The sequence below is a fragment of the Monodon monoceros genome, unplaced genomic scaffold (genome assembly GCF_005190385.1).
Source record: "Monodon monoceros isolate NGI ecotype Baffin Bay Population unplaced genomic scaffold, NGI_Narwhal_1 Super_Scaffold_14, whole genome shotgun sequence".
NCBI lineage: Eukaryota > Metazoa > Chordata > Mammalia > Artiodactyla > Monodontidae > Monodon > Monodon monoceros.
The window spans coordinates 13279407-13351495 of NW_021703770.1; the positions used below are offsets into that span (position 1 = coordinate 13279407).

Here is a 72089-nt window from a genome sequence, read left to right on the forward strand (position 1 = left end):
AACTATTGGTTGAGTTAACTGCTGAACGATTTTCCAGGGTACTAATCTACTTCCAGTTAGCCCATTATCCCATTTGACCTTTTCACAGAAATTTTGTGAAGGCTGCCGAAAGATACTATTGCATCCAATTTACAGATGAAGAATTGGAGTCTCAAAGAGGCTCAGGGTCTTCGTTCATCTATTTAAAATGCAGTCATTCATTTACTCAGCAAACATTTATTGAGTGGCATCATGGTAGAGCTGATGCTTAGAATAGAGATTTGTTCATGTTAATTCTTGGCTTTTTTTTTTTTTTTTGGCTGCATCACGGGCCATGTGGGATCTTAGTTCCCCCACCAGGGATCGAACCCACCACCCCTGCAGTGGTAGCACGGAGTCTTAACCACTGGACTCCAGGGAAGTCCCAGCTTTCTCTTCTTTTAAACATCCATGCTCCATTTTGAGACACTTTAAAATCTTACGCACCCCCAGTTAAAAGACAATCTAGAGCAATAACTAAGAGCGGGGGCTTTGGAGTCTGTGCTGCAACCCCACCTCCCTGACTCCCTGGCTCTGTGACCAGGAGCAGGTCCCTCAACCATTCCCTTCCTCAGTTTTCACACCTGCAAGGTGGGAATGACGATAACACCACCTCCAGAGAGACTGCCCAGAAAGCATTGTTATCAGTCAATGCATTTTCTGCCTATCCCTATTGGCCAAGAGGATTTTATCCCATCTGCTTCCTATAATTTACATGACAAAACCAATAGGCTTCTTTTTTATTTTTCATTTCCAAATATAAAGATATATCATAATATTGAATAGGCTTTTTCAAACCCAAAAGTTTGGTACGCCCACTCTCCATTACCCCAGCGCCTCTTAGCATTCACAGATGCCAAGTGTGACCCCAAGTCAAGAGAGGGTCCTGGCCCATTCCTTCCTCTTTTTGCATCTGTTCCCAGCAGAGGAAGAGCTACCGGTTTCCAGCTGCAAGGTTGAAATGGAAACCAGCAAAAGTGCAAGCAAAGGGCTCAATTTCCCGATAGCTGCAGCTGTGTAGTGCCCTGAGCTATTTTTAAACCCCTTTTCAGAAACCCCAGTGCTTGCAATGGATCTATTTTCTTAACTGCCAAGAGATAATGCTTAAAAGGGATAGCTTGAAAATATTCCACAGCACTCATAAAAATGACTGAAATAGATGGTGTATAAGACGGCCTTTGTCTGGAGCCGCAGAGGAAAGCGAGATGAAGTCTTTCAGACCCCAGGGCGGCCGCGCTGCTGGTTCTGCTGCTGACAACCATGGCTTTGTGTCTTGAATGTGCAGTACAGCCAGAAAAGGCAAGAAAATCAAGCAGTAATTGTAGAGAACATCAGAGACCTGGCACTTAAATTGGTCATCAATTCCAGGTAACGGGACCCCAAAATAACTCCCCAAGAATCCCCTTCAGTTTGAGTGCCACCTTATCTGGTAAACCTGTCCGCACTGTCTAAAACTAAACTAGTCTTCTGCCCCAGCCCTGAACTCCTGAATGCTCCCTGCCTTGTCTGGTGGAACCACCAGCCATGCAGTCACTTGTGTTACAAATTTAGGAATCATCCTCAGGTCTACTTTTTTTCACCTCCTACATTCAATAAAGGCTTACTAATATTGTCTTCTAAGTAGTGCTGAAGTCTATTCTCTTTGTATCCCTGCAACCACTGCCCTGATTCAATCCTTCATCATCCCTCATCTGGATTTTTCAAGAGCATCTTTACTAGTCTCCCTGCACCTATTTTTGTCCCTCTTTGCTAATTGACATTAGGATTCCTTTTTAATTCCAAATCTTATATGTCACTTCTTGCTTAGAATCTTTCAGCATCTAACTGACCTCAGAAGACCGTCCACACTCTTTAGCAGGGCACACAAAGCCTTCCATGAGCTGCCACTGTGACATCTTCCCCAAGCCCTGCTATAACCTACCTCACATTTTATGCTCCAGCAACATCCAGCCACCTGTAATTTTCCACACACCATATTATTTATTCCTCTGTGCCTTTGCTTATGCTATCTCCCCTCCCTGGAATGTCATTCATCCCCATTTTTTAATAGGTAACACTTTATTGACATATGCTATGAATATAGCAAAGCGGACAAGCTCTAAATTTACAGCTTGATGCGTTTTTAGAACTGACATACTCAAGTAACGACTATGCATAAGAAGGATTAGAATATCATCAGCAGTCCAGAAGCCTCCTTCCTGGCCTCTCCCAGATACCATCCCCTAAAAGGTAGCCAGTATTCTGACGTCATTCCAAATGGATTTGTTTTGCCCAATTTTGATCTTCATTTAAACAGGATCATACAGTATATGCTTTTTTATCTGGGCTTCTTTCATTTCATATTATTTTGTGAGATTCACCCATGTTGTTGCATATGCAGCCATTTGTTCTTTTTTCTTGTCTTATAGTGTTCGATCACATAAATATACCACCATTTATTCAGTCTAATATTGAAAAAAATATGAGTAGTTTCCAGGTTTTAGCTATTACAAAAGTCCTGCTATGAACATTCTTTTACGTTTTTTTTTTTTTTTGGGTGAACATGTGTATGCATTTCTGCTGAGTAGAATTGCTGGATTGCGTGCCATACATGTATTTAGCTTTAATGAGTATTGCCAACCAGCTTTCCAAAGTGGTTGTACCACTTTACACTCCCACTAACAATATATGAGAGTTCTAGCTGCTCCGTATTTTTGCCTATACTTGGGATTGTCAGGTTTTTAAAATTTCACCTATTTTACTGGATTTTTAAAACTATGTCTGACAATATCTGCCTTTGAATTAGAGTGTTTAGACCATTTACACTTAAGGTAATTATTGATATAGTTGGGTTTAAGTCAACCATTTATTTATACTCCATTTATCCCATCTGTTCTTTGTTCCTCTTTTTCCTCCTTTCTTGCCTTCTTTTGGATTACTGAATGTACTTTGTGTGGTCGGTCTAGGTTTTATATTATGTATCTTTGACTTACATTCTATCCTTAAATAGTATTATAAAACTTCATGTGTAATGTAAGGAGCTGATAAGAATACACTTTCATTCTCTCCCTTCTGTCTTCTGTGCTTTTATTGTCATATTTAAGCTCCCACATATAAGATCTACAATTTTTTGCTTAAACAGTTGATTATTTTTTAATTAAAAATAAGAAAAATTCATTGATACTTACTCCCATATTTATTATTTCCAGTGCTCTTTATTGCTTTGCTTAACAAGTTTGCAACTGATGGCAGTCAATAAATGTTTGCTGAGTAAATGAATGACTTCATTTTAAACAAATGAATGAAGATCCTTAGCCTTTCTGAGATATAATAATAAATGTAAAATGTATATAAGAATATCTTTTGTTAGCCTTCACAAAATTGCCATGAAGATCAAATGGGATAATGGACTTAAGGTAGTTTAATTCTCCAGAAAATCATTCAGCCTATATATCTTCAAGTATTTCTTTGCCCTTTTCTCTCCCTTCTTCTTATGGTACTTTAATTGCTTACATTTTAGATTTTTTACCACATCTTATATGTTTCTCTCTTTCTTTTCTGTAGTTCATGTAGTTTTTCTTTGTGCTTACATCTGGATATTTCCTATTATCTCTTCAAGTTTACTAATCTATTCTTCTGTCATGCCAAATCTGCTGTTAAACACATCTATTAATTTCTTAATTTCAGTTATTGGACTTTTTAGTTCTATATTTTCTATTTGCTTTTTTCTATATATCCAATTCTTTACCTTGTCATCATTCTCTTGAAATAATTTCACAGTTATTTTAAAGACCATGCTTGTTAATCTCAGTCTGGATCATCTGTGGGTCTATTTCTATTGTCTGATTTTTTTTCCCTTTGGGTTTTGACCTTTTGATTCTCTTTTATCGGAACATCTAGTAACTTTTTTATTAAAGGCTGGGCATTCTCTTGAAAACTTGTAGAGAATCTGGATGTTATATTTCTCCAGAGAGGCTTTACTACTCTTCCTCTTGGATGCAGTTAGTACAGAACAATCACCTTAATCAGATCAGAAATTGAGATGGTTTGAGTGTGAGTTTGTTTTTGTAAGGCTTGATCTATTTCCAGTTGCCCTTACTCTTAGGACATGGACCTTCAGTGGTCTCATTAAAAATCTGGCCTATTTACCAGGACCTTTCCTTTTGGGCAGAACTCGAATTCCCTCAGTACCTTGAGATGGACAAAAAGTTTGCTTAGATTTTTAGACTTCTAGCTCTTAAAGTCTTCTAATTGACTTTCCTGATGAACTACAAATGCCTTAAGCGGAAAAGTGGTGTAGAATATCACTCATTTCTCTATGATCTTGTTCTTTCAAGTCCTGGTTACCTTGGTTGCTCGCCAATCATTTAAAACAGCTGTTTTAATTTGACTGCTTGTTTGATTTGTAATCTAGCCTTTCCAGTTATTCTTGGCAGGAGACTTGATACATCATAAGCTAAATCTAATGCATAGAAGCAGATGTCCCTCCACCCACTTTTTGACTGGCAAACTCACCCTTTTAGCCTTAGTACCACTTCACTAGAAAATCTCCCCTTAGTGTGTTCACCCAACTCCACCCTTCTCTCTTGGTTCCTCACACCTCCTCAGCTATATCTCATAGTATCTTCATATCATTTCCACTCGACATGTAAATCATTGTTAATAATTACCTGATTTTTTTCTCTCTCTCTTCCCCACTAAACCATGAGCATCGTGAAGGCAGGGACTAGGATTTATTCATCTCAGTACCCTCCATGCCTGTTACAACGCCTAGCTTAAAAAACATGTGCATTAGTGTGAACTTAATTGGCTCTCGATAGATGCTCAGAAAAGCATTAAAATGTCAGCCAAATGAACAAGAAATGGGATTTCCTTGACCATGGAAGTTACCACCAGGACTTCCAGACCCACTCTCATGACGCTCTTCAACTTTTCAGGCATTTCCCTATTGGCCTCAAGAACACGGCCACTAAAATTCAGATGATGTGCCCTATACATCCCAAGCCACCACCTTAAAAATGCAGCAGTGACTCACCAAGACAAGTCACTTCACCTCTTTCATCTTCAGATCCCTCATATGTAAGGTAGGAATATTAAAATTACCTTCCTGGGTTGAAAGGAGTCAGTTATAGCTTTGTCATTAAACACAGACTTTGAAACTAGGTTGCCTGGGTGCCAATCCTGGTTAAGCCCCTCATAAGCTGTGTGACTGTGGGCAAGTTAATTAACCTTCCTGTGTTGGTATGGAATTAACATACATAAAAGTCATAAAGCAGTGCCTGGCACAAAGTAACTATTAGCCGTTAGTATTCTATGAGGCTCAAATGAAATACAATATAAGTAACCTATAAAATACCATGTTGGTTATTACCGTAATGACTTAGTATCGTTATAATAACACCCTGAGGTGTTGGTGGGTGCTACCAACTGACATATTTAACACTAAAATACTAACATCCAGTCTTTTACTGTTGGCTTCTTTAATTTGTTTTTAAAAAAAAAAAGGTATTTTCAGCCTTAACATTTACTCTGAGTGATTCACATATGAGAATTGAGGTTTCCCCTGTAGTTCCTAAAATCCATAAACCAGAAAGCCAGAGCACTACATGTCTCCGCGACCACAGGCTGTGGGCAGGGGGCCTGGGCCAGAGACAGCAAAGAAAACGTACTGGGGACGGGGGATGCTGAGAGGCCTCCCCAGCCAGTATGGTGTTCTCTACCACAGCTCTTGTGCCCCTGGGCATCCACGCTCAGGACCAAGGTGCACCCTGAGGGTGTCACAGAGATGGGGGCTGTAAGATGGAGTGTCTCTGTGGCCAGGACGTTGACCAGGCCAGAGGGGACTTGGAAATGAAGTTCCAGAGGAGTTAGCAGGATCCAAAGGCTTAGGCAAGAGCTAGGGTTCCGAGCAGCCAGCCAAGGCCTGCGGTGGGCCGGGATCTGCATCTCCCCAGAGCCAGGTGCCACCCGAGGCAGCACAGAGCCGCAAAGGTGCCAGCTGAGTGGAGAGTCCCAGACGGAAAACCAGGCTTCTGACACAGGCCAGACTGAACACCCACCAAACATGGAGGACAGAAGAGGCCACAGAAGGGTCAGGGACAGAGCCCAACATTAGTTTGGAATTGGGCAGCCTTGGGCTCAGAGCCAGAGCAGGGCAGTCGGCAGGAAGCACGGAAGAAATCTGCTAGAAGGCAGAGAAGTGCTCTGGGGTACTTGTTAAAACACAGATTATCAAGCCCCAGCCTCAGAGAGACTTTGTACAGCATTCAGATCCAGGTCTAGAGATCTGCATTTTTAACAAGCCCCCAGATTATTCCGACATAGATGGTTCTCCGGCTCCATTCTGAGAAACCAGTGGGGTCCATTTTTGCCTAAGAGTCAAGGGTGTGGCCTCTTGATAGTTGTGCCTGCTGGGTGTGGGTGGCCCCAGGCACCCAAGGGTTGGCAGTAACCAGTAGGAAGTCAAAGACAAGCAAAACCAACCATAGGCCCCTCCATACCCTGCCAGGGGCAAAGGGCAGCAGTGGTCACTGGGTGGAAGCGGAAGAGCGGGCAACCAGGCAGGTGCAAGGTAGCAGGATCCTGTGTGAGCTGAGGCTCCAAGCCTGGGACATACACCATTGTCCCATAAGACGTTGCTATCAAAACACAGATTCAAAGACAAAAGTATTAACAATTTCAAGACCACTACTGCAGAGCGTTAAGCCCCAAGCATGGGACCTCCTACTGAGTGCAGGGCCCTGATGCTGGAACTCAGATGGAGGGCATTCAACATCCCTAAGTGAATCATTATTTTCCTAATTCAGTAATACCACAGAAGTCAATACGGGAGCACCTGGGACAGCGTTTTACCCTTAACTGGTGCTCAAAACTATTCAAACACTGGGATTTGGGAAGTTCAGATGACTGAAAATAAGCCTAGATAGAGAGAATCAATGTAAAATTCACATGAAATAGAACAGCCCAGATCAGGGTTTCTCAGCCTCAGCACTAGGGACATTTGGGTAGTTCTCAGTCGTGGTGGCCGTTCTGTGCATTGTTCAGCCGCATCACTGGTCTCTGTCCGTTCAATGCCAGCAGCACACCCCTCCCCCACCTTTATGACAACCAAAGCTGCCTCCAGGTGTTGCCAAGTATCCCCCCGGGGGCAGAATTGCCCTGACTGTAAAACCACTGGTCTAAAATTTGGCACTTTGGGGGTTATTTTATGTTTGATGAGTAAATTATAGATTGTACTCCCACACTGAAAAGTTAAATTTAATGGGCTATTTATATGGCATTTAAAAAATTTTAACCTGAAAGTTGTCCATGCCTAAACTGTGCCTTCTTTAGCATCCTGCATCAGCTGTTGATAGTAAGTAGAGAGAGGGTATCTCTTTGAGGAGGAAGTGTGGAGTACCTTTCAAAATACTCAACAAAGACTCACTGATGGGACCGTCATATAATGAGCACTTGATTACCAAGGTTTGGAGGCAAGCAGATGTGTTGATATCCAGAAAAAAAAAGAACAGATTATGCAAAAAATGATTTCTATTTGGCTTAGGGAAGCATGCTGTGCTTTTGTGTTGGTTTGTTTTTGCTGTGGATCAATCTAGCTGGGTTTTGTTTAGGCCGATATTGAAATGAAAGAGGAAACCATCTGGGCCGGTCAGAATTTGGAATTCAGAAGGAATACAGGAGGTCAACAATTTGGATTTGACCAAAGAAACATTAGTGAACTAAAGTCTCCCCTCTCCTACTTTTTGAAGCCTTCTTGGTGACCACTCTTGGAATGAGAGATTAATAGAGTTGACTCCATGATGGACACTGTTGGTGCCCCACCCAGAACCCCCATGTCCCTTGGACCAGCGGACTGTCTGTGCCTATCCCTCACCGCTGTAGGCGAACTGATCACACCTGTGACTTTCCTCACAGCACTGCCCTCGGGTAATGGGCGGGCATCATTGGGGCACAAGGGTACAGTTCCTTTGACTGGAGCTGGGACAAATTATGAGGTGTAATTTATGCTCGAGTTCCCCCAGGGGATATGGGTGAGGCTGGGACGTTAGCTGAAATCACACCCTTTCCTACTTTCTTCCTCTTTCCTGTCCTGCTTCCTCCACTCCTTTTCTTGTTTCTCCTGGGAGGTCTTCTTTGATGAATTAGTTACACGCAAATCTCTGGCTCAGGGTCTGCTTCTGAGAAAAACTGACCTAAGGTATGTTCCTTTTACCCACAAGACCATGAGGGAAATGTGACCTGTGCAGGCCCACCCAGATGGGTCTGGGCCACACAACAAAACCAAGAAGATGTGCTTTGATTGCAGGGCACCAATAAGACCTTACGGTTTTGAAATATCTCCCCACTTTTCAGGAACTGTCAATGTAGGGCCAGAGCCAGAGAAGAGGCCTGAGCCAGACCCAAAGGCACTGCCCGAAGAAGGATGCTGGGGTCAAACTGAAGAATCAGATTACATGAAGTTCAGTCTGAAGCTCATGATGAGGGCAGAAGACAAGCTTGAGCCAGTAAAACCGTGCCACTCAGATGGGGACTTGAACCCATGGTCTTTTAACTGAGATCACACACCTGGTCTCAGGACTTAATGAAGCTCAGGTTCTTGATGTCTCGTCACAGAAAGAATTCGGTGAAGGACAAAGTGATGGGTAAGAAGTGGATTTATTTAGAGAGAAACACACTCCACAGACAGAGTGTGGGCCATGTCAGAAGGCAAGAGCGGCCCTAGGGTATGGGGTTGTCTGTTTTTATACGGGTGGATAATTTCATAGGCTAATGAGTATTCCAGCTATTTGGGGAAAGGGGTGGGGATTTCCAGGAATTGGGCCACCGCCCACTTTTTGACCTTTATGGTCGGCCTTGGAACTGTCGTGGCACCTGTGGGTGTGTCATTTAACATACTGATGAGTTACAATGAGGGTATACTGAGGCTCAAGGTCCAGTGGAAGTCTGACATCTTGGACCTGTTTGGTTCTAATCAGTTTATGTCGTGTCCTCAAGCTATGTCATTCTTTAAAAGGTTGTGCCCTGCCCTCTTCCCTCCTGTTTCACAGGGAGCCAAGGAAGTTGTCAAAGTTGAGCCCAAACTGAGGAGGTTGGTTCCCTCAACCAGAGGGAATTTAATGCAGGGAGGTGGTTATACAGGTGTTACAGGACTGAAAGAGCAAAAAGAGATGTTGAGGCAAACCCAGGGGAAGAAAGTGGCAGGAAGCGATTGCCAACCTTAGGACTAGGGAACAAAGGAAGGAGGTGAACTTCCCAGAACCTAGATGCATGGAGCTACTGCTGGAACATCTGAAGAGGCACTGCAGGCTGGTTCTGGGGATGGGAGCCATCTACTGCTACAGTGGAGTAGGGGCTCTGCAGAGCTGGTGCTCAGTCCCCTGAGAGGGGGGCACCCCCCAGATGCAAAGATTGGCAAGAACAAGAGAACACAGGAAGTGAGTTCCTTCTCCATCCCTTCTGCCTTCCAGTTTCCTTCTAGTGCCTCTTATTAGCAGAACCTAGCAAAAAGACAGTGGGCAAGGGCACCTGGGAAATGTAGTTAGCAGAGTGCCAGCCCCAGCATCTTAGAGCAAAACATAGAAGGACAGTTGTGGAGCTGAGAGACAATAGGTAAATTATTAGAACTTTTCAGTCATATTTTCTCATAACTCTATACTTCTGACACAGTGCTAATTATAATCTTAATTGTACTTTGTGTGCGTGATTGTTTAGTATGTGTCTCCTACCACTAGACCATATAAGCTCATTGAGGGCAAAGCCACGTTTATTTGATTCACAACCGCATTCCCTACACATACAATAACATATCTATAACATGGCTCAATACGTTGTTTACAGAAATAAATTAATGAAAGAAGGGTGTCTGAGCTCAGGTTTTCTAGACGTAGAACCTAACATGGGGATTCTTTTGCATGAGACTTGTAAAGGAAGGACCTTCAGAAGAATGGGAGTGAGAGAAGCAGGAGAGGCCAGAGAAAGAGCTGAGTAAGGATGTGGACTCAGTCAGCCTAGCCTCAGCCTGATCCCAAAGGGGGCTCTGGGGCATGAACTGATCCACAAACTTGGCGCCTCCTTGAGACCCTGTGTCAGTCATTGACTACAAGTGGCTGGGAGGGTGGGGGACTGGAGGAGGGTAACCTCCAGGGGAAGATGGTTTCTGACGGCTGAGGGCAATTCTGCAGAGAAGGGGGCAGCTGTGAGCATTAGCAGCCAACACTCACAACAACAGAGAGATGTGGCTGCACCCACCCTGCGAAGGGAATCAGGGCAGTGCATCCACCACAAACGGTGACTGTGTACTAAGTGGGGAGTTAGAAGAGAATTCTAAAATAGGATATCTTTTCCCACTAGACAGGTCTGTGAACTCATATTTTTTGTTTTGTTTTGTTTTGTTTTTTTGTGGTACGTGGGCCTCTTACTGCTGCGGCCTCTCCCGTTGCAGAGCACAGGCTCCGGACGCGCAGGCCCAGCGGCCATGGCTCATGCGCCCAGCCGCTCCGCCGCACGTGGGATCTTCCCTGACCGGGGCACAAACCCGTGTCCCCAACCCGTGTCCCCTGCATCGGCAGGCGGACTCTCAACCACTGCGCCACCAGGGAAGCCCGAACTCAGGTTTTTTAAATAAGAAACCTGTCAAGGAAGGAATGGATTTCTTTCCTCCTGTTGGGATTTTATTCAGACGTAACAAAGGATGAGAAATGAATAGTCCGTGTCTCTAGGCAGTGGACGTCTGGGTCTCGGCTTCTCTTCTCAAGCCTGAAGCACCTGCTGGCATGGCCTCAGCACCCCGGGGGACCCCAAACAGCTGATTCCTACCCCCAGGCTCTCTCCTCTCTGGAAGAAAGGTGGGCCTCTCACTCCTTCCCTCGCTGGCCCACAGGTGCCCCTCTCAGCAGTGGCCTGGCAGCCTCCACCAAAGAATGTCACTCTGGCCTGGGGCCCAGCCTCAGACAAAAACCCTTTTGGAGCTGGGCCTGCATCCTCTGGCTGACAGGACCCTGCCCGCCTCCCCGCTGCCAACTAGGGAGGGCATCTAAATACGTCCCCCTCGAATTGATGGTTTATACAGAGCTAGGCCACTTCGCTGTTCAGGAAGTAAAATGAGTCCGAGCCCTTGATATCCCGTCCTTGGCTCCAGGACAGATAGCTGACTGTCCTCACACAGAGGAGGGAAGGAAGACGAGACAGCCCCACTGTTGGAGACCAGAGGCAGGGAGGCCTACAGACACGTGTGTATGGGGGGCGGGCAGGAGGGAGCACAATGCCCCAAACAAACAAAACCCTGAGCCCCAACCAAAGCTTTACACCCAGGTTTGACTCTGCCCAGGGCTGCGAATTGGTCCGACCTGAGTTTGAATTCCTGGCTCTGTTATTTACTAACAGTACAACCCCCAGCAAGTCATTCCCTGAACCTCAGTTTTCACAACTTCTAAATGCAGAAATAAAAGGATGACCAGATAGATAAAAATCATATGAGTTTTCTGATCATAAAAAGAAATACATGGAGAGAATTTAGAAAATGAAAAGATGTAAGGAAGATAAAATTTAAATGGTTAAAATTATGCTAATAATTGTATAATTTTAGTATATCCCTTTCCAGTCTTTTTTGCATTCATGCACATAAGTGTGAATGTTGGAAGTCACAAATATGAAGCCCCTCAGAGTCTTTTGTTTGAATTCATGTTCAGTGTGTACATACATACATACATAAGGAGAATGAGACTTACCTTGTAATTTCTTGTTTTGAAGATTAAATAAGATAATATAAAGTCCTAGTGTAATGCCTACCACTTTCTTGGCAAGCCCACCTTCTAATGTCACGCTATCACATTGCACATCTAAAGCCTCTTGTTGGGGTCCAGCATTTAACCTATTTGGAATCTTCCAAATGTACCCATATACCTTCCTTAACCAAGACCACTTGTGCTGCTCATTCTTACCCTTCTACCTCAGGCCAAGTCTCAATCCCTTTCAGATTCTAACTATTCCTTTTGAAGATTTTCCTGGTTGTTTCTGGGAGGCCATCAGCTATGGTCTCATCTGGACCAAGAACAATACATCCCACCCATTGCCCATCAGATGTAGTCATGGAAAATACTGGCATGCTGTTGGAGGAGCTGTTTTTTTATCGCAGACTTATCTAGAATGGGAGACCTGTCATTACGGGAATTTGCTGGTACATTGTCTGCCAGACCACTGTGCCCTTTGTGGCCCCCAACCCTGCTTGCTTCCTCCTCTAGGAAATGAGAGAAATTAGAAGTGGACATGGCCATAAAGATCAACCCTGTCATCTTATGGATAAAAAGATGGAATTCTAAAGGCAGCAAGAGAAAGAGAGTCATATACAAGGAATCCCCCATTAAGGCTATCAACTGATTTTTCTGCAGAAACTTTGCAGCCAGCAGGGAGTGTCATGATATATTCAAAGTGCTGAAATGGAAAAACCTGCAACCTAGGATACTCTATGCAGCAATATTATCATTTAGAATTGAAGGAGAGATAAAGAACTTCTCAGACAGGCAATATCTAAAAGACTTCATCAATACTAAACCTACCCTAAAAGAAATAGTAAAGGGTCTTCTCTAAGTGGAAGAGAAAAGGCTATAACAAGAAGCAAGAATCTATAGGAAAGGAAAAATCCCACTAAAAAAAGGCAGATGCATAGTAAGGATTGAGGATCAACCACTTAAACAAGCTAGTACAAAGATTAAAAGATGAAAAAATTATAAAAGCAACTATAACTACAATCAACAGTGAAGGGATAGACATGAAGATGTAAAATATGGCATCAAAAACATAAAATGTTGGGAGGGGAATAAAAAATGTAGATCTTTTAGAATGTGAACTTAAATGACTACCAGTTTAAAACAAGTAGCTATAGTTATAGGTCAACATATATGAACCCCATGGGAACCACAAATCAAAAACCTGCAATAGATACACAAAACCTAGAAAGAAAGGAACACAGGCATACCACTAAAGAAGATTATCAAACCACAAAGGAAGAAACAAAAAGAGGAATGAACGGAGAACTACAAAAACAACCAGAAAACAAGTATAATAAAATGGCAATCAGTACACACCTATTGATAACTACTTTAAACGTCAATGGACTAAATGCTCTGATCAAAAGACATAGGCTGGCTGATTGGATAAAACAACAAGACCCATCTATATGCTGCTTACAAGAGACTCACTTCAGAGCTAAAGACACACACAGACTGAAAGTGAGGGGATAGAAGAAGATATTTCAAGCAAATGGAAACGACAAGAAAATGGGGGGTAGCAATATACATATCAGAGAAAATAAACTTTAAAACAAAGTTTATAACATAAGGGAAAGAAAGTCATTGTATAATGATAAAGGAATCAATAAAGAAGAGGATATCATAGTAGTTAATATTAACAGATGTAAAGGGAGTAATTGACAATAATACAATAATAGTAGGAGACTTTAACACCCCACTTACATCAATGGACAGATCATCCAGACATAAATCAATAAGGAAACTAGTCTTTTTTTTTTTTTTAATTTATTTATTCATTTTTGGTTGTGTTGGGTCTTCGCTGCTGCACGCGGGCTTTCTCTAGTTGTGGCGAGGGGGGGGGGCTACTCTTTGTTGTGGTGTGTGGGCTTCTCATTGTGGTGGCTTGTTGTGAAGCAAGGGCTCTAGGCACGTGGGCTTCAGAAGTTGTGGCACGTGGGCTCAGTAGTTGTGGCGCGCAGGATTAGTTGCTCCGCGGAATGTGGGATCTTCCCAGACCAGGGCTCAAACCCATGTTCCCTGCATTGGCAGGTGGATTCTTAACCACTGCACCACCAGGGAAGTCGGGCAACAGTGGTCTTAAATGATACAGTAGACCAGTTGGACTTAATAGATATCTACAGGACATTCCATCAAAAAACAACAGAATACACATTCTTTTCAAGTGCACATGGAACATTTTCCAGGATAGATCACATGCTAGGCCACAAAACAAGCCTTGACAAATTTAAGAGGATAGGGGGAGGACCTTCAAGATGGCGGAGAAGTAAGATGTGGATATCACCTTCCTCCCCACAAATACATCAAAAATACATCTACATGTGGAACAACTCCTACAGAACACCTACTGAACGCTGGCAGAAGACCTCAGATTTCCCAAAAGGCAGAGAAACTCCCCACATACCTGGGTGGGGCAAAAGAAAAAAGGAAAAACAGAGACAAAAGAATAGGGGCAGAACCTGCAACTCTGGGAGGGAGCTGTGAAGGAGGAAAAGTTTCCACACACTAGGAAGCCCCTTCACTGGCAGAGATGGGGGTGGGCAGGGGGGATGTTTCAGAGCCACGGAGGAGAGCGCAGCAACAGGGGTGCAGAGGGCAAAGCGGAGAGATTCCCACACAGAGGATCAGTGCTGACCAGCACTCACCAGCCTGAGAGGCTTGTCTGCTCACCCGCTGGGGTGGGTGGGGGCTGGGAGCTGAGGCTCAGGCTTTGGAGGTCAGATCCCAGGGAGAGGACTGGGGTTGGCTGCGCGAACACAGCCTGAAGGGGGCTAGTGCGCCACAGCTAACTGGGAGGGAGTTCAGGAAGAAGGCTGGAACTGTCTAAGAGTCAAGAGACCATTGTTTCGGGGTGCGCGAGGAGAGGGGATTCAGAGCACCACCTAAACGAGCTCCAGAGATGGGAGTGAGCTGCGGCTATCAGCGTGGATTCCAGAGTCAGGCATGAAACGCTAACACTGCTGCTGCAGCCAACAAGAATCCTGTGTGCAAGCACAGGTCACTATCCACACCTCCCCTCCGGGGAGCCTGTGCAGCCTGCCGCTGCCAGGGTCCCATGATCCAGGGACAACTTCCTTGGGAGAACACATGGCACACCTTAGGCTGTTGCAATGCCATGTTGGCCTCTGCTGCCGCAGGCTCGCCCCACATTCCGTACCCCTCCTTCCCCCCGGACTGAGTGAGCCACAGCCCCCCAATCAGCTGCTCCTTTAACCCCCTCCTGTTTGGGTGAAGAACAGACACCAGAGGGCGACCTACATGCAGAGGCGGGGCCAAACCCAAAGCTGAACCCCGGGAGCTGTGCAAACAAAGAAGAGAAAGGGAAATTTCTCCAAGAGCCTCAGAAGCCGCAGATTAAATCCCCACAATCAACTTGATGTACCTGCATCTGTAGAATATCTAAATACACAACGAATCATCCCAAAACTGAGGTGGTGGACTTTGGGAGCAACTCTGGACTTGGGGTTTGCTTTCTGCCTCTAATTTGTTTCTAGTTATATATTTGTGTTTTTAAAAATATTTATTTATTTGGCTGCATTGGGTCTTTGTTGCTGTGCGTGGGCTTTCTCTAGTTGTGGTGAGTGGGGGCTACTCTTGGTTGTGGCGCACAGGCTTCTTATTGTGGTGGCTTTTCCTGTTGCATAGCACAGGCTCTAGGTGCATGGGGTTCAGTAGTTGTGGCTCTTAGGCTCAGTAGTTGTGGCTCATGGGCTCCAGAGCGCAGGCTCAGTAGTTGTGGTGCACAGGCTTAGTTGCTCCGCAGCATGTGGGATCCTCCAGACCAGGGCTCGAACCCATGTCCCCTGCATTGGCAGGTGGATTCTTAATGACTGTGCCACCAGGGAAGTCTCCCTAGTTATATGTTTATCTTACTTTAGTATTTAGAGCTTATTATCATTGGTAGATTTGTTTATTGATTTGGTTGCTTGCTTCCTTTTTCTTTATGTGTACATTTTTTTTCTCTTTTTGTGAGTGTGTATGTGTATGCTTCTTTGTGTGATTTTGTCTGTATAGGTTTGCTTTTACCATTTCTCCTAGGGTTCTGTCTGTCCATTTTGTTTTAGTATAGTTTTTAGCACTTGTTATCATTGGTAGATTTCTTTATTGGTTAGCTTCCTCTCTTCTTTTTTTATTTTTTATTTTTTAAATAATTTTTAAATTTTAATAACCTTATTTATTTTACTTATTTTTTCTTTCTTTCTTTTGTTTTTTTCTTTTCTCCCTTTTCTTCTGAGCTGTGTGGCTGACAGGGTATTGGTGCTCCAGCCGGGTGTCAGGCCTGAGCCTCTGAGGTGGGAGAGCCAGTTCAGGACATTGGTCCACCAGAGACCTCCTGGCCACTCATAGCATCAATCTGCGAGACATCTCCCAGAGATCTCCATCTCAATGCTAAGACCCAACTCCACTCAATGATCAGCAAGCTCCACTGCTGGACAGCCCATGCCGAACAACTAGCAAGACAGGAACACAACCCCACCCATTAGCAGAGAGGCTGCCTAAAATCATAATAAGTTCACAGACACCCCAAAACACACCACTGGACATGGTCCTGCCCACCAGAAAGGCAAGATCCAGCCTCATCCACCAGAACACAGTCACCAGTCCCCTCCACCAGGAAGCCTACACAACCCACTAAACCAATCTTACCCAGTGGGGCAGACACCAAAAACAGTGGGAACTATGAACCTGCAGCCTGTGAAAAGGAGACCCCAAACACAGTAAGTTAAGCAAAATGAGAAGACATAGAAATACACAGCAGATGAAGCAGCAAGGTGAAGACCCACCAGACCAAACAAATGAAGAGGAAATAGGCAGTCTACCTGAAAAGGAGTTCAGAGTAATGATAGTAAAGATATCCAAAACCTTGGAAGTAGAATGGAGAAAATACAAGAAACGTTTAACAAGGACCAAGAAGAACTAAAGAGCAAACAAACAGTGATGAACAACACAATAAGTGAAATTAAAAATTCTCTAGAAGGAATCAATAGCAGAATAACAGAGGCAGAAGAACGGATAAGTGACCTGGAAGATAAAATAGTGGAAATAACTACTGCAGAGCAGAATAAAGAAAAAAGAATGAAAAGAACTGAGGACAGTCTCAAAGACCTCTGGGACAACAGTAAACTCACCAACATTCGAATTATAGGGGTCCCAGAAGAAGAAGAGAAAAAGAAAGAGACTGAGAAAATATTTGAAGAGATTACAGTTGAAAACTTCCCTAATATGGGAAAGGAAATAGTCAATCAAGTCCAGGAAGTGCAGAGAGTCCCATACAGGGTAAATCCAAGGAGAAACACGCCAAGACACATATTAATCAAACTATCAAAAATTAAGTACAAAGAAAAAATATTAAAAGCAGTAAGGGAAAAGCAACAAATAAAATACAAGGGAAACCCCATAAGGTTAACAGCTGATCTTTCAACAGAAACTCTGCAAGCCAGAAGGGAGTGGGAGGACATATTTACAGTGATAAAAGGGAAAAACCTACAACCAAGCTTACTCTAGCCAGCAAGGATCTCATTCAGATTTGATGGAGAAATTAAAACCTTTACAGACAAGCAAAAGCTAAGAGAATTCAACACCACCAAACCAGCTTTACAACAAATGCTAAAGGAACTTCTGTATGCAGGAAACACAAGAGAAGGAAAAGACCTACAAAAACAGACCCAAAACAATTAAGAAAATGGTAATAGGAACATACATATCGATAATTACCTTAAATGTAAATGTATTAAATGCTCCAACCAAAAGACATAGACTGGCTAAATGGATACAAAAACAAGACCCATATGTATGCTGTCTATAAGAGACCCACTTCAGACCTAGAGACACATACAGACTGAAAGTGAGGGGGTGGAAAAAGATAATCCATGCAAATGGAAATCAAAAGAAAGCTGTAGTAGCAACTATTATATCAGACAAAATAGATTTTAAAATAAAAACAATTACAAGAGACAAAGAAGGACCCTATATAATGATCAAGGTATCAATCCAAGAAGAAGATATAACAATTATAAATATTTATGCACCCAACGTAGGAGCAACTCAATACATAAGGAAAATGCTAACAGCCATAAAAGGGGAAATCGACAGTAACACAATAATAATAGGGGACTTTAACACCCCACTTTCACCAATGAACAGATCAACCAAAATGAAAATAAATAAGGAAACACAAGCTTTAAATGACACACTAAACAAGATGGACTTAATTGATATTTATAGGACATTCCATCCAAAAGCAACAGAATACACTTTCTTCTCAAGTGCTCATGGAACATTCTCCAGGATAGATCATATCTTGGGTCACAAATCAAGCCTTGGTAAACTGAAGAAAATTGAAATCATATCAAGTATCTTTTCTGGCCACAATGCTATAAGACTAGATATCAATTATAGGAAAAAACTGTAAAAAATACAAACACATGGAGGCTAAACAATACACTACTAAACAGCCAAGAGATCACTGAAGAAATCAAAGAGGAAATCAAAAGTTAATTAGAAACAAATGACAATGAAAACACGACGACCCAAAAGCTATGGGACGCAGCAAAAGCAGTTCTAAGAGAGAAGCTTAGAGCAATACAATCCTACCTCAAGCAACAAGAAAAATCTCAAATGAACAACCTAACCTTACACCTAAAGCACTTAGAGAAAGAAGAACAAACAAACCCCAAAGTTAGCAGAAGGAAAGAAATCATAAAGATCAGATCAGAAATAAATGAAAAAGAAATGAAGGAAATGATAGCAAAGATCAATAAAACTAAAAGCTGGTTCTTTGAGAAGATAAACAAAATTGATAAGCCATTACCCAGACTCATCAAGAAAAAAAGGGAGAAGACTCAAATCAATAGAATTAGAAGTGAAAAAGAGGAAGTAATAACTGACACTGCAGAAATACAAAGGCTCATGAGAGATTACTACAAGCAACTCTATGCCAATAAAATGGACAACCTGGAAGAAATAGACAAATTCTTAGAAAAGCACAACCTTCTGAGACTGAACCAGGAAGAAATAGAAAATATGAACAGACCAATCACAAGCACTGAAATTGAAAATGTGATTAAAAATCTTCCAACAAACAAAAACCCAGGACCAGATGGCTTCACAGGCGAATTCTATCAAACATTTAGAGAAGAGCTAACACCTATCCTTCTCAAACTCTTCCAAAATACAGCAGAGGGAGGAACACTTCCAAGCTCATCCTACGAGGCCACCATCACCCTGATACCAAAACCAGACAAAGATGTCACAAAAAAAGAAAACTACAGGCCAATATCACTGATGAACATAGATGCAAAAATCGTCAACAAAATACTAGCAAAGAGAATCCAACAGCACATGAAAAGGATCATACACCATGATCAAGTGGGGTTTATCCCAGGAATGCAACGATTCTTCAATATATGCAAATCAATCAATGTGATACACCATATTAACAAATTAAAGGAGAAAAACCATATGATCATCTCAATAGATGCAGAAAAAGCTTTTGACAAAATTCAACACCCATTTATGATAAAAACCCTCCAGAAAGTAGGCATAGAGGGAACTTACCTCAACATAATAAATGCCATATATGACAAACCCACAGCCATCATCGTTCTCAGTGGTAAAAAACGGAAACCATTTCCACTAAGATCAGGAACAAGACAAGGTTGCCCACTCTCACCACTATTATTCAACGTAGTTTTGGAAGTTTTAGCCACAGCAATCAGAGAAGAAAAAGAAATAAAAGGAATACAAATTGAACAAGAAGAAATAAAGCTGTCACTGTTTGAAGATGACATGATACTATACATAGAGAATCCTAAAGATGCTACCAGAAAACTACTAGAGCTAATCAATGAATTTGGTAAAGCTGCAGGATACAATATTAGCGCACAGAAATCTCTTGCATTCCTATACACTAATGATGAAAAATCTGGAACACTTCCATTTACCATTGCAACAAAAAGAATAAAATACATAGGAATAAACCTACCAAAGGAGACAAAAGACCTGTATGCACAAAACTATAAGACACTGATGAAAGAAATTCAAGATGATACAAACAGATGGAGAGATATACCATGTTCTTGGATTGGAAGAATCAACATTGTGAAAATGACTCTACCACCCAAAGCAATCTACAGATTCAGTGTAATCCCTATCAAACTACCAATGGCATTTTTCACAGAACTAGAACAAAAACTTTCACAATTTGTATGGAAACACAAAAGACCTAGAATAGCCAAAGCAATCTTGAGAAAGAAAAATGGATCTGGAGGAATCAGGCTCCCTGAATTCAGATATATTACAAAGCTACAGTAATCAAGACAGTATGGTACTGGGACAAAAACAGAAATATAGATCAATGGAAAAGGATAGAAAGCCCAGAGATAAACCCACACACATATGGTCACCTTATCTTTAATAAAGGAGGCAAGAATATACAATGGAGAAAAGACAGCCTTTTCAATAAGTGGTGCTGGGAAAACTGGACAGCTTCATGTAAAAGAATGAAATAAGAACACTCCTTAACACCATATACAAAAATAAACTCAAAATGGATTAAAGACCTAAATGTAAGGCCAAATACTGTAAAAACTCCTAGAGGAAAAGGTAGACCGAACACTCTATGACATAAATCACAGCAAGATGCTTTTTGACCCACCTCCTACAGAAATGGAAATAAAAACAAAAATAAATAAATGGGACCTAATGAAACTTAAAAGCTTTTGTACAGCAAAGGAAACCATAAACAAGAGGAAAAGACAACCCTCAGAATGGCAGAAAATGTTTACAAATGAAGCAACTGACAAAGGATTAATCTCCAAAATATACAAGCAGCTCCTGCAACTCAATATCAAAAAAACAAACAACCGAATCCAAAAATGGGCAGAAGACCTAAATTGACATGTCTCCAGAGAAGACATACAGATTGCAATCAAACACATGAAAGGATGCTCAACATCACTAATCATTAGAGAAATGCAAATCAAAACTACAATGAGGTATCACCTCACACCGGTCAGAATGGCCATCATCAAAAAAGCTACAAAGAATAAATGCCAGAGAGGGTGTGGAGAAAAGGGAACCCTCTTGCACTGTTGGTGGGAATGTAAATTGATACAGCCACTATGGAAAACAGTATAGAGGTTCCTTAAAAAACTAAAAATAGCACTACCATAGGACCCACCAATCCCACTACTGGGCATATACCCTGAGAAAACCTTAATTCAAAAAGAGACATGTACCACAATGTTCATTGCAGCACTATTTACAATTACCAGGACATGGAAGCAACCTAAGTATCCATGACAGATGAATGGATAAAGAAGATGTGGCACATATATACAATGGAATATTACTCAGCCATAAAAAGAAACAAAACAATTATTTGTAGTGAGGTGGATGGACCTAGAGTCTGTCATACAGAGTGAAGTCATTCAGAAAGAGAAAACCAAATACCGTATGCTAACATATATATATGAAATCTAAAAAAAAAAAAAAAAATGGTTCTGAAGAACCTAGGGGCAGGACAGGAATAAAGACGCAGATGTAGGGAATGGACTTGACATAGGGAGCGGGAAAGGTAAGCTGAGATGAAGTGAGAGAGTGGCATGGACGTATATACACTACCAAATGTAAAATAGATAGCTAGTGGGAAGCAGCGCATAGCACAGGGAGATCAGCTCGGTGCCTTGTGACCACCTAGAGGGGTGGGATAGGGTAGGTGGGAGGGAGATGCAAGAGGGAGGGGATATGGAGATATATGTATACACATAGCTGACTGACTTTGTTATACGGCAGAAATTAACACACCATTGTAAAACAATTATATTCCAATAAAGATGTTAAAAAAGAAAAATTTAAGAGGATATAAATTATATTAAGCATTTTTTCCAATCAACAGTATGAAACTAGAAATCAAAAAGAAAAATGGGAAAAGAAGAAACATGTGGAGACTAAACAACATGCTACTAAAAAACTAAGGGGTCAGTAGAGAAATCAGAGAGGAAATCAGAAAATACCTCAAGAAAATGAAAATGGAAACATAATACTCCAAAATCTATGGGATGCAGCAAAAGTAGTTCTTAGAGAGAAGTTTATAGCAATGCAGGCCTTCCTCAAGAAAGAAGAAAAATCTCAAATAAACAACATAACCTACCATCTAAAGGAATTTTAAAAAGAAGAACAAGCAAAGCCCAAAGTCAGCAGAAGGAAGGAAATAATAAAGATCACAGAGGAAATAAATAAAATAGAGATAAAAAACAATAGAAAAGATTGATGAAACCAAGAGTAGTTTTTTGAAAAGATAAACAAAATTGATAAACCTTTAGGCAGGCTCACCAAGAAGGAAAGAGAGAGGACCCAAATTTAAAAAAAAAAGAAATGAAAGAGGAGGGTTTCCCTGGCGGCACAGTGGTTAAGAATCCACCTGCCAATGCAGGGGACATGGGTTCGAGCCCTGGTCCAGGAAGATCCCACATGCCACAGAGCAACTAAGCCACAACTACTGAGCCCACATGCCACAACTACTGAAGCCTGTGCCTAGAGCCCATGCTCCGCAACAAGAGAAGCCACCACAGTGAGAAGCCCGCATACTGCAACAAAGAGTAGCCCCTGCTGACCGCAACTAGAGAAAGCCCACGCACAGCAACGAAGACCCAATGCAGCCCAAAATAAATAAATTTATTTTAAAAAAAAGAAAAAAATGAAAGGAGAAAAGACAACCTATACCATAGGGATACAAAAAATCATAAGAGAATACCACCAACAGTTATATGCCAACAAACTGGACAACCTAGAAGAAATGGACAAATTTCTAGAAACATACAACCTGCCAAGACTGACTCAAGAAGAAACAGACAATTTGAACAGACCAATCGCTGGTAGTGAAATTGAATTTGTAAGGAAGACTTGAATTTAAATCCCTACTCTGCTACTTCCTGGCTGTGGGAACATGAGCAAGACAACTTTTCTGAGCCTCTATTTCCTCTTTTTGTAAAATGGGAATCATCACTGATCCTCTGTCATGGGACAGTGGTGAAGAGCAAACAAGATTATGTCTGCAAAGCATCAAGCCCGGAGGAAACACCTGGATCAAAAAACTGATGTTACTCTGACAATGGTGATGGTGAACATGAGGGTAAAGACCACTCAGAGGGTGAAATGGAGGAGACAGATGCCTCCGTCAAAACCACCAATGCCTGGGAACCCTCCCCATAGCTGGGCCTGGGAGGGGAAATCAGATGAACAGACTTCAGCCCTTCAAATCCATTTGCCAATTCCTGGTTCTAATGGGTGTTGGCAAAACCCTTCAATTTTGTTTCCCTGGGAAATGCTATTGAAATTCTGCCTGGTAGAACTCCCCATTCGATTGCATGAAAGACCTCCTCGGAGAAGGTTGATCCTAAAACCAGCATCTCTGGTAAACACGGCCTGTTGTGTGAGATGCTAACAATTACTGCAGCTCTTTGTTCTGTGTCTTTTGGCTGACTTTCAGTTCATGAGAAAGTGTCTGTATTGAAACCAATTTGAATTGATTTTGCAAGTAAAATTTCAGGGGACAATGTGCCAGGTGCATCAGAGAGCTGGAGTCTGGTGGATTCTCTGTCATGCGCTCATAATAACCCCAACTCACATTTGTTTGATGAGCCACAGCTTCCAAAGCTCTAAATTTTCACATTCCATCTGTGCAATAACCCTGTGGGACTAATATTGTTCTCCCCATTTTGCAGTTTTCCCATTTAATAGATGAAACAAGAAGAGTTCAAGTGAAGTGTCCAGGCTATATACGGAGCACCTGGCTGGTCTAGGACTTGGGCACAGGATCTTATTTACAAGCACTATTTCAACAGTTTAGTGAGTATCTACTATGTCAGGTGTGCTGTACTAAGCACTGGAAATACAGGTGAATAGCGAGCTGTCTGGGTAGGAGCAGAGACAGCCATGGCCACCACAGTGTGATTTCCATTATAATATACACACATGTAAGAGGTTAGTCACTTCCTCCTCACCACAACTCTCTTCAACACATTCTCAACAGGCTTCCATTCCCTTGAGACACTGTTCCTACTCCCGCCCCAACCGAAAAAAAACAGAAAACCTTGCTCTTATTAAGGTACCAACAACCTCAGGTTGCCAAATTCAAGGGTCAGTTCTTCATTCTCATTGAACTCCAATTCTCAAAACAATTAACAGAGTTGGCTATTCTATTTCTGTAACACTTTCTTCTTGGGCTTTCATAGAACCAAACGCTCTGAGTTTTTCCTTTGCAGAAAGCTAAACTCCTCAGTCTCCTTTACTGAGATTTTGCTTTTCCTTTGATCAGTTTGGGCTCAGTCTGGGGCTCCCTTCTCCTGCCCATCCAACTGTCTCCCTAGGCTCTCTTCTGGTCCCATGGCTGCAAATACTATCCATATGCTGACAATTCCCAAGTTCTTATCTCTAGTCCCAATCTCTCCCCCCCCACCCCAGAGTCTAGACTCATGTATCCATTTAGCTTGTTGATATCCCCACTTGGAGGCGTAATAGTCATCTGAAAGTTCATCATAAAGTTAGCAGGCTTAAAACAAAACTGATTTTCTTCCCTGAACTTGTTCCTCTATGCTTGCCCATCAGTTAGTGGCCCCATCATTCACCCAGTAACTCAGATCATAAATAGTCATGCTTGATTCCTCTATGTCCTCATAAACCACACCCAGTCTATCAACAAGTCCTGGTGGTGCAGCCTCCAAATTATGTCTGGAATCCAAACACCCTTCTCCATCTCTACTGCTATCACCCTGGTTCCAACCATTGGGATCTCTCTGAGACCAATGAAATAGCCTCCCAGCTCCTGCCTCTGTTATTCCCCTTAACAACTCATGGAGCAGCCAGATGGATATCTTAAAAGCTGTAAATTAACTCATATCATTTTCTGCTTAAAATCCTCCCCCGCCTTACCATTCGCTTTACAATGAAATCCAAACTCCTTAGCATAGCCTACCAGGCTTTTCATGATCTCATTCACCCCTTCCTCTCTGATCTCATCATCTACAACCCTCACCCGGACTCTGTCACTACCCTCTAGTCAAACTGCCCCAGGGCCTTGGCACTTACTCCTCCCTCTGCTTGAAATAATTTCCGTCACATCTTTTCAGGAGTGAGCTCTTATCGTTCTTTCGAGTTTCAACTCCCCTTCTTCCGCATTGCCTTCCTCCAGTTGCCATTTATTTTACTTCCTTTGAAGGATTTAAAAAAAAATTATTGGAGTATAGTTGCTTTACAATGTTGTATTAGTGTCTACTGTACAGCAAAGTGAATCAGTTATATGTATACATATATCCCCTCTTTTTTAGATTTCATTCCCATTTAGGTCACCACAGAGCACTGAGTAGAGTTCCCTGTGCTATACAGTAGGTCCTTTTTTTTAAAAATTTTTATTGGAGTATAGTTGCTTTACAATGTTGTATTAATTTCTGCTGTATCCTTTGAAGGATTTATTACCATCTGCAATCATGTTTGTCTGTCATATCCCCAGTAGAATGTGAGCTCTATGCATGTCTGCATGCTGTGAGTAGAGCTCCACATCTATGGTCTGGCACCCATGGTCCCTGCATTTATAGGGAAGACAAACAACACAACATTATACAAATTTAGAAACTTGTTAATCACCAGGAAGGAAAAAAAACTGGGCTCTAAATGGAGCTCAGAGGGCATGTTTTATAATGAGTGATGGGGAGGGCCTTTCTGAGGAGGGGTGATTAAAATGAGGCCTTCAGCATGAGAATGAGCATCTGTGAAAAGAGTCAAGGGAGAAGCATTTGGGGCAGAGGGATCAGAACACCCTAGGGGTTATAGAGATAGGAGGGAGGTGAGGAAGAGAGAGATGCACAGATTTCTTTCTGTCTTTCTCTTTTAAAAAAAATTTAAAATGGGTTTAATAGAGTTTTATAACTTCATTTTATTTTATTTATTTTTATTTATTTACTAATTTTGGCTGCGCCAGGTCTTAGTTGCAGCATGCAGGATCTTTGTTGCCGCGTGCAGGATCTTTTTTTTTTTTTAAATAAATTTATTTATTTTTATTTAGTTATTTTTGGCTGCACTGGGTCTTTGTTACTGTGCGCGGTCTTTCTCTAGTTGCGGCAAGTGGGGGCTACTCTTTGTTGCGGTGTGCTGGCTTCTCATTGCGGTGGCTTCCCTTGTTGCGGAGCACGGGCTCTAGGTACGCAGGCTTCAGTAGTTGTGGCTCGTGGTCTCTAGATCGTAGGCTCAGTAGTTGTGGCACACAGGCTTAGTTGCTCTTCAGCATGTGGGATCTTCCTGGACCAGGGCTCGAACCCATGTCCCCTGCAATGGCAGGCAGTCTTAACCACTGCACCACCAGGGAAGCCCTGCGTGTGGGATCTTCATCGCAGCATGCAGGATCTTTAGTTGCAGCATGTGAACTCTTAGTTGCGGCATGCATGTGGTATCTAGTTCCCTGACAGGGATCAAATCCGTACCCCCTGCATTGGGAACGTGAATTCTTAGCCACTGGACCACCAGGGAAGTCCCTATAACTTCATTTTAACTTAATATATGAAAAGCATCTTTTCATTTCAACCATTTCCCGTTTTTGTTTTGTTTTGTTTGCTCTGATGAACAATGTGGCGCTAAATATTTTATTCTAAAATATATCCACATACACTAGAATGGTTAAAAATAAGGCGAGAATACCACGTGTTGGTGATCATAGAGAGCAACCAGAACACTCATGATGAAAGTGTAAATTGATACAACTACTTTGAAAGTCTTGGGCAGAACCTACTACAGCTGAGCATACACTTTCCCTGTGATTCAGTACTTCTACTCCTGGGTGGATAGTCAGCAGAGGTATGTATATATATCTAACGAAAGACATGTACGAGAATATTAACAACAGCACTGTGTATAGTAGCAAAAACCAAAACAGAAACAACGCAAATATCCACCAGCAGTAAACTGTGGAACAGCCACATAATGGAATCTGTACAGCCATCAGAACTGAACAAACTATGGCTACACACGACGTGGATGAATCTCACAAATGTAATGTTGAGTGAAAGACACCAGACACAAAAAAGTAGACTCTACATTATTTCACATGTATTGGGTTGCCAAAAGGTTTGTTTGGGTTTTCCATATGTTGCAGAAAAACCTGAACAAACTTTTTGGCCAAGCCAATATTAACTTCAAAAATAGGCAAACTGGGGCTTCCCTGGTGGCGCAGTGGTTAAGAATCCACCTGCCAGTGCAGGGGACATGGGTTTGAGCCCTGATTCGGGAAGATCCCACATGCCACGGAGCAACTAAACCCGTGCGCCACAACTACTGAGCCTGTGCTCTAGAGCCCGCGAGCCACAACTACTGAGCCCATGTGCCACGACTACTGAAGTCCGCGCACCTAGAGCCTGTGCTTCACAACAAGAGAAGCCCGTGCACCGCAACGAAGAGTAGCCCCCGCTCACCACAACCAGAGAAAGCCCATGCGCAGCAACAAAGACCCAACGCAGCCAAAAATAAATTAATTAATTAAATAAATTTAAATATATATATATAAATTTTTTTTAAAAAATAGGCAAACTGCATCTGTGGTGTTGGAGGTAAGGAACAAAGGAGGGGACGACGGGGACTTCTGCAGAGGGTCACGTGCTGCTTCCTGGCCTACGTGCTGATTAGATGGGTGTGTCGCTTTGTGACAATTCATGGAGCTGAACGCATGATTTCTGCACTTCCCTGTATTATATTATACTTCATTAAGGAGTTTTAAAATATTCATGATTATTTTATCAGGAAAATTCCCAAGTATGAATTTTCTCTGTTAAGGCCATTTATAAGTTTTTGGCAGTTGGCACTACTGTGGGTTGGGTTGAATTGTGTCCTGCCAAAACGTTGAAGTCCTAATCCTGGCTACCTGTAATATGGTCTTTATTTGGAAATAGGGTCTTTACAGGTGTAACCAAGTTAAACGAGGTCATACTGGATAAGGGTGGGCCCTAAATCCAACGACTACAAAACAGGGAATGCCAAGGATTGCCAGCAACCATTAGAAGCTGTGAGAAAAGCATGGAACAGATTCTCATTCAGAGCCCCCAGAAAGAACCCACCCCACCAGTGCCTTGACTTCTGACTTCTTGCCTCCTGAACTGTGAAACGATACATTTTTGTTGTTTTAAGTCTCTCGGCTTATGGTAACGTGTTAGGGCAACCCTAGGAAACTAATATAAGTACGAAATTCTAAGCAGGATTACTTTTTGATCCCTACTCAGCCTCTTGGTAGAAGGCAGAAAATGTTCCCAAGAGGTGGTTATAAAGTAATCATTTTGATAACCCTCTTGTTGACCAAGCCCAGGTCATCTCCCTGACCTTACAATGGAAATGATTGAATCAGCCCGTTCCCCTGAGCATGAAAGTCATTACAGAACCTGGAGGCACAGGAAGGAGGAGAAAGTGAGCAGAGGGAAGAAATGTGGCACAATTTTCAAATATCATCAATCCTAATTCTCAACTATTAAGGTTATGCAAAGATAGCATTACCTTTTCTACTTAACTCCTTGCTCATTACATAATAATTCAGGTTTACTTTACAAAAATCAGAAAATATAGGAAAGCAGATAAAAGCTATTCATAATCCACACCCCAAAACATCCACCATTCACACTTGGACTTATTGCCTGCCAGATGTTTTCCTTTGCACATATCTATATTTTCATTTTTACAAGAGAAATACCATCACTTCCTAATTGCCTCCATGTCTTTGCTTCCTTTTTCTTGATAAACACAGATTTTAAAAATACTCCTGAGATCCATTCTACCTCCCCACCACACATTTCTGCTTTTGATTTGCATCGCACCGTCCTCTCCCTGGGCCCCTTCCTGTGGCCACCACATTCTTTCACACAAGGAGTCAGTTCTCTCTCCAGCCCTGAGTTCACATGGGGAGGCCTGGACCACCACGCAAACAGCACCAGGGAAAAGGGTGATCTCCAAAGGCTTTTTTAGAATAGTTGCTACCTTTCCCTAGATATCAGATTTGCCTTTTCTTTTAGACCTCAGGTGCTGAGAGTTGAGTTAATTACGCTCCTCCATTAAAGACATGATTATCCGCCACATCTGCACCAAGAACTCCTCGGTTTTAGTATGTTCCTTTACACACGTCTCCACTCCTTCTCCCTTCCCCCCATTCACATCCATCCTAATGTATTTGATTCAAGTCCTGGAAGATTGTGCCGGGCAGCTTCTATTTGCACCTCCAGGGCCACTCTCCATTTCTCTTGGTCCAGCTCTGAGTCCCTGGCGGCTCATCTGTAGGGTGAACATCAACAGCTTGTTTGCCCCCTGGGTTTTTACTGGGTTTGGCCAATGAAAAGCACTGTCAGGAGAGCCAGAAGGTGGCAGGAAAGAGAAGCTGGGGTATTTGACCCCTTTACCTGCCAGCGAGTAAGGTCCTCTGTTGGGAGAAAGTGTTGGCTGCATCCTCCAGCTCCTGGGGGCTGGTCCTCTCCAGGGAGCGCTCTCACCTCATTCAGCTCTTCAGGTGTAGGGCATGTGGAGGTCCCAGCGCTGCTCCTAGCTCCTGGACACTTTGCCACTGACTGTTGCTTTTCCTAACACTGCTCCTGTCTTTGTAAATAGTCCTTGTATTAATTCTGCAATTCTGCAATGTGTATGCCTATCTTTTTCTTGCCTGGATCCTGTCAGATGCACAAATGTATGTGTCATTGTAAATTATGGAATGTTCCTTTGTATGCACATGTGTGTGTTCCTATGTATTTAATGAGTAGACTATTACCTGTTTCTTATGCATTTAGCATAACACTGTTTATACGGCCTGCATTCTCGTAAACACTCGAGGTTGTTGCTTCTAACTGCATGCAGCATTGCTCCCGTGCATCTCTCCTCTTACTTCTCCAGCCCCTAATGAGGAACTGCCTCCAACTTCCAGCCTTCACAGGCAACACCACATTAAATCCAAATTTTCATCAACTTTTTTTTTTTTGGCTGTGCTGCGCAGCAGGTGGGATCTTAATTCCCCTACCACGAATGGAACCTGTGCCCCCTACGTTGCAAAGGCAGAGTCTTAACCACTGGACCGCCAGGGAAGTCCCGAATTTTCATCAACTTTTTAAACCAACATTTTTCAGTTCTTTTCTTGGTGTCAGTTCTGTATTTACGCCAAGAACAGTGATTTTATGAGTAAATCACATTGCATAAACCTCAAGTCTATGTTGCTCCTTTAAAAGGTGCTTTTGGAATGTGTTTTTTCCTGATTTTTCCACTACGATCTTAAATTGTGTAAAAAAAAAAAAATGACAAGAATCACATAAGCTACCATTCATTGGGCAGTTCCTATGTGCTGGGTTCTCTCCTAAGCCGGTTCTGAGCTGTAGCTCATCAAAAGCATGGGAAGGAAGGCAGCTTGGACTCGCTCGCCAGGGCTGATTGTTAAATTTTCAAGAATTTTTCAATGCAGCTACTAAACACAACAATTATTAAAAAATTAAATTATGTTAACCCACAATGAAATAAGTTTACATTAACAACAAAAGTACTAGAAACCGAAGAGTCATCAGTTCCTACTTATTTTACTACCCTTAACTGTTCTCTAGGCTCAAATTATGTCTGTTGTACCTGGACAGGGTATAACAGAGCACATCTCCTTCCAACTCCACATTCAAAGATGTTACATTTCTATCTTAAAATCGGCTGTGGTGGGAGCATTTGTACCGTGGAAATTAGCAAATGCTATAATAAATCAGGAGTTCCCCCCATCGGCACAGCTGGTTAAGCATTTATCAGCAACACAACAGTCCTATGAGACTGGTACATTTTCATTTTACAGATGAAAAAGTGAGGTTTAAAGGCGTTAAAGAACTGTCTCAAATCTTAAAGCTACTGAAAGCTACAATTGGGATTCCAATGAGAGCTCATATAACTCCAGGCCACACCCACCCAAGGGTATCGTAGAACAATAGGGGAAAGACATAGTAACTAAAAGGTAGGGTTTTGTTGTATAGCACCCGCGGGGCACACAAGGAAGCTAGGCACAGGGGGGTTAAGTTATTTGTCCAAGATTATATGCTTAAGGAAGAGAAAGGCGGGGTGGGGTTTAATCCAAAGACTCCTGGCCCTAGAGCTCCCCCACCACTCTCGGATGCCCTTAGGCACCGGAAAGGGCAGGGACAAGGTACCATTTTCTTCCTCTGTGTCTCTCTCCCGGCCTCTCGCTCTCTCTTGGCACGTGATACCCTCTTTATGCTTCTCCCTGTGCTTTCTTTATTTTCCTCTCTCTGGTTTTGTGCATCCATTTCTGCCTCGCAGTTCCTAAGTCCTAGATTCAAGAACCTGCCCAAGCTGACAAGAGAATGCCTGTTCCAGAAAATACCAAGTTCCCAAGGCAAGGTCTTACTGGCCCAGCCTGGGCCACGTAGCTGCCCCTGGTTTCATCTAAGAGTCCAGCAGGGCTGCTGGGCCTGCACCCCTCCCCCATGGGTAAGGGAAGCAATGCTGGGAGGGGGTGGGCTGAGCAAACACCCAGAGGGTGTCTACACCCTACTTACCAGGTACGCAGGCAGTGGGACCGCTGGGACGCTGGGGCAAGAAGAATAATAGTGATAATATTAATCACTCTTCGAGTTCCCAGAATGTGCTTCACAGGTACTGCTTCATTTAATACAATAACCCCATGGAGTGCATCCTACTATTATCATCACCACCCTTATTTTACAGATGCGTTAACTGAGGCACAGAGAGATTGATAGTGAGGGGCGAGGCCAGGATTCCGGCCCAACTGAATATCCTCAGGGCCGGCCAGCACGCTGATCTACTACACCTAACTGCTCATATCTGCCAGACCTCCCTTTCAGATCTGCTGGGAGGACCAAATTAGATAACAATGCCTTGGAGAGCCTTCTAAACTCTATAAAAACGAAGAGTCTCTCGTCTGTCCCTGTGTCCTTTATGCTGGAATCAAGGCAGTGATACAGAAACAGACGTGGGGCACATTTTAGGTCAGTTTGCCCTACCTAGCTCTCCTCCACAATTCCCGCCAGGAGACTCACCGTTTGGCCTTAAACCATATCTGTTGGAGGCCTCCAGTAAACCTTAAACATGTAACTTAGAAGAGGCAATAAAGCTTTTATTAGACCAATAGTCGTGGCTAAGTTTTCTCCAGTGAGGGCTTTGGGGGAGTAGGAGAGAGGGTAAGTGTAGCTTGCATATTTAATTAGGACAGCTGGGGGAAGCAAGATTCAGATGGAGAGGATCAGGGCTGAGAGAGGAGCCTGGTAGCAGGCAGGGGGCTGCAGAGAAGAGGCAGGGCTCTGCAGCAGGGGAGAGGGCGCTCCACAGGCAGTGGCGTTAAGTGCCGGCCGCGTCTTTTCAGGATCTTAGCTGTCAGAATCACTGTGAGCCAGACGAATCCCTGCATTGTACAGATGAGGAAACCGAGGCCCAGACCTACTGACGACCAGGCTGTCACGGTCTCTTTTCTGGTTCACCATGTGACCTCTGTCGACCCCTGAAAAATTCCCTGAATGTGTTCTTCCAGGAAGGTTTCCCCTGCTTGTGGCAGACACCAGAGAGTCACCACCCGGGATGCAGGGATGCGAAAAAGGACACAGGCAGAAAGACACGGGACTCCCAACCTGAGCTTCCTCAAGTGCCTTTACTTCCATTGCTGTTCTTGCTTGATTGGAAGTTGTGCCAGTGTGGTAAGAACCTTCGTTCCTCCCCGACACTTTACAAAAGCGCTGCTATGCCCCTGCCTGACAGTCAAGACCTCCTACCTTCTCTATTTGTCAGCCTTCCTTTTCTCTCCTTGCCAACAAGGGCAACACCTCTGACTATCTCGGCACCCAGAGCTGCATTCACTGTGGTTGAAGTGTCATGATTTTTTTTTTTTTTTTTTTTTTTTTTTTGCGGTACGCGGACCTCTCACTGTTGTGGCCTCTCCCGTTGCAGAGCACAGACTCTGGACGCGCAGGCTGAGAGGCCTGGCTCACAGGCCCAGCCGCTCTGCGGCATGTGGGATCTTCCCGGACCGGAGCACGAACCCGTGTCCCCTGCATCGGCAGGCGGACTCTCAACCACTGCGCCACCAGGGAAGCCCTGAAGTTCCATGTTTTATATTCTGTCTTCACAACGAGCTCATCAGCCTGAGGATGGCTCCCAGGTAAGTCTTTTCAATGGCGCTCAATGAGAGTTTTACTTATCCACTGTCATGCTCTTCTCCTCTCCTCCTCCATATATTCCTGTTCCAAATCTTCTCTGTTCTTTTCACACCCGTGGTAACAACAGGGAGGGCGGCCCAGCACAGAGCCTCCAGCCTGCCAGGCACTTTATACACAGCTGCTTACAGAATCCCCAGCAGGAGGGGACGTGGTCTGTTTTGCAGAAGAGAAACCTGAGGCTCAGGGCTACTAAGTGGCAGCTGGCAGGGTGTGAGCAGCAGGTGAAAGTTCAAGTCCCTGTCTGCCTGCCTCCAAAGCCCCTGCTATTTCACCCTCCACCCGCTCACTTTGGTGAAGAAAATCGAGACCACCAGGTGTAAAGCATCTTAACTTCCTGCCACCCACGTCTAAAGGCATCGATCTCCACATTCATCTTCACGTCCCTTCCTGTCTCAGAGGATGAATGTCCCAGCTCCTCCCTGAGTCCAGCCTCTCCGTCTGCGCTCCCATCCCGCTTAATGCTTGATCCCCTCCCACTTGCTCCAAGGTCCTGCTCCATAAATGAGCTCCCCTCTCTGTGTCCTCTGTTTCCTCCTCTCCAGGAGATGTCCCCCCTCAGCCCCTTAACATGCTCAAGTCTCTTCCATTATTCTTCAGAACAAACAGACAAACTTGATCGTGGTTCCTCAAAAAGTTAAAACTAGAATTACCCTATGACCCAGTGATCCCGCTTCTAGGCATATACCTGAAAGAATTGAAAACAGTTAAACATTTGTACACAAATGTTATAGCAGCACTATTCACAATTGCCAAAAGGTGGGAAAAATCCAGATGTTCTGAAACTAGAAAGAGGTGGTGGTGGTACTACACTGTGAAAGTACTAAATACCACTGAACTGTGCACTTTAAAACGGTTAATTTTATTTCATCTAGATAAAAAAAAAGAGGGGAAAAAATCTTGATCCTGTGTGAACCCCTGTAGCTATCACCCATCTTTCTCCTTCTGAATCACCAACTGTCTTGCATATTAGTCCATATCCACCATCTGTGCTTTCCTGTTCCTGGTTCACTCCTGAACCCACCTCAATCTGGCTTCTCTGCCTCCGTATTTCCCCCCCAGGCTGTCCTGTCAAAAGCTACTAATAACTGCATAATTATCAGATCCCATGACTACTTTTCAGCTCTTACCATAATAGTACCTATCAGACTACTACACCCAACTGTGCCTTGGGTGTCTGGTGGGTAACTCACACTTCATGTGTGTACACCTGAAGCCTACCACCCACTCAGACAACCTGCTTGTGCAGTCACTTCTTCTGTTGGCGTCAAGAAAAGGATACCTAACTGAAAGGGATTTAACCAGAGGAGCGCATTATCACGTGTATTTAGAAATCCAGAGGAAAGCTTTTAGAATTGGTTAATTCAGTAGTCCACGGGCCCAGGCATGTAATTTCCATCCTTCAGTTCAGCCATCTGCAGAATACTGACTCGATCCTTAGGTTTCCGTACCGCCTCCACCTCATGTTTGAAAGATGGTTGCCACAGTTCCGGGTATCACATTGTGGACATGGCAGCAAGCAGCAGAAGAGGGGGAACATTTCCAAGCAGTTTTTTCACTCAGGGCCTTTGGTCAGGACCACTGATTTAGGCCTAGCTTCAAAGGAGACTGATAAAGCAAGTATTTGACTTTTTTTTTTTTTGACCTGCACTATGGGGAGGAAGTCTGTGCCATTTACAACAAATTTTGGAGACCCCCTGCTCTAGCCTATCACCAAATCCTGCATATTTTATCTTCTAAGTAATTCTCCAGTCTGCTTCTTTCTCTCCATACTTTCATTGCTCTAGCTTCTCCATCATCTCTAATTTAAGCTAATGAGATAGACTCCTCTTAACTGGCCTCCCTGCCTCCAGTCTTGCTGTCCCCCCACCCCCAGCAAAGCTAAAGTGCAAATGTGATCATGTCATACTCCTTAAAATCCCCTTTGCCTTCAAAACCAAGTCCAAGCACTTGGCGGTGCACAGTAAGTCCTTCATGACTTGGTGCCTGCCCCCCTGTTGAAGGCCACAACATTCTTAAGGCTTAGGAATATCAAATATAGTTAGTTCTCTGCTCCCTCCGTGGTCTTTGCACCTCCTGGCCTTTGCATGAAACACCTTCCTCCATCCCTCCCCACTCCTCTCATCTGGCAAACTCTGTTCATCCCACTAAATTCTGTTCAGGTATCACCTCCTCCAGGAAGCCTTCTCAGAACTCACCACCTTCCATGCACCCCTGTTTCCCTGCCTACATTTATCTCTTCACTTTGTGCATTATATAAAAATTACCACCCCACTTCCTTAGACTGAGCAACAGGAGGGCAAAGATAATTTCTGTTTTGACTTGGTATCACTAGCATCTAGGAGGGGGTCTGGCACATAGCTCCTCAGTAAAAGTTAATTGAACGGAACAGAGACTATCTTTCAGTCGCTTCTGTGTGCTTACAGATCTCTCTAGCTCAACCCCTGCAACTTACAAGTGCAGCAGGTAGTTGCTAATGTTGCCTCCTCACTTTTGGGACAAGGACCCTGTTTTATACCCTGTGCACCCTTCATAGCAGATGGTCCAGTGCCTTGTACATGGTATGTACCCAATAGGTATTTCTAAAGGATCTAGGAATTATTTTGTAAAATCGTGTACAGTTGACCCTTGAACAACGTGGGGGTTAGGGGCACTCACCCTCCACGCAGTCGAAAATCTGAGTATTTACACACACACATTTCCGCCATATCTACAATTCCTCACCCCTGGATTCAACTAACCTTGCATTGCAGTATTTACTACTGGAAAAAATCCACATATAAGTGGACCCGTACTGTTCAAACCCCTGTTTTTTAAGGGTCAACTGTATATATATTTTTTTTTTTTTAATTTTTTAAAAAATGTATTTATTTATTTTTGGCTGTGTTGGGTCTTCGTTGCTGTGTGCGGGCTTTCTCTAGTTGTAGCAAGCGGGGGCTACTCTTCGTTGCGGTGCGCGGGCTTCTCATTGCGGTGGCTTCTCTTGCTGTGGAGCATGGGCTCTAGGTGCACTGGCTTCAGTAGTTGTGGCGCGCGGGCTCTAGAGCGCAGGCTAAGTTGTTGTGGTGTACGGACTTAGTTGCTCCGCGGCATGTGGGATCTTCCCAGACCAGGGCTCAAACCTGTGTCCCCTGAATTGGCAGGCGGATTCTTAACCACTGTGCCATCAGGGAAGCCCCCTAACTGTATATATTTTTAAGGTGAGTTTTACTTTTTCTTTTAATTTTACAATTACAACATCATTGTAGAAAATGTATAAAGAATGGAAAAGCCTTAAGAAAAAAGTAAAATTCTCTTATGACCCTTCAACCTACATTAATGTTGGAATGGATTTCCTCCCTGTCTTTTTTTATGTGCAAGATCTTAGGGAGTGGGGAGAGGGGAGTGCAGCTGTTACACAGGTGTATGTTTAAATCCCACTGTTCCCTACTTCTGCTGGTTAATTGACCATTAGGATGGCCGCTTTGCCTGGATCTCACTTTTTTACACTGTGGGCGAACACTGGAGATTCGGCAGTGAAGGCCCCTTGATTTCTGGAAATCAGCCTTCTCTCCACGTTCTTACATTAGTGGGAAAGCAGGCAGAGCACCTCGTATATGCCTCAGAGATCCTACATCTAAGAACAAGGAGCTGTGGGACTTCCCTCGTGGTCCAGTGGTTAAGACTTCGCCTTCCAATGCAGGGGGTGCGGATTCGATCTCTGGTCGGGGAGCTAAGATCCCACATGCCTCGGGGCCAAAAAACCAAAACATAAAACAGAAGCAGTATTGTAACAAATTCAATAAAGCCTTTAAAAATTGTCCACATCAAAAAAAAAAAATCTTAAAAAAAAAACCAAGGAGCTCAGGATCTACCGTAAAAAGCCTCTGGCAAAGGAGACATGCATCTCGCCTCTTGGGAAGGGAATTTTACTCATCTGGGGCAGGGCTTAAGGAAGTCACCCAGCAAGGAGGGGGCCCCTGAGGGCTGAGCTCAGGCCATTTCACTAGGAAAAGTCCTGGGGTGAGTGGGAAGGAACATGAGCCTGGGCGTGAGGAGGATATGCTTAAGAGGAACACAGAAAGGGCAGACTCAGCATTAGGAGTCGTAGGATGTGTTTCTGGCGTAAATCAGGAGCTCCCATATATTGAGCACCAGATGCAGAAGGTGTTGAGATTAGAGCAGGCTTCCGAATGACATCCACCACCCGCCTCATCTATTCCCCACCGGTTCTGAACCATTCGAAACAATAGATGGCTCTGACAGCTGGAGACCAAAATGACAGACCAGTATTAGCGAGCCCGGCTTAGGTTTACGGCAAAAAGGGGCTTCCTTTTATTGCCAGTGAGTATCAGGCCGATATATTAATAACAGCTGGCCCCAGGCAGTGATGGAAAAGCCCTGGCCTCCCCCTGTAGTGAGTCTCCCCCCACAATATAAGGTGGATGAGCAAAGGTAGAGTGTGCGCTTCGGCGGCTGCTGGGTCCCAGAGGGAAAGTGGAGAGACGACTACTCCCAAATGTGCCAGCCAGGTAATTCCCGCCTTTTCCTCCACACACATGTACCCTCCACAGCTAGCATTTTGACCAACACATAAAAGGTGCCCATTCAATATGTGATGAATGAATGACACCACGGTAAGTTCGAGGGGGTCTGATATCTTGCTGAACTCAAGGAGTCCAGAGACTGTAGGAGATAAAATCGGAGTTGGAAGGTCTTGTATCCTAGGAGGCTTGAGGAGGGGCCTGAAAGGAGCCGGGAGTGCTACACGCATTGATGTCCCTCCACACGGAAACATGAAGCAAGGGGAAAGGAAGTTCCACATAAGAGGCATCATGCTGGGAGCTTTACGTATTTTTAATCTCTATTCTGAACAAACCTGTAAGGAAGATATTAATATCTCCATTTTGAGATGAAGAAACTAAGAGGAGTTAAGTCAGAGCACATCATACAGCTAGCTGGTGGTAGAGCTGGGATTTGAATCCAGGTTTATCTGAATCCGGGGTCCATGCTTTTTTCACATGGTATACCGCCCTCCCAGTTTCCTTATGAACACCATCCACTTATGGGCAGGCCCTCACCCATCTGAGAACCCTTGCTAGCAAGGCATGTCAGGATGTAGGGGCTATAAGCATAGTAAAAATAGCCTTTTTTAAAAAAAACTTGGTTATAGGTTCAGAATAGGGGGAAGACGTTGTGGTTGGAGTGATCAAGGGGGTAGAAGATGGACTTTGAGGAACAAGTAAGATTCCAGTGGATGATTTGGGGTTTTTTTCTCATTATTCTGGTTTGTTGGGTCATAAGAATCAGCCCAGACAGCCCTTGCTCTTCTCTCATGTGTGTTCATTTCTGGGTATTAGTTTAAGTTTTGATTCCATCCTCAATTATCTGGGGCAGGTTTCTTACCCTTTCTGAGTTTGGATGTCTTCATCTGTAAAATGTGATTGTCATAAAGACTAAACTAGATGAGTCCATGAGAGTCCTTGGGTCACAGCCCCATTCAACTCTTTCCCCTCCATCTCTCTTGATTTTGAATCATTTTTCATTGCTGCTTTTAGAAAACCCCGCTGCATGTTCATTTTTGGAGGCCTCCCTGATTTTGATGCTGAACTGCTGGACACCTGCCCCAGAGCCCTCATTTAAAGCCTTATCTCCAGCCCTTGCACAAACGTTATCTCCCTTCTTACAAGGGCAGAGACGAGATGTCTTGATCTGATTCTTCCACTGACACCTGCTGCTGTGTACAATGAAGCACATTTCTGTTTAGGAAAGGAGAGCTGGTGAAAGTGTGGAGCTGAGTCCCAGCAACAGGGTGGTCTTGGGCTCCCTGAATTCTTCACACATGACGTCTGGGTCTGCCAGTCCCTGGGTTGGAGGATGGAGCAGGCTGGCCAAGGCTTCCTACCATCAGCACTGGGTGCATGTGTGCAAGCGCACATGTGTGTGTGTGAAGGTTTTGTCCTTGTTTGGGGGTTTTGTGGTGATCCCAGGAGATCCTGGACTGGCTTGGATCCACCCAGGTGTCCAAATCCTTCCTCGATCTCCAGAAATAGCTTCAAGAATTAGTTCCACCTTCTAAGGTTGTTTGCCTCTTACACATACAGAAAGCTCTTCTTCTTTCCTTCCAACCTCTGAACCCCCCTCCCAGGCCGCATCATTTTAACAGCAGAGACTATGTTTGTTTCATCTTTATACCTCCTGCTTCTCATTTGCCCATCCTCTCCACACACATGTACCCTCCACAACTAGCATTTTGACCAACACATAAAAGGTGCCCATTCAATATGTGATGAATGAATGAAACCAGGTAAGTTCGAGGGGGTCTGATATCTCGCTGAACTCAAGGAGTCCAGTGACTGTAGGAGGTAAAATCGGAGTTGGAAGGTCTTGTATCCTAGCCCAGCTCTGCCAATATGTAGTAACAGTAATGAGGATCATGATGTTACAGATAATAACATAATAAGAGCTAACATTTATTCATCGCCTTCTACGCTCCTGTACATGCAAAGCTCTTTCCAGCCATTTGTTACCTAACGCAATCCTTACAACAGCCCTTAAAATAATGACCCTTAACCGCATTTTACAGAGGAAGAGTCTGGTGCTTAGACGAGTTAGTTCACTTGCCCAGGCCCCCCACCTCCCTACCCCAGCTAGTAATTGGTGATTTGGCACCGCTTGGCTATCCTGGCACCTGAGCTTTTTACCCATGTGCCACCTCTCTGCATGTCCTCGCCCCCTGGGTGACTTGGGCCAAATCACTTCCCCTCTCTGGGCTTTGCTGTCCTCATCTGTGAAATGGAAGACAGGACAGATGACATGATGACTAAGGTCCCTATTAGAACTCTCTTTCCACCAGATCAGAAGCAACACCAAATGGTAACCCCTCCTGTTTGCAGAGGCTTTTACAGTTCATAAAGTCCTTACTCATGCTTCTCATTAAGCAGATTGCCTTGGAAACAAGATTTGCCTACATGGTTAGACCAGCTCCCCAGAGGCACTGCTCGGGAAGTCTTGGCAGGAGGGTGCACTTCCAGAAGCAGGGCTGCCTGTGCTTACCCTGAGATCCTAGGAGGCACTGCCCGTCCTTCCAACTCAGGTTGTCTTCCCAGAGGCAGGGGTCCTGATCGAGAGCAGTTAGACTAGTGAAGCCACCTCCCTGCACAATCTGGCAAGGCGGGGCCGGCCACTGGGCAGCAAGGTCCCTAAACACCTCGTTCCGGACAGAAATGATGTAAACAGTTCCAGGAGGCTGGATTCACCCATTCTGTGTAGTTCACTCATTCATTCACTCGTTCATTCATTCAACAAACAGATATTAAATATCCATGGTGGGACCTCACCATGCAAGGAACTTGGAATAAACGATGACGCCTTCTCTTAGGGAACTCATCACTGGGGAAAGAGTGGAGATCCAGACAGTCAAACAGATAAATCAACACAATGCAGCACTCTTTGGCTGTGGGACCCTAGAACATTGCATACCCTCTCTGAAACTTAGTTTCCTCACCAACCAAACAGGGCTAATAATATCCTATCTTCTGTTTCATCTTCTGCAGCTCCCCACATTCTATGGATCACTTCCTGTTTCCGAAATACACCAGATGCTTAAGCTCCCATCCCTTTGCCTCACCACTCCCGCTGCTCTCTCTGTCTGGGGTGCCCCTTTCCGATACATGTCTCATAAATACCAACTCAACCCCAGCACCTGTCATAGTAGAAGATGAATACATATTTGCTCAGTGAGTAAATCCCTCAAGGTCAAGTTTCTCTCTCTCTCCCTGTCCACCTCCCCCACTCCTCTCCTCAGCTTCCTCTTTCCCTCTCCCACCACCCTCCTCCCTCTCCCTTAGCCAGACCTGATTTCCCCAGGCAGAACAATTATTTGCTTGTCTCCCCATTAAAATGCAAACCTCTTACGCACAGATGCTGTGAATGACACAGCACATCAGTGGTTAGTAAACATTAGTGAAAGTGAAAAACAAGTTGGTCAGGAAAGGTATTATTATCTTCATTTAATAATGACTCTTAGGTTTTGAAAAATCCCAGAGAACTTGCGAATCATCCTGGAAGGTTAAGCAACTTGCCTATCACACAGGGCTCCAGGCGGCCTCATTTTCTGACCTGAATCTGAGCCATCAGACCACAGCTCTCCGTGGCATTTAAGAAAAAGGGCTCATTTCACAAATCCTAAATGCACGTTTTCCAACATCTCAGAAATTGGGATGTATTTTTCTTTTTTGAATGGTACATAAAATAATGGTGATGTATTTTGCAAGCAAGGTGTCCTTAGATTTGATGAAATACTAATTATTCGTATCGTGAAATAACTGGAAAAATTGGAAGCAACCTATTATACATTTGGCAGCTAGTAATTAAATAAATGAAGGCACTTTTATATAATTGAATAATACAAAATAATGATAAATACTGTTAATATTTATAATTAATTATAAATGATGTGTGTGTGTATAGAGGAAAGCCATTTGTAATACTTTGCTTTTACTAACAAGTCTTGGCTTAAATCTGATTTTATTTCTTTATTTTTTTTTTTTGATGGCTTAGGTGCATTTTATTTTGAAAAACAATTCTGTATTGATAGCCACTGTGGTGTAAGCAAGAATCACCTGAGGTTAATAAGATTATAGGTGTTCTTTCTTTGCAGCTGAGTTTTAATTACTCCAAAATGGATAATTCCAGTGTTATCTTTATTTTTAAAATGTATTACTTAGAAATAATTTCTAACTTACAGAAAAATTGCAAGAATAGTACAAAGAACTCTTGCATACCTTTCACGTAGAGCCACCAGTTTTTAAAATTTTGATTCATCGTGTTATTTCTCTCTCTCTTCTCTCACTGTCTCTATTTGTGCTCACATAATTATTTTTTATGAAACATTTGAGAGCAAGTTATATATGTCATGTCCCTTTACCCCTTAATGTTTAAATATGCATTTCTTAAGAGAAAGGGTAGTCTCTTACAATACATGGCCACAGAACCACTAGCAAATTCCAGAAATATAATATTGATACCACACTTTTATCTAAGCTACTGTCCACAGTCCAGCTTAATCAATTGTCCCCATTATGTCTATTATAGGAACTTCTTTTCTCCTTGTCCAGAATCCAGTGCACTGTATTCCACTGTCCCATTTTTTTTGTCTCCTTTATCTGGAACAGTTCATCATCTTTCTTTGTCTTTCACGACATTGACAGTATTTAAGAAACCTAGACTTTTAGGTTATTTGATGTTTCCTCATAATTTGATTCAGGCTGTGCATTTGGGGGCTGGAATATGACATAAGTGATGTGTCCTTCTCAAGGTATCACATCTAGAAACACTTGATGTCTATTTGTCCCTTCGTGGTGATAGTAGCTTTCACCACTTAGTTATCAAGTGTGCCTTTTCCACAGTATGGTTTTCTATTGCTCCTTTTGTAACCGATAACTAATTTGTGAGAAGATACTTTGAGACTGTAAATTTCCTATTGCTTATTGGACTTCTTCCCCACCTCCCACGTAGAATCCGTCAATGAATCTTACTTGAATCAATTTTTACTATTAATATATAGTTGCAAAATGGTGATTTTTAAAAATCTAATCATTCCTTTTACATTTATTAATTGTAAGAAAGAACTTATTATCAAAATGGACTATAGGGTCTTATTTTATTCAACAGGTTACAATCCATTACTGTCTGTATTTATCTTGATGCTCAAAATTGTCATAGGTTTGGCCAGTAAGAGCCCATTTAAGCTGGTTCTTGTGCCCTTTGACATGCTCTACAATCATTTTTTAAAATTTTGAGCATTTCCTGTCTTTTTTTTTTCTATTCCTTTATTTATTTTATTTCTTTATTTTTTTGGCTGTGTTGGGTCTTTGTTGCTGCACGCAGGCTTTCTTTAGTTGCAGCGAGCAGGGGCTACTCTTCGTTGCGGTGCGCGGGCTCCTCGTTGTGGTGGTTTCTCTTGCTGTGGAGCACGGGCTTGAGGCATGAGGGCTCAGTAGTTGTGGCTCGCGGGCTCAGTAGTTGTGGCTTGAGGGCTCTAGAGCGCAGGCTCAGTAGTTGTGGCACACGAGCTTAGTTGCTCTGTGGCATGTGGGATCTTCCCGGACCAGAGCAGGAACCCGTGTCCCCTGCATTGACAGGCAGATTCTTAATGACTGCACCACCAGGGAAGCCCCTCCTGTCTTTCTTTCTGGTGCAGGAAGATTTTCTAGGCTTATCTTGTATCTTCTATGCCCCAGCTTTGGAATTAGCCGTTTCTCCAAGGGGACTGCTTGCTTTTAGTGAATGATGGCATTTAGAAACCAAGATCTGAGTGTTGTGTGCCTATGTTTCATTTTTCTTCTTTTCAGTTATCTGTATCTTCTATTTTTAAACACAAACAAGCATATACTTCTTTACAATAAAGAAACTTATCTGTACGTTATTTTTAAAGAGAAGAAAAACAACCAAAGATAGTTGTAACAAATCCCCTTGGGACCCAAAATTCCTTGGCCCCATGAGAAGACTTTTCATCCACTGACTTTGTCAAATGCCAGAGGAAGTAGTTCCAAAACAGAGTCTGGCCCAGGAGGTCACTGGGTGGTACTGTCTTTCCTCCATCTCCAAAGCACAGGGAGGCACACAGCAGAGTCTGTCTGCTGCGGAAGAGCTCAAGGTCCAACCTGGAGGCTGGGAGTGGTGCCCCAGGCAGGGAGCAGAGCAAGAATCCATCCAAACCAGCAGCTGATAGGAAAAGAAGGGGCCACGCTCCCCAGCCGCAACCCCCACGTTTGTACAGAAACCAGCCCAGCAGGCTGAGGCATCCACCCCACACACGCACACACACACACACCTGGAAGAAGGAAGGGGGCTGTGAATGCGCATGTCTTTTTAAGTAATTAACTTTTGATACGCCACCAACATGACCAACTCCTACCTTTTGCCAAGAGCAACTGGCTGGGACCCCCTCCCAAAGGAGCCCTCCTTGACCTGTAGCAACTCCTTGGCCTGAGGCCCAGCCCGGGCCCTAAGTGACTGCTGCACTTTGGTGCCATCCTTGGCTGGGATGGTGGAAGAATCAAGGGCCACAGCAGCTCCTAGGCACAGTCACCCTCCGCCTGGGGGGAGTCATGAAGAGAAGTTGCCCCTTCTCTGTGCCACTGCTCCTCTTTCTAGTTCCTTCGACAAGAAATGCAAATCCTGGACACTCTCATATTTTTTCCTTATGTTGTAAACTCTTCGCCTGAAGGCCCACATTTCTTCCGTGAAAACCTCCACTGCAGGCTTCCTTCCACCCCAGACCCCCACCCCCATCGAGCTGCCTGGGCTCCTTATGGCGCAGGTCACATGGCTTTGCCATCACCTTGCCACACTGTGAGCTCAGGAGGCCAGAGGCTGTGTCGTTTCATTCTTGTAGCCTCAACGCCAAGCACGGTGTCTGACAACAGAGTTTAATAAACTCTAGAATGAGTGAATGAATGAATGAATGAGAGAAATGGAGATGGTACAGTTGAGGCTGACCAAGGGGGACAGAGGCAGAATGGGATATTGGAATTCAGGGATTTGTTCTGAGGCAAAGCTGAGAGGCTGACCACCTGGTCCAGACTTGCCCCCACTGGCTCCTGCCCCGGACACTGTCACATCACCCTGCTTTGTTTTCTCCACAGCATTTCTATCCGCTCTGTTGTTTATCTGTTTACTTGCTTATCCTCTGTCTCCCCCATCTTGGCCCCTTCCCTCAACTGCCCCATAACAGCACAAGGGAACCTGCCCCCTGGCTCACAGCTCTACCCCAGCCCTGGCACAGCTAGACGCACATAGTAGGCACTCTGTAGCTCTTCACTGAGGAATGAATGAATGAATGAATCTCTGCTCCTTTTGAAGGCCTAGGTTCTGTTCTCAAGGCCTTGTTTTTTGCCCATCTTACAAATGGCCTATTAAACTTTAGATGCACCCCTTCCTAGGGGCCTCCTGGGGATGGTAGTGACTTCTAGGCTTTTCCCCCTTCCTCTTCTCCCGGCTTTCCTGATCGTCTTTCTCTTTTCATCCCTGAGTGCCTGCTGTGGGCTGCCCATTGTCCTGGACACGAGGAAGACAAACTCAACTCGGGTGTACGGTCCTGATGAGATCACTGGTGGAGGATGTCAGAAGAGGCTCGGAGACGTGCAGGCACGTCATGCGGATGTGCTTCCTCATAATCTGAGCCCTGTCTGCCTTAACATGGGACCAGGCAACTATGTCTTTTGAAACTACTTAGGAGGTTGGTTAAACGTAAGCACTACTCACACAGTGCCATCCAGTGTGGTGATTTCTAGTTCGGAATGTTCTGTTCGGTGTGGAAGAACATGATTATTTGAAATTCTTGTAGCAAAGATGCTAAAGCTGTTCTAGGTGAAAAGCTTACAAATCTCTGTCACCATCTGTGAGACACATGGAGAGAAGTGGGGGAAGGAGGATCCCTCCTCTTCTTCAAATTAAAAAAAATTTTTTTATTGAAGTATAGTTGATTTACAGTGTTGTGTTAATTTCTGCTGTACAGCAAAGTGATTCAGTTACACGTACATACACATCCTTTTTTTTATAATTTTTTCCATTATGGTTTATCATAGGATATTGAATATAGTTTTCTGTGCTCTACAGTAGGACCTTGTTGTTTATGCATTCTATATCTAAAAGCTTACATCTACTGACCCCAACCTCCCACTCCATCCCTCCCCCAAACCCCTCCCTCTTGGCAGCCACCAGTGTGTTCTCCATGTCTGTGATTCTGTTTCCGTTTCATAGATAGGTTCATTTGTGACATATTTTAGATTCCCCATATAAGTGATATCATGTGGTATTTGTCTTTCTGACTTACTTCACTTAGTATGATAATCTCTAGTTGCATCCATGTGACTGCAAATGGCATTATTTTTTTCTTTTTTATGGCTGAGAAGTATTCCATTGTACATATGTACCACTTCTTCTTTTTCCATTCGTCTGTTGATGGACATTTAGGTTATTTCCATGTCTTGGCTATTGTGAATAGTGCTGCTATGAACATAGGGGTGCATGTATCTTTTCGAATTATAGTTTTGTCTGGATATATGACCAGGAGTGGAATTGCTGGATCATATAGTAGTTCTATTTTTAGTTTTCTGAGGAACATCCATACTGCTTTCCACAGTTGCTGTACCAACTTACATTCCACCAACAGTGTAGGAGGGTTCCCTTTTCTCCACGCCCTCTCCAGCATTTGTTATTTGTAGACTTTTTGATGATGCCCATTTTAACTGGTGTGAGGTGATACCTCATTGTAGTTGTGATTTGCGTTTCTCTAATAATTAGCGATGTTGAGCATCTTTTCATGTGCCTATTGGCCATCCGCACTTTTTCTTTGGAAAAATGTCTATATAGGTCTTCCCATTTTTCGATTGGGTTGTTTGTTTTTTTGTTGCTGAGTTGTATGAGCTGTTTGTATATTTTGGAAATTAAGTCCTTGTAGGTCGCATCATTTGCAAATATTTTCTCCCATTCTTTAGGATGTCTTCTCGTTTGTTTATGGTTTCCTTTGCTGTGCAAAAGCTTATAAGTTTGATTAGGCCCATTTGTTTATTTTTGTTTTTATTTCTACTGCGTTGGGAGACTGACCTAAGAAAACGTTGGTACAGTTTAGAGACTGTTTTGCCTATGATCGCTTCTAGGAGTTTTATGGTGTCATGTCTTATGTTTCCTCCTCTTCTTGAGAATAAAGTAGAAAAAATTCTTCTTTGGGGGTGGGGGAGAGGAAAAGGCTGGTGTTTCCAGGTAAAGGGACATTTTTGATCCATTATACATATTTTTCATAACTTTATTCTGACTATAAAATTAATCTGTGCTAAAGTTGGGGGAAGAAAACGGACAAATATAAAGAAAAGAGCAATTTCTCTAAATCCCACTCCCCCCAAGACACTAAACTACCAATATCTTTGGCACATTCTCTTTTAGTCTCGTCTCTAAGCATGAGATCAGGTGTAGGTGCTTGAGATTATGCTGTTTATATAATACCATCCCTTGTGTTTCCACTTGGAAGGCCACAGGTATTTTCCCAGGTAATTAAAAACACATTATCAGGAAGGGAAGCAAGTTGCAGCATAATACGTTTAGCCCAATACCAGGAAAAACACCATCCAAAATACTAATGTGTATTTTCTATGCACATGTGGAAAGTGTTTTTGTAAAGCTCTGAATGGACACACTTCAAACTCAAAACAGTGGTTATTCTGGAGAGAGACAGAGGAAGAACAAAGAGACGGATGGAGGAAAACAGGGGATATTAGGTTTACCAGCAATGGTCAATTTGAAAAGAGAGAGAGAAATTTAAGTTTTTAAGTGTAACATATATAATCAAAATTATTTTTCAGTTAGACTTTATTATAGTCATCATTATATTGTTTAATATTATATGGCTGCACCTTATTTTACATAAACTTTCTTCTCAGATCAGACAGCAGAATTGTGTCGGATTCTTAGCTATGTTCAATAATTTTGTGGTGAACCTCTCTGGGTACAAATCGTTGTCTTAATCTTCAGTGATTTCCTTTGCACGAATTCCTACAAGTGGAATTCTCGGACAGTGTCCATCAATTTACACCCCTCCAAGCACAGCATGTTAGCATCTGCCTCACCACATCCTCACAAAACAGTATTATCAGTTTTTAAAATCATTATTAATTTGGTGCTGACTCGCTTAATTTTAATTAGTATTTCTCTAGTACTAGTGGATCTAAAAATTTTTTTGGTACATTCATTAGCCATTTTCCCTGAGGAAGGATGTTTCACCGTTGACTTTAAGGGGAAGATGAAAGGCAGAAACTCTTCAAGGAGGGAGCAGTGGGGATCCACACTGAATACCGTTTGTTTTCATTCTTGGAGGTTTCTTCCTTTCTCTGCTTGGGAGAAGGAGAAGCTGAGAAAAAGCAGCTTGGGGGGCAGAACAGCAGGAGTAACATCAGCTATGAGTCAGCCTGAAGCTCGTAAAGTTAATCTTCCAAAAATGCAGCTCTGGTTACATCACTCACCTAGTCACTCCTTCATCTCCCCAACACCTGTCAAGAGAAAGTCCTTCTAATGGAACCCAACCCACCTTCCTAAGCATTTTCCCTCACCTGCACATCACGTCCTCCAATCAATGGGCTGTGTGCCATTCTTCAAACACAGAGCCCAAGTCCTACTCTTTCCTCTGCTCACATCATTATTCCCGCAACTGCAGTGCCCTCTTTGCTTGATCCCTTCGTCAATCTTCCCTTCCCTTAAGAATGATTCCAAAGGCCACCTCTACTTCAGTCGTGCTTTTGCTCATCCCCTAAAATTCAAGTGACTTTTCATTCCTTGCAAATTCCATTTGTTCTTGAGGCAGGAGTTAGGGACAAGGTTTGTTCAAACCCTGGTTTGTTGGGATCTCCCAGTTTCTACACGTGTTCCTTGGGCAAGTTATCAAGGAACCCGAGTCCCTGATTCCTTCTCCGTAAAATCAGAAAATTATATGAGACCATGTAAATAAACTATCCATAGTTCCTGGCACAAAGTAGAATGTTCAACCAGTGTTAGTTTCTACCTTGGTTCATTTTGCCTTGCATTAGAGTGATGTAGATCACTTTCATACCATCCCCAACTTCTTTCTAGAGTCCAAAGTCCTTGCAGGAAAGACCCCAGTTCTTGCACTTTTGTATGCCCTCTTCACCATAACATCTGGCACAATGCCTTGCACTCAGTAGATAGTCAATGCTGTTGAATTTGGATAAGGTTAAAGGCAAATCATTGAGAATTTACTTTTGACTGAAATTTAATAGGTAAGCGAAAGACATGTACACAGCTTCTATAATAAACAAACCAAGAAAGTAAAGAGAGATGATTGAGTGTGAGCTTGGGTTCCAAGACCAGATCTTCCACTCTTGGCTCTAAGATGCTGGGAAAGCCATTTACTTCATGTAAAAGCCTTAGTTCCTGTGTCTGTGAAGGGAGATCTTACTAGAATCTACTTCATGGAGGAGTTCCTAGGGAAGAGAAAATGAGATCATACACAGACAGCACAGGGCACATAGCAACACCGATTATCATTTTATAGGTATAAAAGAAGGCAAAGACAAAGAATTGTGAGAATTAAATTTGCTGAGGAGAGATTGAAATACATCTCCCTAGTTCATATTTTTTAAGTCCCTAAGAATGTTAATTGTAGTATTTGTTTAAACTTTGCTTGTTTCGTGTTTTTTAAAAGAGAAATATTTTATCAAACAAGGAGTAAAATGTTTTAATTAATATGAATTTTCCGGACTTGATGAGAGTGCTTTAATGCCATCACCTTAAGTTTTACAGAAAGTTTATATCCTGCAGCTAGGATGGCAAGACCATGGCACAATTTCATTGTCCTCATTCATTTATTGAGCATATACTATGTGCCAGGCATTTAACAAAGCATACTTAAAGTGCAAAGGCAATACGTTTTTTAAAGTTTCAAATTACTCTTTTTCATACTAAAACTGTAAAACAATAGTCATGAAATTTTCAGATTTATAGTGCTTCCAAATTTGAAAGAAATGGAATATTTCTCAACTTCGTCAGTTCCCAGGTACTGAGTAAAAAGTCAATAGGGAAATCTGGTTCTGAATTTTTGAAGAAAGGGGAGAGTTCACACAGCTTAACCAACCACTTAGAGAAAAGGAAGAAGGAAAGAAGGGAGGGAGGAAGGAAGGAAAGAAGGAAGAGAGGGAGGGTGGGAGGGAGGAAGGGAGGGAGGGAGGGAAGAGAAGTGGAGAGAAACAGTAGGTTTGTCCCTACAAGTGAGAATATCAGGAAACTATCTTTACTTCCACCACTTCATCACTAAGCAAGTGTTTGCTTAAAATCCTCCAGTGGCTTTCCACTGATATTAGGAAAAAATTCCAAACTCTAACATGATGTAGTGGACAGTATTGGTTGCCTACATAATATTCATTCTCCCCTTCCCAACTGCACCTCTACTTGTTCATGTAAACACTTCACTCCTAATTTCAGAGGGGACTTGAACTGTCTATCCTCCAATGCATGGCAATCTCTGGTAATTATCAATCGTTCTTAATCAGCAAGGGAGTCTGTTGCTTCAGTCACTGCTGGCAGCCCCTTTGTGACCATGAGGAGAAACAGGCTGAGAATGACAGAGCAATGAGCTAAAGATTCTGGCTCCACTGAATCTGAAGCCAAACGCCTTTGAACCTCTCATAATGTTAAATCAGAAACTTTATTATTTAAGTCAGTTTGAGTTTAGCTTTTGTAACCTGCCACAGCTAAAATCATTCTAATGGTTATACCTGCTTTAAGGCCTTCGTATATGGTGCCTCCTCATCCTGCCACGTATCTCTCCACTTGATCTCAACGCTTTCATGCCCTGTTCTCCTTTTGATTCCTTAAATGTGTCTTGCTATATCTCTTGGCTAAGCCTTTACGTGTACAATTCTCTCTTTGGCTGGCTAATTCCTACCAATCTTCAGGACTTTGCGTAAATGTTGCTTTCTCTGGAATGACTCCCCTGACCCTTATGATCTTGTGTTGAGTTAGATATCATTCTCTGAGAGATAATTACATATTATTGAACTAACCTACTAACAAGATTATTTTATTGAGGCAATATTGCATGGTAGTTTAATCAATAGATTCTAGAATCAGACTGCATGTGCTCAAATCTAGGTTCCGCCTCTTTCTAGCTGGGTGATATTGGGCAAGTTACTCAACACTCTTTGGTTTAACTTCCTCATATATCAAATGGAGATAATAGTACCATCCCCATACATTTATGGGGACTACGGAAATTAAATGCATTTAACGTATGAAAAGCACATAATGCCAGTACAGAGTAATGATTGTCATTGTCACCGTTGCTAAAGAGGCAGGTTAGTAGAGAGGAAAAAAGATCTAAGTCCAAGACCTGGATCATCAAATAATTATCCACTGGAGGCTTAACAACTGCTAGGCTTCTCTGGGCCTCCATTTTTCTCACCTGTGAAAGGAGGTTCCATTCTTTCAACTCTACTCATTTATTCAATAAATATTTATTGAGTACCAACCCTCTTATCATTATGAAAGGTCCTTCTTTATTTCCAGTGACTTTTTTTTTTTTTTTTTAGAAGATGTTGGGGGTAGGAGTTTATTTATTTATTTATTTTTGCTTTGTTGGGTCTTCATTTCTGTGCGAGGGCTTTCTCTAGTTGTGGCCACCGGGGGCCACTCTTCATCGCGGTGCGCGGGCCTCTCACTATCGCGGCCTCTCCTGTTGCGGAGCACAGGCTCCAGATGCGCAGGCTCAGTAGTTGTGGCTCACGGGCCTAGTTGCTCCGCGGCATGTGGGATCCTCCCAGACCAGGGCTTGAACCCGTGTCCCCTGCATTAGCAGGCAGATTGCCAACCACTGCGCCACCAGGGAAGCCCCCCAGTGACATTTTTTAAAGTCTATTTTGTCTGATATTAGTACAGCCTCTCCAGCTCTTTTTTTGTTTTGTTTTGTTTTGTTTTTTGTTTTTTGCAGTATGCGGGCCTCTCACTGTTGTGGCCTCTCCCATTGTGGAGCACAGGCTCCGGACGCGCAGGCTCAGCGGCCATGGCTCACGGGCCCAGCCGCTCCGTGGCATGTGGGATCCTCCGGGACCGGGGCACAAACCCATGTCCCCTGCATCGGCAGGCGGACTCTCAACCACTGCGCCGCCAGGGAAGCCCTCCAGCTCTGTTATGGTTGTTGTTGGCTTGATATATCTTTTTCCATTCTTTTACTTTCAACCTATTCGTTGAACTAAAGTTTGTATCCTATACATAGCATATGGCTGAATCTGTTTTTTTTAGTCCAATCTGACAATTTCTGCCTTTGATTAGATTGTTGAGGCTTGTTTTTAAACATTGGAGATATTATAGTATAATTGAACACTGAGAAAAAGGACCCAGCAGAAGGAGAGGTAGAAAATATAGACCAATGAATATAAATGTTCTTGAGAAGGTAAGCAAGGAGGGAATCCATAGCTCATGTGAAAGAAGTTGCCTCTTATGGAAGAGATCCTTCCTCTATGATGCCAGGAAGGAAATAGAGAATTGGTACAGATGTAGGTCCTTTTATGAGTGTGATGATACAAAACTCAGGGCTTTCACATATGGTGTTTTCTGTATTCTCTTGTGGTAGGACTCAAAAAATATAATCAGGTTGGAAGTACTTCAAAAGCATTAGAGAAACACAAAGCAGTGTTTTCACTTATTCAACCCCTTGTCATTTAGCACAGAGTGGAGCTTTGCGTATCTAACTGAGACCCCAGGACAGCTGGGTTTTGAGGGGATGGACTCAGGAAGTCAGAGGCAGGAAGGGGAGGTCTGGAACCCTGAGCTTGGCCTGCTCATGACTTGGACCAAAACCAGGGCTGAGAAGGCAACGTGGAGAAAAAGAGGCTACTGTGGATTTGTGCCTAATTCCCTGTTTCATATGGGCCCAGCCCTGCTGGCAGTATCCACTGGCTCTGAGAGAAGAGGGCTCTGGATGTGCCCAGTCGTTGCACAACGTCCTGTCACGTCCACAACCAGAGGCTGCTCGTCATCCTGGATCGACTGGCCCATGGTGATCAGCCCTGGGAACAGGCCGACTGGTGAGCAAGCCTCGCCTGGGCCGCCCCAGTTCCTCGTCCTGCCCAAACTGCGCAACCCTCACAGGCCCGAGGGCCTTCCCCTCCCTCAGAGCCCAGCCCGCTTCTGATTCACCCTGCTAGCCAGTGGAGACACAGGCGTCTGTGCCCAGCCGCTGAGCAGGGAGGAAGTGCTCTGGCTTAATGTGTCTGCATGACAAATTTTCTTTTTCTTAAGAAAATTTTTTTGACTAAAACACAGGCTTATTGTTGAAAAAGCAAAATATACATATAAAAAATGTATCACCACCCCCTAACCCTATGCCCCCCCCAGAGGTAATAATGTTAACTTTTTGGTATATGCTCTCTCTGGGTTTTATATATATATTTTTAATATGTGTATTTTATATATTTTTAAATATATATTTTATATATACACTTTTTAATATATATATTTTTTAATGGAATAATATGAACACAAAGTCAAGAGGGGAAATGAAAATCAAGTGCTTTAAGGTCCTCGCATTTTCTGGGAGGTGGTAAAAGTGCACCATGTGGAAGTGTCCTTTATATTCACAGTAATAAGTTAAGAATGCACATTGAAATATCTAGGGTCACCACGAAAAGAATGGTAAAAGGATATGTAACTAACAAGCTGACATAGTGGGAAAATGAAGTAATAAGAAAAAAGAAAGGAGAGGAAAACACTGAAAACATATGACAAATAGAAAACAAATAATAGCATGGTCAATTTAAACCAGAACGCATCAGTAACCATATGAAAAGAAAACAGGTTAAATATTCCAATTAAAAAGCAAAGATTTTCAGACTGGATAAAAAGAAAAACAAAATTCAACTTTCCGCTACTATGAGAGGTATATAAGAACTCTGAAAGGTTGAAAGGAAATGGACTGGAGAAGATTAAACTAAAGAAACCTGGGGCAACGTAAGGAGACATTGGGTCCAAACATGTTATTAAGGATAAAGCGGGAAAGGACTTCCAATAACGGTCGAGTAAGGACCACAATCCCTTCTACACAAATGAGCAATGATAAACTGGACAAAATTATCAAAAACAACCATTTGGGGGCACTGGAAGTTGACTAAAGGCAAAAAATATTGAGAAGTATTTTTTCTTGAAGAACTACTAGGGCTACAGGTGAGAATGGCAAAGTCTATGGCCTTCTTGCCTCTGGCTACTCTCATCCAGCACACCTCCAGCTCAGTAGAGGGGAGATACAGCTTTATCACCCTGGAGCTGGGCACAGAAACCAGCAACTCTGATGCCATAAGACGAGGGATTTGAGTGAGGAGGCAGTGCTTTCCCAACTGAAAGTGTTGGGACTGGGTGGGAATGGACAGGGAAAACCCACAGCTTTGTTGTCCCAGTTCAAGGAAAGCAATGGAGCAGCTAGAGGTTTACTGGGAGAGCCTGAAAGTGAAAGAGCTGTAGAAGAGCTGAGATAAGCTCTCCAGACATCCCTGACTGAATGAGGAACTCCCGCCTAAAGGAGACCAGAGGCAACCTGGCAGAAAGTAAAAGCCAAGGAAACTTGAGAACTAGCTGTGACCCAGTACACTCCCACACACCTGTGGAGAGCAACAGAGGGTGGAAGGCTCACAGGCTTGAGGTGTCTGAGCACAGTTGATGATGACTAGATTATGCAGACACAAGGGTGACTCCTAGACATCTAGGCTTAAAAAAAAAAAAGTCCAGAGTTTCTAAAACATATGTCACAGTGTCGAATATACTATCCAAAATTAACTGATACAAAGAAAGAAGAAAATGTGACCTTGTCTAAAAATTGTTTAAAGAGAAAAGACAATACATACAAGTAGCCCAGTAACTCATTTAGAACACGTCATCTGTTTTGTGCTGGGATCCTTGGATACACCCTTGAAGAAACCTTAATAGCTGTACAATATACTGCTTAAGAATATGGACTTTGGTGTCAAACAAAACTATATTTGCATCCCGGCTTCAATACATACAGGTCACTGTCTGATCTCAGCCTCCTTCCTTAACCTCTTTGAACTACAGTTTCTGCAGCTGTATAATGAGGGTGAGAGTCCCTACTGCATAGGTTGTTGTAAAGACTAAATGAGATAATATGTGGGAAATGCTCAGAACTCAATAAATGGCGGCGATTAGTACTGTGACTGCCCAATAGGGAATGGGGTCAAGTTTAAGCTGAAATGCAGGGAAGCGTGGAAATGCGCACAGGCTTGGAGCCTCCTGCAGTGAAGACTCGGCTATCAGTGAAGAAACCCTTCTAGGGACCCAGCAGGATGACATCCCAAGGTTCCTTGGCTCCCTTGGGGTGACTGCAAGACTTTCATCATATTAACAGGAAAGAAAATCTATGGCCTTTCTTCTTTTTGTCAATGTGAGACCCCAGAACTCATCTTCCCAGCATCTCCTTTCTTGCTCCCTCCTACAAGAGCCATAGCAGGCAAGCATTCTCATGTCCGACCTGAGAACACGGTGGAGGAAAGAGCAGAACGTGTCCAGGCAAAGGGTCGGCTTCTTCTCAGACTGCCAAGGGCAAGGGCACCTAGGATAGAAGAAAAATTGAGGCTGGGGCCATGGAGAACAGACAGCAACATTAACCCTCTTTAGTAGCTACAGAGAAACAAAAGAAAGTGGCGGCTACCAGCGCTTGGCTTTAACTAGTCTTTCGTCTTCCATTTCTGTTTTCTGACCACTGAATCTGGCTTTGTTAAAACTCTCTGAATTAATTGCCTACATTTGTATATTCATTTATTCATCTATTCACTTCTTCATTCACTCTTTCATTCATCCTTCCAACCATCTGTTTATTGATTCATTCACTCATTGGTTCATTCACGCATTGAAGGACTCATCCATCTATCCATTCACTCATTCATTCACTCATCCATCAAAATAACATTCATTGAGAACCTTCTTACTGCCATTTGTCAGGTATAGTGCAGGCTGTGTGTGGACAGGAATGACTTCTCTCTTAAATATACTATCAAATCCCCAGGACTTAGAAAGATGATGGCGGGTTGCCAAGATGAGAATAAACAATCCGTGCAGAGGGAGCAACATTTGGAAATGCACGATCATGAGAGGGGTTGGTTTCCTTGCACAGCAACAAAGTTCCCTTTGGCGGAGCATAGGGTCTGTGGGGGAAGAAGACAGGAGATGGGGCCACCTTGTATGAATATCAGGCCAAGGTGTTTGACTTGATCCTGTGGGAACTGGGCAGTTCACTGGTTTTTCACCAGGAGAATAGGATGCTCATTTTGGGAAGACACCTCTGAGAGAGGAGAAACTAAAGGATGGGAGATCAGCAAGAAGGTTTAGACTGAGGTCAAGGTGAAGGAGGCAAAGAAGCAGTATTTGAGGGGTGTTTCTGAGGAAGGTTTGACAAGCCATGTCTCCAAATGTCATCTAAGGAAATGGGATTTTTTTTTTTGAGGAGGGAAAGCATCTTTACCTTGTGTTCTCCATTCTCAGAGCACATTAAAGCCATTTTCCAGTCCAGAGTGTTAACTATTGCATGGACCCTTAGATGATGGCAACCAGAATGACTCCCCTGACTGACAGCACAGACTTTCCTGCAGTCCTGAGAGTAATGAAGGCTTGCATTTAAAGAGCTCTTTCTCTGCTCATTCCTGATAGAATCTTCAAGACGCTCTCATCTTACAAATGAGAGACATATACTAAGAGAGGCCCACGAAGGTTAACTACCTTCTCAAGGTCACACAGCTTGAAAGAGCTGAGTATAGAACCGATGCCTACTGACGACTCCAGCCTTTCTACAACAGCATCAAAGGTATATTGACGGTCACATAATCAATAAGACTACTACTTAGATAAAAATTATAGACAAGGCATACAAAGAAAATAATTGCTGTTATGAGAGCCAGTTTTCCATAAAATTCCTTTTATAGTGTTTAAAATTTATTTAAGGATTACAAACTTGAATATATACCTTCAACAAATAAGCTGTGTTGTCAGAGGCATCAAAAGGGGGAAATCTACAGTCCTTCCTCGTGGTAGTCACCTTCTATTCCTGGGAACTAGGAACACAATTTGCAGTAACTCTGAACAATTCTGTGTAACTCAAGGATTGCTTGCAACCCGCCTCTCCTCCCGGCTGGCTTCGCCTCACCCAGGATAGCTCTCTAGCTCTCAGTCCTGAGCCTGCTGCCTGCTCTCCACTTACAGGACGACCCAGTTCTGCGTGTCATCCTCCTAATGCCTCTTTTCCAGGCTTCCCATCAGCCATGGACCAGAGGTCCCAAACTGGCCACCCAGGAATCTGAGACGACCTATGACACGGTATTTGGCCTACACCGTACTTTAAAAATTTGAATTGGTTCTCAACATTTAAACATTAGAAAACTTCACATTGAAAAAAATTTAGATTTCTGACTTCTCTTTTTTTAAAATTTTTATTGGAGTATAGTTGATTTATAACGTTGTGTTAGGATTTCTGGATTTTCTTGAAAAGTTGGAAGATCTGGCAGGACAGGGCCTGCCTTCCCGCCTGGAGATCACTGGCCAGAACTGAGTCGTGTGTGCTGTTTAACTAACTAACTAAGTTCATCACAGTTCTCTGCCTGCTTCCCTCATTTATGGAACTTGACTGACCCTGAAGGCGTTTGAGCTTGAGACCCCTGAGGTGGATGACCCTTGGTGTACATCACTGAGCACCTGCTGCCTCTAGTATTTCAGAAGGAGCCAGGAGGTCCAGGACATGGAGTGTTTTGTGGTTTCACTGATACCCAGATGGATTTGACTCAGGTGTGGACATATGAACCAAAGAACATGAGAACTTCCAGTTAGCACGATGAGTTGCAAACTTAATTTTTTTATCTCAGTGTAGTGCTCTGTCTGGATCGTTCTATGAGGTATCAATTCCATATTTCTTCTTTATAAAATATTTTTTATAGAAGTAGTGTTGATAATAGAAACATACCTGAAAGTACACATAAGACAAAAAGGAGAAAACAAAAATCAGTCAGAATCCCTTTACCCAGAGATAACCTCTGTTAACAGTTTTGTGTCCATCCTTCCAATCTTTGTTCTATGCATTTAAATTCCTAGGAGAGTGGGATTGTATCACCCCAAGGGTTGGTGTTTTTTTTTAACATCTTTATTGGAGTATAATTGCTTTACAATGGTGTGTTAGTTTCTACTTTATAACACAGTGAATCAGCTATACATATACATATATCCCCATATTTCCTCCCTCTTGTGTCTCCCTCCCACCCTCCCTATCCCACACCCCAAGAGTTTTATAATCTTTTTTTTTTTTTTTTTTGGCTGCATTGGGTCTTTGTTGCTGCGCGCAGGCTTTCTCTAGTTGTGGTGAGCGGGGGCTACTCTTCGTTGCGGTGTGCGGCCTTCTTACTGCGATGGCTTCTCTTGTTGCAGAGCACGGGCTCTGGGGCGTGGACTTCAGTAGTTGTGGCTCACGGGCTCAGTAGTTGTGGCTCGCAGGCTCTAGAGCGCAGGCTCCGTAGCTGTGGCACAAGGGCTTAGTTGCTCCACGGCATGTGGGATTTTCCTGGAGCAGGTCTCAAACCCGTGTCCCCTGCATTGGCAAGCGGATTCTTAACCACTGTGCCGCCAGGGAAGTCCCTTTTTTTTTTTTTAAACTTAACAGTACAGCATCAGTGGCTTTTTACATATTATTAATTATTCCTCTCTAGCATGATCTTTAATAACCACATGATATTTCATCATATGACCATCCTTTGGCTTATTTAACCAAGTCCCTCTTTATGGGTTTGAAGTTTGGGGTTTTTTGTGTGTTTTTTTTTTTCCACTAGCAAAATTAGTTTATTTGGGAATAACAGAGGAATTACTGGGGTTATTTTTTCAACAGTGTTTCAGAGAACATCCTAGAAGTAGACTTGGTGAGCCACGAGGTATGCAGAAACCTAAGGCTTCTGCTACCCACATTGATGTTGGTGCTATATCTCATTGCGCAGAGGTTCAGCTTACACGGAGTGAGACTGTGCTTTCAGGATAGATTCTTGGGGAGCGGGACCTTATCGGGAATAAGTGATAGAGTGAGGGCCTACAGTTTTAACATGCATCTACGCACTAGAGAGAACTGAATGTGGATATGTATTGGTTCCAGTACTTGGCTTCAAAAAAACAAATAGCAGAAATTCATAATCAAGGAGATGTGATTAAGCGAGTGTGTGTGTGTGTTAGGGGACAGTAAGGTCAATGGGATAATAAGGCTGCTGGTGGAAGTTACTTGGGGAATCTCAGGCTGCATATAACAGGAAAGCAAGCAAGGCGAGGGCAGCAGCGAGGGTTTGCTCTCCTGAATCAGGTCACTGCAGAGTAGCCTGTGCAGTTCTGGGCGCCCCAGTTCTGGAAAGATACAACATAGTAGCATGTATTGAGAAGGAAAGGGGCAAGGGTGGTAAGGGTCCTCCTGATGGTGCCCCATGGCCAATGGCTAAAGGAACTGAGAGTGTCTGGTTCCAAGGGAGGTTTGGGGCGTGTGATCCGAGAATCATCAGTCACCCAAAAGGCTGTCAGTGACACCCGTGTGGTGGTTCCCCAAACCCAGAGCTTGCGCAAGTGAACGGGAGTCACGGGCGGACAGATTTCACCTCAGCCTAAGGAAGAACTGTCTGACAATCAGAGCTGTTACTAAATGAAACAGAAGTTTCTGGAGGGAGCATAAGAAACTATTCACAGTGGTTACCTCCAGGGAGGAGGGACCAGGGGGATGCACCATTTGAAATTACCCTTGTGTGCCATTTGAAAATGTTTTTAAGCCATGTTCATGAATTACATTTATGATGAAGAAACAAATCTAATAATGCAACACAACAGGAAGAAAAAACAAGTGGATTTACCAGCTAAGGTATTTTGGTGCAAGCATCAATATCCAACTCTGGCTTCTAAGCGGAACAAGGAAAAAAAGGATTTGATGGAAGGTTACAGTTCACAGAATTGAAGGGAAGGCTGAGGAAGGTCAGGAGTCCGGGAGCTGCCTGGAGCCCTCATGGGTCATTTCTCTTTGCTGTGACTCGGTTTTATCAGTTTTCTATCCGTATGTCCCTTGGTTGCAGACTCAGATTCCAGTAAGAGACAGTCCGATTGGCCTAATTTGGGATCATATACCCATTCTCTTGCTCACTGACAGCCTCTAGTAGAACCCCTTGAAATGCGGGTGGGCAGCTATCCAAAGGAAACTTGGGATGCTGTTACCAAAGAAGGAGGGAGGGATGCCAGGCAGGCAAAACCAAGCCATCCATTACATGGGTTTACAATGAACAGAATAAGCTATCTCAGAAGGTAGTGATCTCCCATGCCTGGAGGTATTCCAGACAGACTGGATGTGCACCTGGAGACAAAGCTGTAAAAGGATTCAGCCTCTAATGGGGTTTGATTACACCACGTCAACATCCCTCCCAGCCCTGAGATTTTACAGTTCTGTGATTTTGGGAAAATGCTATCTTTTGGACCGGACAGCTCCAACACAGCTAGGACCATGCTTCTACAGCCAATGTACCTTTCAGAATCCCTTAGTCCAGAGCCAACCAGAATGAAATTATGTTCTCACCAGGTTCTTGTTTCTCATTTCTCCTTTGTCTTCTCTCTTTTAGTCCGTTTTCCTTGCACTTTTTTTTTTTTTCTTTTTTTGGGCCATGCCTCGGGGCATGCGGGACCTTAGTTCCCTGACTAGGGATCAAACCCACGCCCCCTGCAGTGGAAGTGCAGAGTTCTAACCACTGGACTGCCAGGGAATTCCTTTCCTTACGCTTCTGATACTTCCCATTTCATGGATTTGAGAACTCAGATTGATTATCAGAGAGGCTTGTCTCTGGGGTCAGACTTCAGATCAGCTCTAAGATTTAGCCTTTACAAACTGTGTGACCTTGGGAAAATTACTCAACTTCTCTGGACCTATATATCCTCATCCGTAAAATGGAGATAATAATAGTACCAACCTCATGGGGTTGTGGAGGGAATTGAGTAACACATCTAAAATGATTGTTAGAGGGTCTGCTGTGGAGAAAGGGCTCAAAAAACACCATCCCCCCACCCCCACTTAGCATCAGTGTCCTCATAACAACAACATTATTATTAAAAGAAGTAGGTCCAGGGGCTTCCCTGGTGTCGCAGTGGTTGAGAGTCCGCCTGCCGACGCAGGCGACGCGGGTTTGTGCCCCGGTCCGGGAAGATCCCACGTGCCGCGGAGCGGCTGGGCCCGTGAGCCATGGCCACTGAGCCTGCGCATCCGGAGCCTGTGCTCCGCAATGGGAGAAGCCACAACAGTGAGAGGCCCGCGTACCGCAAAAAAAAACAAAAGCAAAAACAAAAGAAGTAGGTCCAGAAGAATCTGCCAAAAGTGATTTGGAATCACTTGATACTCCACGAGAAAAGGGGCCCACGTCCTATTTATTTTCCAAACTCTCGTCCCTAGCAGAGTTTCTGGTACGTACGGGTGCTTAATAAAGGTCTATAAATAAGTGAGTGAATGCAAGAATAAATGAGTCAATCAGTGGAGGTTGAAGAGTAAGATCATTTCTGACGTGGGGTTCTTTTGAGGTTCCAGAAGACAAGGGAGGCCGGAAGAGGAGAAAACCCTCACCAAGTGTTCAGGGGAAAAGAACAGTTGAGAGGGTTAGTCTCAGAGTGACTCACAGACAGATAAGCCCCCAAAGAGACATCCCCAGGACCACCCCCGTGACCTGGGGGCGGAACTGTGGGTGATCAGGCAGCAGGAGGCCCCAGGGGACCGGTTTGTACCGATTTGGGTTTCAGGGTTGAAGGAAACTGATGGAAGTTTTCAGAGTAAGGCACTTGGGTGATCTATTTTGGAGGAATTATCTGGAGAAAAGAAAACGAGAACTGCCAGTAACCTTAGTGTGCTGGCCTTGGGCAGGAAAGAGGTGATTCCAGGACGCTCATAGCCTGATTTTTCAGGCCCAGTGCGCTGAGGGGCCCTGTGGGAATCAGCGTTGGAGATGTAACAACGTGACGATGTGTGTGACGGACAAGCAGAGCAGCAAAGTGCTCGTAGGAAAGAGACCAGGTCCTAGATGGGAGGAGATTTTTTTAAGTAAACTTTTTATTAAGAGATAACAGACACAGAGAAAAGTGAGAAATCAGAAACATACAACTTCATGAATTTTCAAAACTGAACATGCCATGTTAACAGCACCAACATAGAGAAATGAGTTTTGAATGCAGATGTCCATAAGAAACTCCTGGGTGGGGAGAAATTCCCTGGTGGTCCAATGGTTAGGACTCCGTGCTTTCACTGCCGAGGGCCCTGCTGGGGAACTAAGATCCCACAAGCCGTGAGCTGCAGCCCAAACAAACAACAAACAAACAAAAAACCCTGGAGTACTTGGAGGGAATGCAGATTTCCTGGCCCCATTGTCAGAGGTCCTGGTTCCATAGGCCTAGCACGTGGCCTAGGGATCTGCATTTCTGCATGCGCCCCCAGATTTAGATGAGGGTAGCCCCTGGACCGCACTTTGACACACACTCGCCTTTTGGGTGAGAACATGCTTTAGAGTCAAGCAGGCCTGGAGTTGGAATCCTACCTTTTCCTTGAATTAATAACTTGATCTCACAAGGAAAGTGGGGGCAGTGGTACTTACTCATAGGTTTGCTTTGAGGATTAAAAGGAAATGCATGTAGGGACTTCCCCGGCGATCCAGTGGGTAAGACTCCACGCTCCCAATGCAGGGAGCCGGGGTTCGACCCCTGGTCGGGGAACTTAATCCCACATGCGTGCTGCAACTAAAAGTCCACATGCCACGACTAAAGATCCCGTGTGCCGCAACAAAGATCCCGACGCGGTGCAGCCAAAATGAATGAATGAATGAATGAATGAAATGCATGTAAATCCACGAGAGCTGCTCAGCGTGGCGTTGGGCATACAGTAAGCACTCAGTAAATGTAGCCAAGCAAACACGCACACAAAAAGGACAGGATTGTCCCTAAATCTCTGTGCCCAGCACCTAGTATGGTGCGCGATCAAACAAGACTGAGGACAGGGTAGCACTATGGTCAGCAACACAGGCTTGGTGTCAGACACCCTGGGGTGTGAGTTCCAGTCCTGGCTTCACCACTTACTAGCTGTGTGACCTTGAGCGGGTTACTTAACTCCTCTGACTCTCAGTTTCCTCATCCGTAAAATGGGCATAATAATGCCTACTTCACAGGGCGATTGTGGGCATGAAATAAGATGACCCAGTAGAGCTTTGAACCCATGGCCTGGCCCCTGAGAAGAGCTTGATAAAAGTTGGCAACTGCTGCTATGTATAGCTGAAGCTGAGAAGGTTCCATCCCTGGGCCATGGAAAGGTTCTCTCCAGGGACAGCCTGAGAGGAGACGGGCCACCCCTCTGTGATAACATGGAGCAGTGTAATAAAAAGGCTAAGAATTGCATACTTATTACTAGGCCAAAGTGTCACTACCATGATTATGGGCCAGGTGGGGCTGCCCAGGAAACCTCTTCAGGTGTTTATACCTTTTGGGGTTGGGGGGGGTGGAGGCAGGAATGGAGGGTGGGGGGAGGTTTGCTCCTCATATGGAAATTCCTACTTAGCTTCTGCCAAACACAGAGGATGGAATTTGAATTCTTAAAGGGTTGGGGGCATCAGGCTGTTTCCAACTCTACTTCCCAAAGCTCACATCTAGGGCGGGGGCACTACAAATCCCGCCTAGACTTCAAAGTGGTTTTCAGGGGTCACCCCAAGGTGCTTTATTTTTGGTGAACTGAATTATACTGGCCGACTAATAATGGTCCAGATGTGAATTGCTGCTCCCTCCCTCCCTCACTCCCTCCCTCCCTCCCTCCCTCCCTCCCTCCTTCACACGCCTGGTTTAGGGTTGGTGTGTCCCAGCTCACAGGGAAGGAAGAACCGCAGCTGGGGCCTGGCCCTCCTCAGAACAGGGAGAGACTGCCCCGTGTCACTGCCTTTGTCACGCAGCTATCCTCTCACTCAGAGCCATCCAACCTCAGCAGGCCTCCTTGGGCCCTGCCACCCAGATGGGTCTGACTCCAGCCCCTGCTTCCTCTCAGGCCTGGGCCCTAGGGAGCTGCCAGCTGGCCAGTTGCCACCCTCCCCCTAGAGCTGAAGTCTGTGACTCCAGGGAGGTTAGCACTCTGTCTGGTGTCTCTTTCATCTCTGTCCTGTGGCCCCATGCCACCATTCCCACCTGGCCCAGACCATCACCGAGGCCCTGGAGACCCAGCCATTGGCACATGTGGCTCTCTCATGTAGCCCCTTCTTTCCTGGGCCTGAGTTCATGGGTAGGGAGGTGGGGTGAGTGCAGGTGTGCGTGCGCATGTGTGCGTGCGTGATTTGCTCTCCTGTTTTAAAGGATTCTGAGCCACGTGAAACTTCCCCTCTGGATGCGATTCCGGGTTGCAGCGAATATTTATTTATGTGTGAGGGTGGGGAATGCACTGCGGGTGGGTTGTCAGTCCTTTTGTGGGGTGCTTCACATGGTGGCGCCAGACTGTGGCTGAACCTGACGCTCCCAGAGGTTAGCATTGCACAGGGAACTGATTTCCAGACTGCGGAGGGATCTGCACTTTTGTTTGTTTTTGACCAAAAAAAAAAAAAAAGGTTAGCAGTGAGGGGCTGAGGGAATACCCAGCCTCTGATACCTAAGAGAAGTCCCTGGTCTCGGACCCTCCTATTGTGTGACCTTAGCCCAGGGTGGGAAATGCTCCCCTGAGCGCCCTGGCGGGTGGGAGTTTTGGGTCAGTGCCTGGAGTGGGCAGTCCAAAGCCTTGAATTGAGACTTTGGTCTTTTGGCTGTAGATGTTGCTTTAATGCATTTCTTCCCCTGCCTGCGTGAGAACCTCTTGGTACCTCTTGCCATCCCCTCACTGCCCGACCCAGGCCCACTGGGCCCGATGCTGCGAGGAATGATCTCGAGCAGGCTGGGCTGGACAGGCGCTTGGCCACGGCAGGGGGCGTCTTTGGATTCTTGGAGAGCCCTACCCACCTCTGCTGGAGAGATGTTTCCTTGACCCAACCCTAGTGGGCTAGCTTCCATGCCATGATACTTTGGCACGTGGACACATAGCATCAGGGCCCCCACCACCAGAAAGTACCAAAGCCTTTGGCACCCCACTCTCTCCTCCCCAGTGACCCCAATTGGGCAACTGCTGTGGCAGTGGGTCCGGCCCAGACGGACACTGCCACCCTCCTCTCCCTGCAGTGGGCACCAGCTCTACCTCCCCGCGTGGGGCAATGCCCTGGCTTCTCGGCCCGGCACCGTCTGTTCCCCCCTAGACTTCTCAGGGGCCGGCCCCGTCTGGGCCACCCTCTCCCGAGCCCTCAGCCCGCACAGGTGACCGGCCCAGGCTGCTCTCTGGGAAAGGTTGGATGCTGCCTAATGTCCCCTTCCAGCCCCTCTTCCCCCACTCATGCACACAGGCACGTACCACACCAGGGCGGCTTGTTCCTCACCACATACAGGGAGGGGGAGACCAGCCCCTTAGTGTCTTTTGAAATACGAAGAAAAATGTGTGATCAGGAGCATGACTCCTGTGCTGGGCTCTTGGGCCCACTTCTCTCTGTCTGTCTCAAATCTAGGCATTTTTGCTTCAATTTTATTTTATTTTTTTTAAGAAAAGAAAACAAAAATCTGCACTAATTTACCTGGTTTCGTAGGAAAACTTCTTTTTTAATTTTTTACATTTTTTGGTGTCCGTTTGTATTGAATAATTTGCTACATTTGTAAAATGTCAGAGGTATATATAATATATGTATATATCTAACGTAAAAGTAATTTTTTTTTCAAGATTTTTTCTGAAGAGAAGGGAAAGATATTTTTTCAGGAAAAACAAACTTTAAAATAAAAAAAGAGGAGAATAAAATCTATTTCTCCACTTTCCCCATCCTCTCTCTGTCTACCCCTCTTTCCCAGGAACAAATCAAAACGTGGATTGTCTTGTGAGGAAAGTAAACTTTTAGTCCAGAATGATGTCTTTTTCTTAATGCAGTGAGCTGTAGGTTCTGTAGTTTGAGCCCTGGGGATGGGAAGGGGGGCGCTGAGGCAACACGGAGAGGAGCTCGCGGGAGCAGGGTAATGAATTTGTTTTCTTTAGTGAAGGAGGAATACAGTCAGGTGTTTTGTATTCAGAATGTTGTGCAATATTTTGGAATGCAACATTGGTGTGTTTAGAGATTTAGTTTAAAAACAAAACAAAAAGATTGAGCAAATCTGTACAGTTTATATTGTTCTAGATTTTTTTAAGTTTGTATTAAAAGCATGATATATAATTAAAAAAAAAATTATACTGGCTGATTCTCCAAGAGATGGAATATGGACAGCTTACTAGCTTAATGTTTACCCTCTCCTGCATGAGGCCACCTGAGGCCATGCCTAGAATCAGAGGTTCCAGTCCTACTGCTAGATGTTGCAGAATTCACACCAAAGTACAAGACAAGTTCCTCTTCCTGGAGAGCAGGGCTGACATGCACAGTTGCACCGGTTGGAAACCGCTCAAGGCCATTGGAGAGAGAGAGAGAGAGAGATACCTCATGAGTATATTTGTACATTTTGAGTATATTTGTATATTTGAGTATATTTTGAGTATATATATATATATATATATATATATATATATACCTCATGAGTATATTTGTACATTTTGAAAAATAACCTTTGGGGACTTCCCTGGTGGCGCAGTGGTTAAGAATCCACCTGCCAATGCAGGGGGCAGGGGTTCGAACCCTGGTTCGGGAAGATCCCACATGCTGCGGAGCTACTAAGCCCGTGCACCACAACTACTGAGCCTGCGCTCTAGAGCCCACGAGCCACAACTACTGAGCCTGTGCACCACAACTACTGAGCCTGCGCGCCTAGAGCCTGTGCTCCGCAACAAGAGAAGCCACTGCAAGTGAGAAACCCACGCACCGCAATGAAGAGTAGCCCCTGCTCACCGCAACTAGAGAAAGCCTGCACACAGCAACAAAGACCCAACACGGCCAAAAATAAACAAACAAACAAACAGAATACAGCTCTAATGATACCACAGTGTGATCATCTGCTGCTGCAAACCAGCTGTGTGACCTTGGGGGAGTCACTTTCCCTCTCTGGGCTTCAATGTTGTCACATGTAAAATGAATCAGTACCCCAGGTGATTCTGATGCTCATGGGCAGCAGGCCCAGTGACTAAACACTGGTCCCTTCCAAGTGCAACCTCCTCTGAGCCTGTGTTTCACCGTGCTATAAGCAGACAGAAGTTCTGCCGAGCAGGAGATGACTGGGAGGCCAGGAAATAATGTCATGATCCCAAACCTGAATGCAATGACCTTACAGGCACTTGGCAGCAGTGGCTTTATGGTCCTGTCCCCGAGCTGAACTGGCTGGCTCCAGACCAACTACATCCAAAGCTCGTAGGTCATTCTGCCTGGGCTGACAACACCCATTATCCTAACTGAAAATTAGGATCAACTGGCCCTAACAGGTTCCTTCTTGGTCTTGCTGTAAATACAAGTTAGTAACTGTCAAAACAAGCCTCTGGCCAGCCTAGAAATTCTTAGTCATCAATAGGCTATAAACACCCTTGGTCAGAATTCACTGTTTGTGCATTGACCCGTTTAATTACTGACTTCCTCCTCTAACTCACTTGCCAGACATCTACTGAGCCTGGACTCGGTGTCAGGTACTGTGCTAGGGGCCTGGAACATGGAAGAGAATAATGGGATAGGGTAGAAATCCCCCATCCCCCAAACACGCCCACTAGCGCATAAACCACTGCCTGGAAACCAAGGGGTATTTCAGACTGGGAATCTTTTTTCAGGCTAGTAGTTTCCAAACGTGTCAACTGCCATCTTAAACAGTGGCTTGCGTCCTGGGAAACACAACCCCACCAAGGTAACTGGAAGCATCCAAAGGGGAGAAAAAAACTCATTAACTTAGAAAAATGCAACAGGGTCTCCCTGCACGGACTAGCATTGTGTTTCATGGACATAAGTCAGAACATTTTGCAGCTGCCCATATACATTTCCCTCTCCTATTCCAACTGAAGTTTCAGTCTTACTGTCGCAGGTTTGTCTGAAAGCCCAGTGTGGTCAACAATGGTTGAAACAGGAACCACAGAGGCTGGATTGCTTGATCTGTGACTATCAGATCTCAACCATAATGTCGCTCTAAGCCAGGCAGGGTTTCTTTGCCCTAGATTCGTAATTATTTGTAAAACAAACCTTTAGGTTCTCAAATGCCTCTTCTACCAATGGGAGGGGTGGGGGAATGAAGGGTGCCCTCTCTCCTCTTCCATGTTGGGATGGGCATGGGTGGAAGTGAATTGGAGAGAACATTTAGTTAACACCTACCCTGTGCTCTTCACAACAGCCTTGTAACGAGGGACGCTTGTCCTGCTTTCACAAATGAAGAAACTGTTGCCTTGGCAGATTTGTCTGATTTGCTCAAACTCACACACCCAATGATTAAAAAAGAAAAAGCCATCATATTAACAGCTACCATTACTGAGCACTTCTCATGAGTTAGGCCTGCACTAAGCACTTTTATAGATACTATTTCATTTATATTTCCAAATAACTCTATAAGGTGGGTAATGCTGTTATGTCCATTTTACAGCTGAGGAAACTGAGGTTTAGTCAGGTTGAGTAACTTGTCCAAGGTCATACAGTCAGGAAGTATGGAGGAGAGATTCTAACTTTAGTCATAGAACTACAATTCAGAGCTTCTAGACTCTTTTGGCCAGCTGGGCTTGAACTCTCTGTCCTTGCTTTGTGGAGGAACAAATTTAATCAGATTAAGAAAAAATAGAAACAATAAAACAAAACACCTGTTAAATGAAAGCAATTATTGGACTGAGTTAATACACTTCTCCCTTATTTCAGGACTAGTCTTTCAACATCTGGACTGAAGTTCATGAGCAGATTATTGCAGATAGGCTAGTTGTATTGCTAATCAAAGAACTCTTTCTCACAAACAGCAGGCTTCCGTTGTTGAGCCACTCTGATTCAGAAGAGAGCCCCTTGGTGCCATGAAGAATATGCCAGGCATATTCTTCCTGGATCTAGCAAATAAAATAAAGCCAAACTCTATGAGACAGAGAGAGACCCTCCACTGAGTACAGGGTTGCCCTGAAGAAAAGATGTTGGATTTGGTCTCTGCCCATATTGTCTAATGAGGAAAATAGATATTAGATAAGCAACGCTGACAGCAGTGATATAATTGCTAATATATCAACAGGCAAATCCTGAAAGAGCCCAGAAGAAGGAATGCTGATATCCAAGGATGAAGCTGAAAGGTGTCACTAAAAGATGACATTTTAGTTGACATGTAATATTATTTTCTTATTTTAAAGTGAGCAGTGGGCATGCCTCCCAGCACCCATGCCCCTTCCCCACTGGGTAGCAGCTCTGAGCTCTGGATGGCGCCGATGCAATCCCCAGGTCCAGCTTCAGGCCCTGGCTACAAACCCTGGAGATCTCCCCGTTGCCTCAGTGTAAGGCTGAGCACGTGATCTGTATTGATCTAACTGCAGTAAAGCCAGGACTTCTGTTTGCTGGTTTCGAGCTGAGAAGACTCTTCTTCCTGTCTCTTTTCTGGTGGTGTTTATCCACGAGGCCTGGAAACTCTACCACAGTTTTGCTACTGGGGAAGCTAGCCTAAAGCAAGGCAGCACAAGGAGGACAGTTAAGCCAAGAGACGTGCAGAGACATGGAGCTGAAGCCAACATACTTCTGGGCATTTTTAAGACCAAGCCAATGAATTGCCTTGATTGCTTTAGCCATTTAGAGTTGGGTTTTCTTTTATTTGTCACCCAAAGAATTTCAGCTGATCCAAAGGTTATTTTTCTTTTTTTTTTCTTAACTTTTGTTTATTTATTTTTGGCTGCGTTGGGTCTTCGTTGCTGCGCGTGGGCTTTCTCTAGTTGTGGCGAGTGGGGGCTACTCTTCGTTGCGGAGCATGGGCTGTAGGCATGTGGGCTCAGTAGTTGTGGCACGTGGGCTCAGTAGTTGTGGCACGTGGGCTCTAGAGCACAGGCTCAGTAGTTGTGGCGCACAGGCTTAGTTGCTCTGCGGCCTGTGGGATCTTCCCGGACCAGGGCTCGAACCCCTGCCCCCTGCATTGGCAGGTGGATTCTTAACCACTGCACCACCAGGGAAGTCCCCAAAGTTTATTTTTCAAAATGTACAAATATACTCATGAGGTGTTTTACTCTTAATATAACCAAGGTCAAGTATCAACTGGGAAAGGAAGAGTCCTCTGGTTTCAAGGACAGAAAAACTAGCCCAAACTAACAGGCAAAGATAGAATTTATTAGCTCAGAACATGAACAGTTAGTGAAGAAATTGGGTTTCAGGCATAGCTGAATACAGCAGCTCAGATGAAATCACAGAGCTCAGTTTCTCCCCATCTCCTTGCTCAACTCTGCCCTCCTCCACGTGACAGCCTTGTCCTCAGTCACAAACTCCCTTCCCAGTTGCAATCTGGCTCTTAGGACCTCTCTCGGTCAAGTCCAGTGGGGAAGGGAAACCCCATCTTTGGAGCTGTCCAGGCAAACCCCTGGGCGCCTCTGATTGGGCCTTGGCTTGAGCCCTCTTCCAACTCCTGGACCAAACCCTGTGGCCAGGAGAATGGTCTTCCCCATGATTCATGGCCAGAACCAACCTAGAGGGTCAGCTCCATGCAAAGCACATGGCTGAAAGTGGGGGTGAGTATTTCCCCCAAAACTTAATTCAAGCAGCTGGAGAAATAGGCAACAAAACAACAGATGTCCCTGACAGCTCACTTGAAAATGCCTCTCAGCCAACATTCCTAAAATAATGTAGATTCAGGACAGGTGGGTTTAACAGAAAAGCTTGTTAGTCATGGCTAAGAAGACCTCTCCTGAGTTTGCCAGCCTAAAACCAGACATAGTTTCTATGAGATTTTTGTTCTTGTTCCTTGACGTGCATTAGTTCTTTCAACTATTCTTTTCTTTTCTTTCTTTCTTTTTTTTTTAACCCAAGACAAATCTTTTCTTCAACTAATATTTTCTGAGCGCTGATGACAATAACAGTAATAGTTATCACACTTCCTAACTACTTACACATGTTATATACATTATCTCATTTAATCTTTACACTAGCTCATCAGGTCTCAACCAGGGATGATTTTGCCTCCTCAGGGGACATTTGGCAATGTCTGGAGACACTTTTGGTTGTCACAACTCGAGGGATGCTACCGGCATCCAGTGTGCTGGGGTCGTGAATGCCACCAAACACCCTCTGGTGCAGAAGACAGTCCCTCGTAGCAAAGAATGCTCCGGCCCAAAACGTCAATAGCACCAAGGTAGAAAACCCCTTAAAAACTCGTGATGCTGTTCCCATCCTTATGGATGAAGAAGAATAAAGCTCTGAAAAGCTGAACAACTTGTCCAGGCTTATGCAAGGTCAGAAGGGGTGGGGCTCGGATTTTAATCCAAAGAACTTGCTTTTACCTAGTGATTTCCAATCTTGGAATTGGAACAGTGTCCCTCCACCCCCCGCCACCCACTCTAAGTTCTGGTTCAGTGGGCCAGGGCCCCCAGGAATTGGTATAACAGGATCACAGGTGATGCTGATGTAATCCGCTAACTGAAGAGCGTTTGGAGGCCCCTGCAAGGCACAACACACACCTATGCAACACACAGCAAAGATGCAACACACAGCTAAGGAAACAGACTCATGGGCAACCATGACATGCGGTGTGATGAATGCATAATGATGGGCACTTCACTCCTCCAGTCTTTGCTCATGCTGTCCTCTGTGCTTGGAAGTCCTTTCTCTCTCTCTTTTCAAGCTGCTCATCCTTCTAGCTCATCTGGAAAACTTGCCTGACCTCCATCTCCATGGTCCTTTTTAGATGCTCTTTCTCTGTGGTCCCATAGCACCCTGAACAGAATTCTACTGTTCCACTCACCACATCATACTGTGATTAGTAATTCACTCGGCTTCTCACTCACTAGACTGTAAGCTGCTTGAGGACAGAACCCATATCTATGTACTCTTGTGCAGAGCCCAGTGCCTGGCTGTAGGCTATTTGTCTGCTATTACTGCTTGCTATTTGTCTATTCCAGGTGTCAGCAAACTTCTGTAAAGTGTCAGATAGTAAATATTTTAGGCTTTGCAGGCCGTATCTTGTCACAACTCCTTAACTCTGCTGTTGTAGCACAAAAATAGCCCTAGAAAATACGTAACAGGTTGAACCTGACTGTGTTCCATTAAAACTTTACTTCCAAAACGAGGCGGTGGGCCAGGTTTGGCTGTGGGCCATAGTTTGCTGACCCCTGGTCTGTTATAATAGCCACTCTTCCATTAGTAAGTCCTCACTTTTAGCCATGCATATTGCTGGTCAAACGTCTCCAAAACACAACTATACTTCCCAGCTACCCCTGCAGCCACATGTGGCCATGTGATTAGATTCTAGCCAATGAGATGTAGGTGGAAGCATTATTTGGGACTGCTTGGAAGGCTGTTTCAAAGGACTGATTCATCTGCCCCTGTGCTTTTCCTCCTTCTTCCATCCTACAAAGGGCTCCAGCAGCCGTCCTGGACCATGAGGTGGCTTT

The 72089-nt window shown here is 44.0% G+C and overlaps 1 long non-coding RNA gene across 1 annotated transcript; it reads left to right on the plus strand.

Annotated features, from left to right (window-relative positions):
* The first annotated feature begins 4308 nt into the window (after positions 1–4308).
* On the plus strand, positions 4309–32611 carry LOC114895513. Its single transcript, XR_003793572.1, has 3 exons — positions 4309–5081; positions 8350–8639; positions 32305–32611. It is a non-coding gene; the product is annotated as an uncharacterized LOC114895513 (long non-coding RNA).
* Positions 32612–72089: the final 39478 nt, after the last annotated feature.